The sequence below is a fragment of the Helianthus annuus genome, chromosome 17 (genome assembly GCF_002127325.2).
Source record: "Helianthus annuus cultivar XRQ/B chromosome 17, HanXRQr2.0-SUNRISE, whole genome shotgun sequence".
NCBI lineage: Eukaryota > Viridiplantae > Streptophyta > Magnoliopsida > Asterales > Asteraceae > Helianthus > Helianthus annuus.
Genome location: NC_035449.2, coordinates 120821695 through 120893783, shown reverse-complemented (window position 1 = coordinate 120893783; position 72089 = coordinate 120821695). Strand labels below are relative to the sequence as shown.

The 72089-nt window shown below is 39.2% G+C and overlaps 1 pseudogene; it reads left to right on the top strand.

Annotated features, from left to right (window-relative positions):
- The first annotated feature begins 43317 nt into the window (after positions 1-43317).
- Positions 43318-51137, top strand: LOC110921761 (annotated as a pseudogene).
- Positions 51138-72089: the final 20952 nt, after the last annotated feature.

The window sequence follows — 72089 nt, the reverse complement described above, 5'->3', positions numbered from 1 at the left end:
AGCTACGCAGATAAAAGGCGTAAACCTCTGAAATTCGAGGTAGGTGACAAAATGTTGCTTAAGGTATCACCCTGGAAAGCGGTAATGTGTTTTGGCAAGAAAGGCAAGTTAAGCCCAAGATATATAGGACCATTCGAGATCATCGAATGTGTCGGGACAGTGGCTTACAAGTTAAACCAGCCTGAAGAGCTCAGTGGAATTCATAATGTGTTTGATGTATTGCAAAATACATCGGTATTCGCGTCAATTTTAGTCGCTAGTTAGTTAGTTTTAGTGTCGGTTTTAGGTAGGATGTATATACTTTTGATTGTTTCGTGTTTTCCAGGTTTTTGCAGCAAAAGGAACAGATAAGAGGTAAAATCTGGACAGGAGAAAGTTTGGCACGGAAACCGAGGAGTCGGGAGCTGAAACGAAGCGAAAAATGCATTTCTGGAGCTTCCAGGCGGCCCGCTTGGGCTTTGAAACATATCCAGGCGCCCCGCGTGAACTTAACCTGGAAAACTGAAGTTATTTAAGTTCAGGCGGCCCGCCTGAACTTAAGGACATCTCTAAAGTGGGCCGCGAGCCTCTTGAGAATTGTTGTCAGCATTAAACCCTAGGGCGGCCCGCATCAACTCTTCAATATATTTCAAGCGGGCCGCGTGAAGATGTTATGTCGGCAGAAGGTCGCGAATTGCATGGATTTTTAGGGTTTTTGGTTATAAATTGAACCATATGCGTGCACAGCCGGATATCTACGAAATTGGACATCTTTAGGCGAGTTTTGGCTGCTGTTTGGAGAAGATTGAAGCGTTCGGTTGCTGGGAATCATTGGAATAGCACTTTGGAGCATTCGGGAGTGAAGATTTGGGTTTTATACGCCTTATTCTTTCGTTCTCGTTTGTTTAAACGTTGTTACACCATGAATTCAGATTATACAATGATGTTAACTGCGTTTTTTATTATGATTTTCGGCTAAAAACCGTTAACTACCTAGGCTAATGACTATGGCATAATAAAGTTTGGATTTTTATTTGATTGTTGTCGTGGTTGTGGATCTTTCTTGTATTGTAAACGCTATGGTAGTTTATCTTGGTGCGTATGCGTGCTTGTGATTATTTGATTATTGTTTATTGCTTCATTCGATTCTTGGTGACGGTCTTTATCACATAACAGAGTCGGATTAGGGTTCTTGATTTAGGTGAGTGTCTATATCACGTAATAGGTCATTAATCCTTTAGGGTGAAAACGCGTAAGTAACCTTAGAAACAATATTCGGTAATTAATTAAAATCAAGTGTGCTGCTAGACTCGTCGCGGAAAGGATCGAGGATATTAATAGGTCTCGGTGTAGTTATAAGGAATTAACAACCCATTGTCTATTAAGCCAAGATTAAACCCATAGTTGCTTTAGACGTTCGCGCGGCAAAGTAGAGCGTCTTACATAGGCACTTTCAAGAAACTAGAGGACGGAAAAGAAATCTAGAAAACCGGTGAGCATAACATCCTAGGTAGTGCCACAAGAATCGCCTCGAGAGTGTTTGAGGGGCTTAGTGGTGTCTTAATAGGTTTAGCATTTAAAGATCCCGGTTCCACACCACAAAATTATCAAATAGGAATCCATCCTGAGTTTAGCCTACGTCTAACCTAGGTAGTCTTCATCACCTCTGGTCAAACCCTTCGTTCGAGTTCGTGTTTAGTTTTCTAGCATTCTTTTATTATTTTCTTTAGGATTTTTAGAAACCCCCCCCCCAAATTAATAAACAATTTAGTATGTCGTGTCAGTCTTAGTCTAGATAGAGTCGTAGCGTAATCAGTAGGGTCTTGTGGGTTCGATACTCGGACTTACTTTAGCTTTACTACATCGATCGGTTCACTTGCCGGTTGTGTGTTTTAGGGTTTAGGTCGAGTCTTAGTTTTATAAATTTAAAGCTTAGAGAGTCTAGAATTAGGGTAATTTAGTTAGTTTTATTTGACCCATTTTCAGCACATCAGTGTTCCACATCTGCAATCTGAAGAAGTGTCTAGCCGACGAGTCGTTAGACATGTCACATAAAGATGTTCATATTGATGAGAGCTTAAATGTTTGTTGAAAAACCTTTGTCGATTGAGGACCGACAGGTTAAGAAGCTTAGAAGGAAGCACGTACCGATATTGAAAGTTAAATGGGATGCCCGTAGAGGTCCCGAGTACGTGGGAGGTTGAGTCCCCAATGAAACAGAAGTATCCTCATTTATTTCAGTAAATCTCGAGGTCTAGATTTCTTTTAAGGGGGTGAGGATGTAACACATCGTAAATTCACGACCAATTTAATAAAGACACGTGTCATGGACTTTAAACATGTAAGGAATTATTTCAGAGGGACTAAAGTTGACAAACAAAGAAAGTATGTGTGTAGAAGGATTCAAAGTGTCAACATTTGATAATTTTGCCTTTCAACAACCCTACACGATGTTTATACCCTTAAACGAATGAATCATGAATCATATAAAACCGTTTGTGGAAGAAAGTGAAAGTTTGCAAGCCACAAGGGTTAAATGTGTTAACATGTTTAAATTATACCCTTGAGTGACCTTTTAGCGAACCCGAAGCTTTGTAACGATTAATTATGCTCCCGAGAATAAGTGATAAAAATTTCACAAGGTTTCGATATCGTATGAGGAAAATAAGTTAACATTCGTAAATAAGGGGTTAAAAGCGTCAACGTTGAAATTCAGGACTTTTCGGGTGATCGTAAAACTAATCGGGAGCTTAACGAAGTTTGTTTATGACTTAGAGTCCTTAAAAGTCAAGTTTGGGGGTTAAAAGTGCATTAAATGAAAGTTAAAACATGTTTAGAGGGACCAGGGACCAAAAATGCAAAGTCTGAAAACTTATTGATCGGATCTGACCTCCATACCGGTCGCGTCGGCCTTGGCCAGACCTTACGCATGCCGCGTAGAACCTGCAGGTGCAGAAAAACTGCACAGATGCCTGTACAGCAGGTTACACCGCCTTTGCATGCCTTGTTTTCGATTCCAGGGACTGAGCCAACAGTTTTTCATGCATAGGGACACCTGGAATCATCAGAAATCATTTGTAGGCTTGTGTGGAATGATCATGTGAAGTTTATTTTGCTATATAAGAACTTGTTGGTTTGCTAGTTCATTGTTGACTCACAAAAATCATTCTAACTCTTTCTCTGGAGCTCTCTGGACTTCAAGCAAGTTTTCTCAAGCTCCTAATTCGTGCTAAGAGCCTTTGTAAGCTTTCTTAGCCTTCCTAGTTCATGTTTTATTAGTCTAATGACCAAAAGTCAAAGTCTTCGTAATTAAGCTTTGACTTAGTGATTAATCACTAATGGTCCAGTCATTTTTTGAATTGAAAGTGGCTATGAGTTGGTAATTATGTGGGTAATAAACCCTTAAAAGGGCACCCTCTGATTTCCACTCTAACTTGGTCAATTGTCGGGTCAAACTCAATATTAAAAAGTCAACAGAAAGCTATTTTGCAAATAAATTCATAATTGTAGGATCGTTTGCTGACCCAAACGAGTCGTTCAGAGGTTATCTCTTGCGTTTCAGATGCGGAATAATAAGAAATACAAGTAGAAGTAGCTTGTTCTCCTTTCTAACTGCTTGTTTTATTGATATCAAACGTTTTACAGCTCGATCTTCACACCGGCAGAGCTTCGGCGTGGAATTTCACATACATATTATGAGGATCGCCCTAAAGACCCCTATATATAGTGGTTTGGGTCCGCTCATGTGACACATGTCCATAAGAGCGGACCAGACATGTTCACATAAGCGATCCTAACATGTCAAATAAGCGATCCAAGACTCTAAAGACCCTATGAGCGGTCCTGACGTATACAACCCATACAAACACTTGTTTTCTCGTAAAACGTGCCCTATGCTATACAATACGATGTAAGACCTGATCCTAGACACCTAGACGCAATCAACAGATGTAGTGCACTAACATACTCCCCCTCAGATGTTGATGGAGTCGACTATCAAGCACGGTCTCCGTGTCTTCACATCTTCAGTCTTAATCAGTCTCTGGGCTTTCTCTTTCTCTCTATCTTCAGGCTCCCCCTCTCGATTTACTGGTATTCTTTTGTTCTTCAGTAATATCTTCAGGATCTTTGTCTGATCTTCACAGGCTTTTAGAATCAACCTACCTGGCTCTAACGAATGTCTTCAGGAATTGATTTTCAGGATCAAAACTAGGCTCTCCTTCAACAGAAATCTTTAGAAATCGAAACCTGGTTACCTGCACAATCTTAACCCAGAAATAAATTTTCTAGATTCATCACATATCAAAAACCTGTGCACCAACGCATGACTCTCTCTCAACAATCTATGATGAACCACTTGAAGAAGATAGATTAACGAAAACAGTTAGATTTACACAAACACTCCCCCTCAAAGTTTGCTCATCATGATTAGCATTCTGAATTTTGAAAATCAGTTTTCCAATGTCAGTTGTCGAAAATCTTTTTGACTTTTACAAAAATTATGCTAAAACACACACAAAATCTTTTTGGATGTTCTGAGAGATATTACCTGACACTCCTAGTAAACAAAAACATACAGAAATGTAATATTCACAAACAATATTTTTGTGAGTTCGTGCAAGAGGATCATATCAGTTTATGAGACAAATCACCAACACCGTTAAGCTTGATTTCATTTTAAGCTTTAAACAATTTACCTAGATTGTCAGTATGTTTGTCCTCTTCATTTCTCAACACAAATTTCAATCGATTCGAGATACGATATTAATGTTTGAGAGACTTAAACTTAATTGTGTATCACTCCACTTGAATATACTCCTGTATCCAGATCCCAAATATTCAGTCTTACAGGTGAGTATACCACAGCTGATATCTGTAAAGGGGTTAGGTGCGAAACCGTGAGAGCTCAGGTCAGAACTTCCGTTCAGCAGAGAGATGACAGCTCGACTTTTGGTGGGTCCCCTTTAGAGGATCTTTTGCATTTCAACAGCAGCGACTATCAATTTTATTGTTTCATCAGCATGCTGAGGGCGAAGCTTATGTTTCAAAGCTTTAGCAAAAAGTATTATCCGGGGACTAGGTCAGAACTTCCATTCAGCAGAAGTCCCGGGATAATACCCCAGATATCACTGAGTATAAAGACCTAGTATCTCAGAATATGGGACCTTTCAAACAAGATTTCGGGGGTTACCCATATATCCAAGAATAGTTACCCACAAATTAAGCAAGTTTGAATTAGGTTTATATCTCGTTTCAATTTACTAAATGTGCGAAAATCTACTGACACATCCGCAGTAAGATTGTTTAACACTTTTTAGACTTTTCAATTCTTTAGCGTGCCGTGATAGTCCACTGATGTACTATCATTTCCTCTTTTTCGCACCAAACCTCATTTTTGAATTTTATCATGTTTTTGGCTTTTTTCAAATTTTCAAATGTTTTGGATTTTCTAAAAATTCTTACTCCCCCTAAAATGCAAACACATTTCAAAGGAAATTTGAAAATAAAAGACGTTTGACCCAGTTGAAAAACATAGAAAACAATACAAACTGTACAAAAACTTGACAACTGATATCGAATCAACTCAAATCGCCATTCACTTTGCATAAACAATCTGAACTCCCCCTATCACAAATCATTTTCTCATTTAGATTTCAAAAACACTTAAGTTTGTTTTAATCAAAATGATTTTTCCGGAAAATGAGTTTGTGTTGATAAAAACACTTGTAGATTTATCAATTTTAAGAACGGGGATGTGGTTCATCATCTTGTCTATCTTTTGCCATGAATAGTAAATCAAATACAATTTAATGTCCCTGATTTACCATTTGCATTTTAAGAACCTTCTGTACCACTTGTAAATGTAACCTCTTCAAAGTATACAAACATCTCAAAATTTAACCACAAATACCACTTGTGGGATCAAGATTACCACTTGTAGGAATGTTACGTCTACATCACCATTTTACCAGTCAGGATGCCGATTCCTGCTTCGCAATTACCAACCTGGAAGCTCCGGCGTAGTCCTTTCACCTGCAAAAACATACAAACACTATTCAAAATCTTTCAAACAAACTATTCAAAACATTAGAAAGATGTCGATTCCTGATCCACGATATAGACTTGGGATCTCCGGCATAGTCCTAAGACTATCATGGAAAACAAACATCCATCCAAGTCTTCTCAGACTTGATGAATTTCAACTCCTGAGCAGTAGGATTGTAAGTAGCCTTTTTCGTGGCGTAAAAATCTTTAACCCCTTTAGCTCTCCCACTCAACATTTTCCCAAATATCTTTTTAACATTCCCGTTGAATGTTTTCTCTACATCAAAATCATTCTTTTCTTTGTAGAACTGATTTGAAATATCAGTTTTTCCAACTTTCTTTTTTACTTCTTCAAACTTCAATGATGGAAATTCCTCATCATTCACTGAAATCTTCTTTTCAATCTGTGGCTCTTCTGGCTTTGTGGAACCAGATTCATCGCCGACATTCACCTCATCTTCTTTGCAACCCACATCTGGTTGTCTTTTCCTTTCTTCTCATACTTATTCTTTTGTGAACATTCACCAACCTCGAATTTTGAATTCTCAAAAATTCTAAGTTTTTCAGTCGGTGATTCAACATCAACAACTTTCTCTTTCATTTTCTGAGAAACTCCCTGTTTTATTTTGGCATTCTGTGTACAGTTCCATGCAATGTGACCGACTTCATTGCATCTGTAACAGGTTCGAGTCTCTCTTTGATAACAAACATCAACTCCATTCTTCTTTTTCTCAGCAAGAAACTCCTGGTTTGACTGTCTCCAGAACGGTTTCTGCTGTTCCTCCTCAGCACTTCCACCTGACACAAATTCAGATTTTTTTTAGAATTTTTCATATTTTTATCATTTTCTGGTGGAACAAAACCAAGACCTTTCTTTTTGTAGCTACGATTCTGGTTGGGTTTCTTTTGAAAACCAGAACCAGAATTGTAACCTTTTTTCTTGTTTAAACGTTGTTGAACTCTTGAAGTGTATTTTTTAGGTTTTTCAATAAGATTCAAATCTTTTATTTCAGAAATAGTAATTTCTGTCATTTTGAAAACCTTTTTGATCATGTCAAAGCGAACACTTCTTATTGGAAACTCTTTATTGTAATATAATTTGTCCGAACCATTCAAAGTATACACAACTTCGAATGTTTCATCATTCAAATCTGCCTTTGACAATAAAAATTCTTTACTATAAGATCGTTTCTCCGACGAATTTCGGCTGTTGACTGACGACTTTGACTTTCCAGACCCAGATTTCGACTCAGACTCCTCATCAGTATCCAACACCTGATCGACCATCTTTATAATTAGTACAGACTCATGATCAGTATCGGACGAAGTATACGTGACATCTATGTTATCTGGTAAAACGTCAGTTGTGTCGGTTTTAAGCTTTATATTGACTGCTTTTTCCAATTGCTCCTCATTTGGTCTCCTAGGTGAATAACCATCCAAATCGGAGGCAGACATTTATTGTAACTAACAGTCGATTTCTTACCACAGTCTTTCTTCTTCCTTGGCTTCTCGTCTTGAAAAGCTTCCAAACCTGCAACAGTTGGGTAAACACGATCAATGAGATAATCAGAAGTAGTATAGCTTAACAATAACCGCCTAATTCTCTCATTTTCAAACTTTTCAGTTTCCAACTCTTGCTTCCATTTGGCACTCTCTTCAATGTAGAAATTTATAGCTTTTTGCTTTGACATTAAAGTTGCATTCATCATTGTCAGTGCCTGTTCTCTTTCTGAGTTTGTTGTTTGGAGACCAGTTACTGTTTTGTTCAACACGTCGTACGATTCCTTCACATAATTGAGATTGAACAATAACTGCTCTTTCTTTTTCTCATACTCAGCTATGATGTCATCTTTTTCTGCACACTTTTTGCAAGCTTCCAAACACTTCTCACATGGCTTGACGACTTCAACAATCTTCTCAACTTCGATTGTTTTAACAACTTCTACCACTTTTTCTACTTCAATCACTTTTTCTTCCTCTTTCACAACCTCAGTAATCTTCTCAGCAACATTCTCAGCATTTTGAATATCTCCTTCAGATTCGGATTGTTGTTCTTTAGCAGCTTGTTTCTCTTTCAGTTTCTCCATTCGTTCTGCAAAATAGAAATGAAAACTTTCAGGAGAAAGATGAGATTTAGCAACATTTATATGTTTTTCTTCCTCAACATCACTGCTACTATCAACTGGTGACTGATCAAACTGTACAGATTTTTCAGAATCATCATCAGAAACACCAGAATCAGACGGTGTTTTATCAAATACAACTGCTTTTTCTGAAACAATTTCATTCTGTACACTCTCATCAGAACTGACAACATTTTCAACACTTTCATCTGAATCTTCTGAAATTTCTCCAGATCTTTCAGAAATTTCATCATCAACACTATCTGAATTTTCATCAGATGTAACAGACTTTTCATCCTCACTAGACACATTCACTCCAATCGATTTCATCCAAGTAGCAAACAGATCTGGCTCTCGGACAATCTTGGCAATGAAAGCTTTAAATTCTCCCTTTTCATCCACAAACATATCCCAACTGAAACCTTCTGGTAGTTTCTCATCATCTTGATCAATAATGCGTGCTGCTGTGGCTTCAGATGATATATAATCATTCCAGATAAAATCCACAACACATGCTCTTTTGGAATCTTCAATCTTTCTCCCGTGAGCTGTCTGTGGTTCTTGGGATTGACCAACTTGCTGATATATGGCTTTGCGATAGTAATCATCTTTCCCGAATGGATTCTGTGCTCCGCTAGCTTCTCTTCCTTTGCACTCCCGCTTGAAATGGCCTTTCTCCCTGCATCGAAAACAAGTAACTTTAGATTTATCAAAACCTAAAGTAGAAACATGTGCATCAAGAAAGTCATTTCTCCCGGTAATGGTTTTGAATTTCTCAGCTCGTCGAAGAACACTAGCAAGACACCATTTAATATCCATGAGTTCCATTTCTTCGGCGTCTATCTGATCGTAATCCTCTTTGGTAAGCATAGGATTTCCGATCCGACCAGCAACAAGACCTTCATAGGATAACAGAACTGAACCCAGAAGTGCCATGTGGTCTTTAGCAGTGTCTTCAGAGAAACTTTTTCCTTCTGGAAGGTTAAGAGCTATGTTGCACTGAATCACATATCCGTTTCTAGTTTTTGTACTCTGAGACTGAGAACTCGTGTTAGTCTCTTTAGGATTGACACTCGGAAATGATGAAAACCCGCTGCTTATCTTGTTTGAACTCTGATCAACCTTTTCTGATGAATCTCCAGCACTGAAGGCGGTTTGAATCTTTGGACTTCTTTCAGCTTCAGAAATTGGAATGCTACCTTTATAGTATATTTTTACATCCTGTTGACCACTAGGATTATTCATCCTGGCTATCTTCTGTTGTTCCAGATCCTGTCCCTCTAACTTCTCGATAAACTGACCAATTGTTAGTTTGTCATAAACACCCGTGTTTTTCAGTATCATCAAATACGTTCCCCACTCTTTCTGAGGTAACGCATCAGCCAACTTATCAACCCATTCCTCACGACCTTTTTCAACTCCCAACATCGATAACGATCGCACCAAGTGACAGTATCTCTCGATTAGCTTTTTAGTATCCTCTCCCGGCAAACTGCTAAACAAATCAAATTCTTTCTTAAGCAATGCCTTCTTGCTTTTGATCATACTTTCACTACCCTCGAATTTTACTTTAAGAGCATCCCAAATTGATTTAGCAGTTTTGTCGTGCTGTAACAAGATGAATATATCTTCCTTAATCGCCTGCTGCAACAAACTGATCATCATTTTCTCGGCTCTATACATTGCTCGTTCTTGCTCTGAGAATTCGGATATTTGTTTAATAACTTGCAATTCTGTTCGAGGCAATGTGTACTTTTCCAATATGCATTCCCACGATCTGAGATGATTTGCCTGAACCCAGTTTTCAAACCGATCCTTCCACCCATAATACTCCTCAATGCTCATCAATCTAGGGGGCTTTTGAGTCGTTCCCGTCTCATTTTCTAAATTCATTGCTTGAGCAATTGCGGCTGGAGTAGTCGATATAGCAAAAGTGTTGTAAAACTCGGAATCCATGTTGAATTAGCACGTTTTTCAATGCAGATGACAGAAAAGCGATCCAACACTGAACAAATAAGCGAACCGGATGTTCACAAGTGCGACACAAACAAAATCCTTTGGAGCGAACCAGAATGATTCTTTGGAGCAGACCCACAACTTTCTTTGGAGCGAACCGGGTTGATCCAAATAAGCGATCCAGAAATTATTTTGGAGCGATCCAGAAATAATGTTCGTTCGAGCGGACCAGGACAATGTTCAAATGAGCGGTCCAGAGATTGTTCTAAGAGCGGTCCAGAAATAATGTTCGTTCGAGCGGACCAGGACAATGTTCAAATGAGCGGTCCAGAGATTGTTCTAAGAGCGGTCCAGACACAAAATATACACTTCGAGCGAACCAAACTATCAATTTTCGAGCGGTCCAAACTTAAATGTGTACGGATGAGCGATCCAAAACGTGATCTAAGAGCGGTTCACGATGACGTCACTTCGAGCGATCCACATAACGAACATGTTTTGACTTGCTAAAACTTCGAATTTTGACACGAAACTTTCCAGGGTTTGTCTAAGTACTATTGCGCACAATCTGTGAAAATTTAAACGAATTCCGACCGTGAAATCTTCCCGAATCAGTAAAAGAAGGTGTAGAAGTGAGAAAAAATGATGAAAAACAGCTACAATCTGCAGAAAACCTCCTCCTAAGCTCTGATACCACTTGTAGGATCGTTTGCTGACCCGAACGAGTCGTTCAGTGGTTATCTCTTGCGTTTCAGATGCGGAATAATAAGAAATACAAGTAGAAGTAGCTTGTTCTCCTTTCTAACTGCTTGTTTTATTGATATCAAACGTTTTACAGCTCGATCTTCACACCGGCAGAGCTTCGGCATGGAATTTCACATACATATTATGAGGATCGCCCTAAAGACCCCTATATATAGTGGTTTGGGTCCGCTCATGTGACACATGTCCATAAGAGCGGACCAGACATGTTCACATAAGCGGTCCTAACATGTCAAATAAGCGATCCAAGACTCTAAAGACCCTATGAGCGGTCCTGACCTATACAACCCATACAAACACTTGTTTTCTCGTAAAACGTGCCCTATGCTATACAATACGATGTAAGACCTGATCCTAGACACCTAGACGCAATCAACAGATGTAGTGCACTAACAATAATTAGTAATGTAAAAGCTATGGAACCTGTTTTAACACTAAAATAACTTGGTAATTAATGTAAGAACATGTCTAAGCATGTTCAACCTGACAATTATGAGTTTAGGCTCGGTTCGGAACCGAAAGTCGCAAAAGTAGACTTTTGCTTTGACTTTTAGTTCTGACCCGATTTAGCTTGTTTTAGATATGCCTTAGGGTTCCTTTAGGACCATATTATAAGTTAGTAAAACCCTTTGAGGTTATACTACATGGTTCCTTAATTATCCGATGCATTGCATGTTTCCGTTAATTGCTTAAATGTTGACCATTATGCCCTTTTGACATTAAAACGAGATTTTTGAAAATGTGAGAAGAAAAAAGCTTTATTACTGATTTATAAACTTGTCCTAAAAATTTGACATCAGTTTGAGGTCTAAATTAGGAGTTATGCTCAATATCGTAATTTGAAAGCTTTTTATTAATTAAACGGCATATTTGGCATAAAGCCTATTAAACCCGAATTTTGATACCAAACCTTTTATCCACTGAAGTAATATAATATTTTGGGATTTTTGAATATTTTTATTTATTTTTAAAATGATCATAACATAGGGTTCTTGCTTTGATTCGGTAATTGTCGGTTATACCCTTTTTGCTAATAAAATGAGTTGTACATAACATTTTGATACAAACCTTTTGCTACTGATTTTATATGTTAAACAAAATATTTTAGGCCTTCTGGACTGATAAAAATCTCAGCTTTCCTTATATATACAAAAAATCGCTTAAAACCGGCTTTTTACGCATTTTAAACGCATATTATGGATTAAAAATATTTTTAACATATAAGACTTAATACCTACTGATGTTTTAAGTAAATTTTTATACTTTAACAATAAGCAAAAGTTTTGAACTCGGATTTCCAAATTTGACCTTTAAAGCTTATGTGAAATTACCAAAATGCCCCTACGGTGCATAGTTTGGTTATAAATGATAAATTTCACATATATACAATACCCTACTGATATGACTTGCAAAAATAAATATTTTTACTGATCATTTCAGACCAGAACCTCAGATTAGTATTTAATCTCTTTTATAACCTTTAAAATGACCAAAATACCCCTACGGGGCTTAAGTTGAGTGTAAATCCGTTTTGGGCATAATGGAAGGTATCCTATTGATATCACAACATATTTAAGGCATATTAACTTAGGAAACCTATTCATGACTTATTTGTTTACCCGTTATACATTTTTCGCGTTCAGTGCGGTTTATGTAACTAGTCTGCATAAATTAACCGAAACGGGTCGAACCTCATCATTTTTATCTCAAAATCCAGAATGTTTAGTTTACCCATATTATACAACTCTTCAAACTTGTCGGGTCTAAATCAAATTCTAATCCGGTCTTCGCTTAATCTTGCGTTTTGAACCGTATATCTTCCTTTAAAACTAACCGGTCTAAGTTTAAACTTAAGTAAGACCCATTAGGAATCTAATAGGTTATTAAAAACCTTCGTTCCAGATTTAGGAGCCCGGTAAAAGATATCTGCACTTGCTGATTGTATTCGGTTTAGATAAATTGAATATTTTGCTTAGGTAAATACTTTTAACTTATTTTCCCTTATACGGGCTTGGGGTTCGGTATATAAAATACCGCTTGGTCGGGTATTGAATTTTTAATTGTATGAAGGTTAAATCACTGAGATAACCCGTTTAATTTGTTTTGTTTATTTTATGCCTTTGGGGGGGTTATTGACCATGTCCTGGATATCCTCGGCTCATTCATTGAAATGGCCACGACTTAAGCACGGGGTGTAGGCATACACCTGCCAGTGCGTATGTAAAAATAATGTACCCGCCTGTTCGAGAATAACTCATCGCAGGATATATTATGTGGTGTGTCTATTAATCAATAACCCGGTATTTAGCCCGGGCTACTGAACGTATAATAAACATATAATTCTTTTACAAGATTATTTTTAAATAATTATCCCAAGTTATAAAAGATTATTTGTGCCTTGTGCATTTAACCAATTTTCTTAAACACTTTTCAAAAGAGTCAGTTAATTGTATTTACCAGTGTAAACTAACGTATTTTCCAAAAGGCTAAAGTGCAGGTACTAGGCGGAATAGGCTGGCTACTCCTGAGTGAATAAATAAAGGGTCTTGCAAGCCTTATCACTTTAAAATCTGTTGAACAATATTTCCTTTGTTTTGATCCGCCTGTGGATCCTTTTTCATTCCGTTTGTAATACTTATGTTACTTTCATTCGGTTTGTAATATATTTTACTTTAGACTTCCGATGTGCATTGAACTGTGATAAATTGACTATGATGATATCAACTACGTCACGATACTCCCCGCCGGGCCCACCAGTAATACGTGGAAATATCGGGGTGTGACATATTTGAGCGGGGTTTTTCCCGAATTGGAAGCAAACAGGGTCAACAGACGAAAAAGTGACTCTGAAACTTACCGAGCACGACCGTGCCAAAAGGTGGCATGGTAGTGCCGAACTCTCAGCAGTTTAAATACGAGTTTCTAGCTCATTTGCAAGGGAGTTGGAGCATTTTGGTGAAGTTTTCTCTCAAGAATCTGGTCTTGGAAGGTTGTTGGAGCCAAGAGGGAGCCTTGAAGAAGACTTAATCACTTGAAGATCTACTCAAACACCATTTAATCTTGTCTTTAACTTGGTTAGCTTACTAGTTACATTATGAACAATTTATGCTTTCTTGCACTTGATTTGGTAATCATGAGCCTTATGGGCTAAACATTTGTGTTGCTTAAACTATGTTGAAGCTTATGAACATGTGATAATATGGAAGAAGATGTTATGATTGTTTTTGTTAATCTTCATAGTGACACTTAATCTTGTTCTTAGAGTTCATGTGCATGTTTAAAGTCCTTGTTCTTGAATGTTTGATCATAAGTATTTACATGTTGTGTTGGAAAGCCCACGTAAAGATTATGATTATTGAATCTTGTTAACTTGTTAGTATGATTCATAGCATGAAACTAGGAATGGTAATTGCTAATATGATGTGAATGATGATTTGAACATGTGTGTGGATTCTTGCATTTATATTTGGAAAGATCAAAAATATGTTTATATGAATTCTATAGTTTGTGTTTATGTTAGTTTGATGATTTAGGCCAAGGTTGTTATCTAGCACGACCATGCTTGTGGTTCATATCAAGAACATGATGATAGTGCCACTTACTTGAAACCAAGTTAGGGTGATTAGTTTGTTGTTCATAGTAGTTTTCCCCAATTTGTAGAGTTAGGAGTTTTGACAAACAAATAACTAATGATTAAAGATTAACATCAACTTAGCAAGTGAACTTAAAAGAATAATTTTTAGGTGAATAGAATGTTAATTCATTTTAAGTTTTCCTAAGAATTATAAGACTAGGAAGCCTTGATTTGGGGACTTAGTTGAAATCAGAGCTTGCATCATCACTAGTCTTTTCCCTTTGTTGTCACATGTTTATTAGTGGATACTTAGTTTAGGCAACCTCTTTTAGAATTTGTTCTTCCTTATATTAGTTAGTAGTTTCTTATTGTTGCATGATAAATTAGAAACAAAATCAACCCATTAATTGAAAAGGCGTTAAAGTAGCAAAAGTTTAGTATCGAGATACCACATCCACTCATTGATATCCGGTTCTTGCCGATCAACTATATTACCACCCGACGGGTACACTTGCCCTTTTGTGTGTGTAGTTAGTTTCTAGGTGAAAACCCATTTTTAAAGCTAAATTTGTGTGAAGAAAAACTCAATAAAAATATATAATTCACGCACATCAGTCACCATGGGATCGGCTTTTTGAGCTGTCACATATGCTGAGCTACAGGGAGATTCTCTTCGAGGTTCTGTCGTTGTTCGAGTTTTGTCCTCATCGGGCAGACCAACTTGTGGACCCGGCGCACCCCCTCCCCCAAGGTTTCTTTTCTCTTGGCCGGCCAGGCACGTGCAATGTTACTTTCAGAGTTTGCGACCCGATGCGGTTTAAACCAGGAGGATGAGATCGCTACGGATCTCTATACGCATGTACATTTAATAATAATTTTTGTATTGTTATTATTATTATGTTAGTGTAAAACATTTAACATTTAATATTAATAACGTTTAATAAACATACTTGTAAACAAGAGTTGGTGATGATTGATAAACCACACTTTTAGGGTTTTGGGTAGTGATTGCGGAAAAAGATTCTTGGGACCACATGAACTCCAAGAGGAGGGTTTCGTATATTATCGACCAACTTTACAGGTACTTTATTTATTTATTTATTGTTTGAATGGCAAGGAACGGCGTGCTAACCACCGTGACACCGGGCGTTGTGGCCAAGGTCGACTACTCGACCGTCATCAGCCCCTTGGCTCCCCCAGATGCGCGGAAACCCAATCTCCACCCACCCGAAGGCACGAAAGTGGAATAATCGGTAAAACCATGCCTCCCATCCAAGACGAACCGGCGCCACCCGTATTCGCCCTTCACCTGGATGTCGCAGAAAATAACGGGGAGAGTGGGAGTCGAACCTAGGTCACAAGGAACACCAAGTCTTTCCCCAACCACTCCACCACTACCTCATTGGATCGTACGTTAGTTATTATTGTATGTTTATTTAATGAGCGTACGTTCGTAACGTGCGTCGAATTCGCAACGAGTCCAAAATATATAATATTTTTATTTTATTGTCGAAGTCGTCCGCAATGACCGTACGTCTGTCACACGCGTCGAATCCGTAACGAGTCCAAAATATATAATATTTTTGTTTTATCATCGAAGTCGTCCGTAAAAAGTGCACGTCCGTAACGCGCATCGAATCTGTAACGAATCCAAAATACATAATATTTTTATTTAAAATTTTCGAAGTCGTCCCTAACGCGCATTGAATCCATAACGTGTCTAAAATATAAAATATTTTTATTTTATTGTCGAAGTCGTCCATAACGACCCTACGTCCTTAACGCGCGTTGAATCCGTAACGAGTCCAAAATTTATAATATACATCCATAACGCGCGTCGAATTCGTAACGAGTCCAAAATACAAAATATATTTATGTTATCGTTGAAGTCGTCCGTAACGCGCGTCAAATCCGTAACGATTCCAAAATATATAATATTTTAATGATATCATCAAAGTCGTCCGTAATTGGCGTACGTCGTAAGGCTCGTCGAATCTATTACGAGTCCAAAATATATAATAATTTTATCGTCGAAGTCGCCCATAACGACCGTACGTCCGTAACGCATGTTGAATCCTAACGAGTCCAAAATATATTGTATTTTTATTTTATCGTCGAAGTCCTCCGTAACGTGCGTACATCCATAACGCGCGTCGAATCCGTAACGAGTTCAAAATATTTTTTTATCGTCGAAGTCGTCCGAAACGGGCATACGTCTGTAACACGCTTCAAAACCATAACGTGTCCAAAATATAAATTATTTTTATCTTATCGTCGAAGTGTCACACCCCGACCACGTAAAACATCAAATCGTGGCGGAAACGTCGGGGAGTGTTGTAACAGAATTATTGTTCCACAACCAAGGTAATTAAAATAATATTTTATTCATCACCCAAGGGTGGAATACATCGTTCAAAACAAGAACCAACATGTTACATTGTCTTAAAACTACTGAAATAAAGAGTACATAACGTAATTAAACTAAGTCTAGCTCTGTTTTATGTCACTAAGGCCCGAGTCCACCCTAGCGTGCCACGATCGTCCTATGCATTAGCTCCTGAAACACATGTGAAAATAGGTACGTCAGCATAAAAATGCCTGTGAGTAACATAGGTTTTGTGAAAGTAGGATTCATGACTTAAGTTTAAGAAAAGTGTTTAATAAAAGTTAGTCATGAACCTTGTAAAATGTTTTGTTTTGTTAATCATTTGAAAAGCGATAAAATTAGATGATATGTATAAATAAAAGAATTATTTATTGGTTAAAGAATAACCAAGTAAAATAAGTTGTATAAAACAAGTTGTTTTTGTAAAACGAAGCCTTGTGAAAATATGTTATTTGTGTAAAAATGTACAAATTCAAAACTAAATGATTTAAATAACGCTACGACATGTAATACAATACAAGCACTTATATATAGGAAGTACCAGCGGCGTATCCACCATGCTTGTATCATACTACACACATATCGTTACTTAAGTCATTAAACAAACCACCAATGTATAAAGTCCATGTTTAAACCAACCATCAAATGTTCTTGTCTAAACCATTGTCATATGTTTAAAAGTCCAAAATGTAGTCATGTATGTGTAACAAATGTCATGTATGTTAAGTAAGATGTGTTTACTTTAACCAAATGTAAGAATGTACAAAACAAAGTATTTTGAGTATATCAAAAAGTTATGTTTTGCAAAGTAAAAGCATGTTTTAAATGATACAAACATTTATGTGGTAAGTTAACGCATACATTCAAGCCTTAAGACAGACGGATAACCTTAAGTAAAGGTTATCAAAAGAAATGTTTTCGGATTCAGTCATTCCTTTCATCCAAACCAACCCAGGATGTCAGGAACGGGATTTGTCAAGTCCTATGGTACCATTACTTACTACCGAGCAACGTAGCTAATGTTAATGAATGTATATAAGTCCCGTTTATGCAAACCAAATGTCATACCAAATGTAAACATGTTATATGAAAACAATGTACTAAGTATGCTAAGTTAACATACAAAGCAGAAAAGTCATGTAAATCAATGTGCTAATATGCTAAGTAAACATATGTAGCAAAACAATGTAATGTAAATCAATGTGCTAGCATGCTCAGTCAACATACATAGCAAAACAATGTAATGAAATCATGTACTATAACTGTACTAAGAACATAGCAAGCATATGATGTGAAAACAAGAAAGCACGAAAGTAACAAGTAGGCACATGTGTTTCACCCCAAAATGTTTGGAAAACAGTAAAAGAGGGGACTATGTACTCACTTGTGATTGCTTAGAAGTCGTAGGATAACCACTAAGCAATGCTAGTAGATTACGGAATCAAACGGCACCTATATAGGTATCTACATTAATAAACGGACCTATCGGAGGATCGGGTAGTACGAGGGTTCGTAAACCAAATAAGTAGGGGAACTTATGTAACATGGTTTAACAAAGCCTACGCACTAAAACGAAACCTATCCTAAGTGCTTTTGACCCGTTACGACTCGTTTAGGTAGCTTATGCTACTTTAACGCGTCGTTTGCGTAAAACGTGTTTGGAACGCCTAACTAGCCCTATGACAAGCAAGATATGCCTTAACATGCTTAATATTGTTGCTAAATCAGTTTAGATGTCAAAAATTATGTTACATAGGTTTAAAATGAATTTTGGCGTAAAAAGGGTATTTTGGTAATTTACCTAAGGCATAAGAACTACTTATCATACAACTACTTAAACGTCGTGACCATAAGGTATAACCTCGGAAGGTTATTCCCTATACAACTATGGTCACCTAAAATGCTTGGTCGGGTCCTAAAGATCGACCAAATGGGTCGGGTTCGTAAGCATAAGCGATTGATTAGATCGCTTACCTTTACGACCCTAAACAAGCACAAATCTAAAAGCGACGAGCAAAACATGCTAGAACATGTTTAGTAAAGTTAGAAAACAGGTTTGGTATTAAAACAAACAGTTTTAATACCCTAGAGTAGTTTGGTTACAAAATACGCGAGAAAACGCATTTTGGCCGAAACTACGACTCGTCACTGAGCCTAGATAACGTGGTAATCAGTAGGTATAGTTACTAGGGACTATAACCATCGTGATTACGCTCACGTTATGAAGTTCAAACGAACTTCGCTTTGACCATAAATTGGTCAATGCAGAAAGTCAAACAAAGTTTGACTTTCGGACTCGAAAAGCAATAAAAGAACGAAGGAACACTTATAAAGGGTCCCCGCAAGATTGAACTTCTGAGTATTCTCAGGTATGAAGTGTTAAAGCACCCCAACTTAGAGAACAAACTCAGAATTCAAGTGGGTTTTGCAATGGAGATGGATGGGTATTTATAGGAAACATGGAACCGTTAAGATCATTTCTTGTTCCCCAAGCGTTTAATCTCGACCGTACAACACTTACCCACTGATTTACAAACCCATGGGAGCCCATAGGATTGTTAAAAACCATTTGCAAGTGGTTTTTGGGTGCTAAACAGCTGCAAACAGCTGTTTGCAACAAAATTGCATATCTGGAGAGGCCATGCGGCCCGCATCAGGATACACACAAACTCAGGCGGGCCGCCTGAGCTTGTCTGATCAGCACAACTTTCAGAAATGACAGTTTTAGCCCCTGCATGCTTTTAAGTCCATTTTCGACACGTTTAAGGCCCGTTAACCTCATTTCAAGCCTCTAAAATGAAGTTAAAGTTTAGGGAACTCAAAACATGTTCAAAAATATCTCGGATGTCGGTTCATTTGGTCGTACGATCGCGATGTTCGCTTAATTACGACGGAATGCGCATAAGCGCGAAAAACGATCCAAATTGCGCGACAAATGGATTTTTCTCATGACAAACATTAAAACATAATATTTTAATGCTTACATAAATTTTTGGATGTCCGGATGTATTCAGAACGTAAGTTATGCGTGAAAATGCAAACTTATGCACTTTTTGACGCTTTTAGTCCCTGAATGAGCATAAAGTTTATTTTAGCACACCGAACCCCTCAAAGCCTATTTCTAAGCTATGCAAAGGATATTTAAGGTGTGTTTAACTTATGATCATGTTCCGGAATGTTCGTTACAGTTCAAATCGGCATACTCTCGCAGTTTGTTAATTTTAGTCCCTGTAAGCGAATTAACTTGATTTTGCCATACCAAAGCCTTCAAAACTTATTTTCTAAGTTATGTATAGGTTATTTAAGGTATGTTAAGCATAAATTGATGTTCCGGAGTATTTGTCGCGTTAAACTGCTTGCATTTACGCACCAGTTTGCGTATAATTCTCCAGAAAGCGATATAGAGTTTGAAATCGAATAAAAGTCAAAACATGAAAAACATCAAACACAAATAAACAAACATTGGGATCAAATAACTTTATTTCATTGATAACTGAATTGTTTACAATGATTACAAGCACAGATGTCACAGTCTCCCCTTCTTGTGGAAATTTCGTCCCGAAATTTGTTTAGAGGAAACTCGTGGGAAAAGATGTGGATATTTCGCCTTCATTTGATCTTCACGTTCCCAAGTAAACTCAGGTCTACGTTTAGATTCCCAGCGAACTTTAACCAACAGAATGTGCTTGCGTTTAAGCCATTTGACTTCACGATCCATAATTTCCACAGGTTTCTCAACAAAATGAAGTGTTTTATCAACACGGATTTCGTCAAGCGGTATGTGGAGGTTCTCATCAGCTAGACACTTTTTGAGATTGGATACGTGGAAAGTTGGATGAACATTTCCAAGTTCGGGAGGTAATGCAAGTCTGTAGGCTACCTTACCGATTCTTTCGACAGTCTTGAATGGTCCAACGTATCTAGGTGCAAGTTTTCCTGTCTTTCCAAATCTGATCACACCTTTCCAAGGTGAGACCTTAAGTAATACACGATCACCGACCTGGAATTCCAAGGGCTTGCGTCGTCGGTCCGCGTAACTCTTTTGACGGCTTCGAGCTGTCTGTAAGTTATCACGAACTTTCTTAATCTTGTCAGTCGTTTTTAGAATGAGGTCAGGTCCAGTAAGCTGAGCCTCACCTATTTCATTCCAGTAGACTGGTGAACGACATTTTCGACCATAGAGAGCCTCGAAAGAAGCCATGTTGATGCTGGAGTGATAACTGTTGTTGTAGGAGAATTCAATCAGTGGAAGATGTGAATCCCAACTACCACCAAAATCGATCACACAAGCTCTAAGCATATCCTCCAAAGTCTGGATTGTTCTTTCAGTTTGGCCATCTGTTTGTGGATGATAAGCTGTGCTCAGATTGAGTTGGGTCCCCATAGCAGATTGCATGGTTCTCCAAAATCGAGAAGAGAAGCGAGCATCCCTATCAGAAATAATGTTCAAAGGAACACCATGTCGAGATACAATTTTATCCACGTAGATATTGGTCAGTCTTTTAGCAGAAAAATCATCACGGATTGGCAAGAAATGCGTTGACTTAGTAAGACGATCAACAACTACCCAAATGGCATCATGACCTTTCTTAGTGCGCGGAAGTTTGGTAATGAGATCCATAGCAATGCTTTCCCATTTCCAAACTGGAATCTCTGGTTGCTCCAAAAGACCATAAGGATGATGGTGTTCAGCCTTAACCTTGAGACAAGTAAGGCATTTTGAAACGTACAAGGCAATGTCTTTCTTCATACCAGGCCACCAATACTGAGTACGAAGATCCTTATACATCTTATCTGAGCCAGGATGAATAGAATAACGAGACTTATGGGCCTCATCCATAAGCAGAGTGCGAAGATCATCTTGGCTTGGGACCCACAAACAGTCCATGAAATAATACGATCCATCTTCCTTCAGCACAAGATCAGGCTTAATGTGATAGGGTAATTCCTTACCCATCAAGTCTTGTGAAACACAAGCTTGTTGAGCCTGAGTACTGCGTGCTTGGACATCAGATCCTGCTTGAATAGCAGATTGAACACGAACACAATGAAGCACAGTACGTTCCTTACGACTTAATGCGTCAGCCACAACATTCGCTTTACCAGGATGGTAGCGAATTTCGCAATCATAGTCGTTTAGGAGTTCGACCCAACGTCTTTGCCTCATGTTGAGTTCTTTCTGATTGAAGATATGCTGAAGACTTTTGTGGTCAGTGAAAACCATGCATTTTGTGCCATACAAATAGTGTCTCCAGATTTTGAGAGCAAAGACAACTGCACCCAACTCAAGATCATGAGTGGTGTAGTTTCTCTCATGTACCTTCAATTGTCTAGATGCGTAGGCTATGACTTTGTTCCTTTGCATCAGAACACAGCCAAGACCCAATTTCGATGCATCACAGTAAACAACAAAATCATCATTGCCCTCGGGCAAAGTCAGAATAGGTGCATTACAAAGCTTCTGCTTCAAGGTCTGAAATGCTTCTTCTTGCTTAGAACCCCATTCAAAGGGTTTATTCTTCTGAGTTAGAGCAGTTAGAGGAACTGCAATCTTTGAGAAGTTCTCGATGAAGCAGCGGTAATAACCCGCAAGACCAAGAAAAGAACGAACCTCAGTAGGAGTAGTAGGCGTATCCCAATCCTTAATCGCACTGATCTTGGAGGGATCTACATGAATACCTTGTTCATTGACAATATGTCCCAAAAATTGAACTTCCTTAAGCCAAAATTCACACTTGGAGAACTTGGCAAAAAGTTGCTCTTTCTTTAGGAGTTCCAGAGTAAGACGAAGACGTTGCTCGTGATCAGCTCGCGTCTTAGAATAAATCAAGATGTCATCAATAAAAACGATGATGAACTTATCCAAATAAGGCTTGCAGACCCTATTCATCAAGTCCATGAAAACAGCAGGAGCATTGGTCAAACCGAATGGCATGACTGTGAACTCATAATGCCCATAACGAGTGCGGAATGCTGTTTTGGGAATATCCTCTTCATGCACACGAAGTTGATGATACCCAGAACGAAGATCAATCTTCGAAAAGCAAGTAGCACCCTGTAACTGGTCAAAGAGATCATCAATGCGAGGTAGGGGATATCGATTCTTGATGGTAAGCTTATTCAGCTCACGATAATCGATACACATTCTGAAGGATCCATCCTTCTTCTTGACAAAAAGAACGGGAGCACCCCAAGGTGAAAAGCTAGGACGGATAAAACCTTTGTCAGAAAGCTCCTGAAGCTGCTTAGATAACTCTTGCATCTCAAACGGTGCAAGACGATACGGAGCTCTGGCAATAGGATTTGCACCAGGTACAAGATCAATACGGAACTCGACTTGGCGTGCTGGAGGTAGACCAGGTAACTCTTCAGGAAACAGCTCCGGATAATCCCGAACAACAGGAATATCTTGCATAGACTTACCTTGGTCTTTATCTGCTGTAACATGTGCCAAGAAGGCCACATAGTTCTTTCGCAGATACTTCCGAGCTTGAAAACAAGACATAAGCTTGAGGCTACTAACAGGTTTCTCACCACGAACCTGTAGTATCTCACTTGACGAAAGCGGCACACGAACGATCTTCTCAAAGCAAACTACTTCTGCGCGATGCTTAGCTAACCAATCCATACCCACAATAATGTCGAAGCTTCCAAGTTGTGTTGGACCGTTCTATGACCCGAAAAGTCAGTCGAAGTAGTTCATCTTTACATACGAAGGCGGAATCAACGTAAGTAAAGTAACAACAGCTAATCCTTTCAATTCCTTGTGTTTATATTGCTTTCTGGTAAAATTTCAGCAGAGTTTCGGCACCGTAGCACACACATACATCGTTACAAATGATGAACCGCTCAAGCCTGTTTATAGAAAACTTGGGTCGCTTATGTGACAGTCCAAATAAGCGATCCAGCACCTTGTCACATAAGCGATCCACCCTAATGTCCTAAAAGCGGTTCAGGCTTCATGACAAATAAGCGATCCACAATATTACATTGACACATAAGCGGTCCTAAGTCTATATTACACAATATTTACACTTTAACCCCCTATAGACCAATCTTGACTTCAGACTTTTTGTAGACGCAGTCAACAGACATTCCGTGCATCAACAGACTCCCCCTTGGATGTTGACGTAGTCTTTTTAGCATCTTCAGATCCATAGTCTTTAGTCTTTGTCTTTTCATCAACTCTGTCTGTCACCTCAAGCATTCTTCACAGGTTCCCGGACTGACTTCCAGCTTTATCTACAAGCTTCCCATTAGCTGTTGATCCAGACTCCCCCTCTCACTGACTCCCCCTCTCATTATGCTGGAATCTTGAGATATCTGGTTCAAACTTTTGCAGTTTGCCTCCGTTGGGAAATATCGTCCAAACCTGTTACTCACCCAATAACATTACAAACTATCTTGTCAAACAATAAACACAACTTCAATCAGTCTTAGAAATCCACTCAAGTTTTCAAGTTCAAATTAATGACCCTGAATACTTGATTAATCTACCAAGTTCAATTTAATGACCCTGGTTGACCTATTGACGAAACAAACTGATTTAATAAAACTATTTTCCAATTTTCTTTCTGAAAATAACAAGTATCAACTTAATGAACTTGTTTGTGACTATGAAAACAATCATATTTCCAACAATGTAAGCTCTCCTCGATCCTCAGCTCAGAATCTCCTGCATCTGCTTCATCTTTCCAGAATCCGACAATCAACTTTCCACTCTGGTTTGTCTAAAATAAAGCAGAAATAAAATCTTTTTGGATTTTAAAAATGATCTAACCTAAGAAATGAAATAGCAGAAATCTTAAATTGCAGAAAATAAACTATTTACAGGTTTGGTTTTGGCGAGCGTGTCAGGGAATCATATCAGCTTTTCAGACAGATTACAAGTACCGTTAAGCTATATTACATACTCAGATTTAAACAATTCACCTCGATTGTCGATATACTGATCCATCTTAAATTCTCATACAAACTTCAATCTATTCAGGATACTGTTTAAGTGTTTTAAGAACATAGATCAATTCATGTGTCCCACCTCTTGAATATACTCCCGTATCCAGAATCCCAATATTCAGTCTTACAGGAAAAAATACTACAATGATGTCTGTACATAAATTAGGGTATGCGAGAACTGAGGGATCTCAGGTCAGAACTTCCGTTCAGCAGAGAGATATCAGCTTCGACTTTGCAATGTGCTCCCTTTAGAGAATCTTTTAGCTACAACAACTGATCATCAATTTTATCGTCTAATCAGCTGAGGGCTTTATGCTATGTTTCAAGCATTTTGGTGAAAGTATTAGCCAGGGACTAGGTCAGAACCACCGTTCAGCAGAAGTCCCGGAATAATACCCCAGACATCATAGAGTATAACCACCTAGTATATCAGAATACGAGATCTTTCAAACGAGATTTCAGGGGTTACCTATATATCCAAGTAGTGTTCCCCACGAATTTCACCAGTTTGAAATTTTAGGTTTATATCCCGAATAAATCTACTAAATGTACGAAAACCTATCGACATATCATTAGTGAGACTGTTTAACTCATATTGTCTATCCAAATCTTTAGCATACTGTAATTGTCTAGCTGATGTACTATCATTTTCCCTATATACACAAGCTCTTTTTCAATTTTATCATGTTTTTGTATTTTAGCATTTTTTACTGTTTTTGTATTTTTCTGAAAATAAAATATGTACAACTATCTATCTCCCCCTAAATACCAAAACACGTAAAAAATCGACAAACCATCGCAGATTGTTTCTCATCTCCATCCGCAACTGTACTCTCATCAACGCTCACAACCCCATCCGACACCGAAAGCAATTTCATACCATTAAGTTTTAACAAATATTGAAACCTATTTTTATCAAAAGCTTTGGTATGCAAATCAGCTTTTTGTTCGTCAGTGTGGATTTTCTCAATTCGTATCAACTTTTTCTCGAAGCAATCGCGAATAAAGTGATGACGAATCTCAATATGTTTAGTTTTAGCGTGATGTACTGGATTTTTAGTTATATTAATTGCGGCCTCATTATCAACAAACAGAGGTGTGTTAAGAAACTGCAAACCGTAGTCGCGCATCTATTGCTGTATCCACAGGATCTGAGAGCAGCAACTGCTAGCAGAAACATACTCTGCTTCACATGTAGATAACGCCACAGATGTTTGTTTCTTACACTGCCAAGTAACCAATCTTGAACCAAAGAACTGGCATCCTGCAGTTGTTGATTTCGCATTAACTTTGCAGCATCCGAAATCCGAATCGGAAAACCCTTCGAGTGTAAAATCGCCTTTACGAGGATACCACAGCCCCAATGTGGGTGTGCCTTTCAAGTAACGTAAAATCCTCGTCACAATAATCATGTGCGATTCTCTCGGGTTAGTCTGAAATCTTGCTGCGAGGCACGTTGGGTACATGATGTCAGGACGTGAAGCAGTTAGGTACATTAAAGAACCTATCATGGATCGATAAAGTGTCTCATCAACCCTGTCTCCGGTGAGATCTGGGTGAATACCATGATTAGTCGCAAGTGGGGTAGCAGCTGGAGTAGAACTTGACATTCCAAATTTCTCCAGAATATCATGCACGTACTTTGTTTGATGAATGAAAATTCCTTCAGGAAGTTGTTCAACTTGTAATCCTAGAAAGAATTTCATCTCCCCCATTGAAGACATTTCAAATTTCTGCTTCATCACCTGTTCAAAATCTTTGCATAATTTCTCATTCGTCGACCCAAAAATTATATCGTCTACATAAATCTGTACTATCAGAAGATGACCATCAACTACTTTAGTGAAGAGAGTGGCATCCACTTTTCCACGTATGAACTGGTTAGCGAGTAGATGTTGAGACAAAGTCTCGTACCAGGCTCTCGGCGCCTGATGTAGACCGTACAACGCTTTGTCCAGCAGATAAACTTTGTTCTTGTGGATTGGGTCAGTAAAGCCCGGCGGCTGACCAACATAAACCTCCTCTTTGACCTTCCCATAAAGAAACGCTGATTTAACATCTAACTGAAATATTTTGAAATTCTTCCAAGACGCAAATGCTAGGAAAATTCTGATAGCCTCTAGTCGTGCGACAGGAGCATAGACTTCGGTAAAATCAATCCCCTCCTGTTGACTAAAGCCCTGAACAACGAGTCGAGCTTTGTTCCTTACAACCACTCCTCTGTCGTCCCTCTTACATTTGAAAACCCATTTTGTATTGATTTTTCTTTGACCGTCCGGTAAATCAACCAACTTCCACACACCTAACTTCTCAAACTGACTTAATTCTTCTTGCATCGCTATGACCCAAGAGTCTTCAGTAAGCGCCTCTTTGTAAGTTCGCGGTTCGACCTGCGAGATAAAACAACTTAATGAAAATTCAGTTTGTAAAGGTGCTACTGTAGAATAAAAACATGTTAAGCCCTGGTCAATTTGACGTCTCGTTCGAACGCCTGATTGCAATTCTCCTATTATCAACTCCTCTGGATGATAAGAAATAGTTTGCGGCATCACTTCGCTTGGAACTTCTACATTACCCTCCAGATTAGTAACATTCTGCTCTGCATCTTGTTCACCAACTTGGTTTGTTTGACTTGACAACTGGATCTGCTCCCCCTCAAGATCTGAATCACCATGGTCAAAAACTGGCATATGATCAGCTTCTTGATCATCATTCACCTCCGACTGATTTCCAGGAGCAACTTCATCATCATGTTCACCAGCGTTACTAGGACCTGCTTCATCATCATTTGAAGTCTCCCGAGGTCTGCTAGAATACTCTGCTGGAAACCTGAGCGACGATTCATATTCTCGTAAAATATCCAGCTCATCAAAGAAATCTTCCTCTTCCTCTGATTCTTCTCTCATGTCAAACGATTCCCAAAGTTTGTCATAATGAAAACGCCATGAATCACCAGGATTCTGAGGCGGCATTGTATAACCCTGACATTCAACATTTGTTGCTTCAATAATACGCTTTTCACTTGGAACAAAGACACGCCGTGTAGGACCTGAATATCCAACAAATATTCCTTCAAAGTTCTTTGAACCAAACTTGCCATTCGGCTCTATTACCGTACAGGGTGACCCAAACGGTTCTAGATACTTCAAATTTGGCTTGCGTTTATTGATTAGCTCAAAACACGTCTTGTTGAACTTCTTCACAGTAAGAACTCTGTTGAGAGTATAGCATGCAGCAGAAACAGCTTCAGCCCAGAAATTAATAGGTAACTTGGAATCTGCAAGCATCGTTCTGGCTGTCTCGATTAGCGTCCGGTTCTTGCGTTCTGCAACTCCATTTTGCTGAGGAGTGTACGGAGCACTAAACTCATGCAGTATACCTCTTTCATCACAGTATTCCTCCATCATACTGTTTTTGAATTCAGTACCATTGTCACTCCGAATTCTACAAATCGGTCTCTGGTACAGATTCTCAATTTTCTTAAACAATATCACCAAACTATCAAAGGTTTCGTCTTTCGATTTCAAAAACATGACCCACGAAAATCTGGAGTAGTCATCAGTCACGACCAAACAGTAGGAATCTCCTGTTATACTCTTAACATTCACTGGACCGAACAAATCCATGTGAAGTCTTTCCAAAGGTCTCGAAACTGAATTGACTTGTTTTGTAGGGTGTGACTTTTTCTTCTGTTTACCTCTGACACAGCTTATGCACTCCCCTTCCAGATGAAAACCTTTAATATTCACTCCAGTGACCAAATCGTTATGCACTAAATGATTCATTTTCCTTAGGTGAATATGCCCCATCTTTCTGTGCCATAACCTTGATTCTTTTTCCGTTGCTCTGGACACAAAACAATGAGCCTGACCCGTGGTTGTAGTAGCAACGCTCATGTCCAACACGTACAGTTCATTGACTCTTGGTGCCCTCATGATGATCCACTCTTCAGGTATCACAAATCCCGGTTTCAAGATCAAACATTCTTTGTCGGTGAAATGAGTAGTATACAGCCTGTCACAGATCTGGGAGATACTTAGCAGGTTGTTCTCCAGCTCAGCGATGTAGTTAACTCTCTCAAACGTAATAATGCCATTTGATAATGTTCCTTCACCTATGATCCTGCCTCCTTGATTACCCGCAAAACCCACATAACCACCATTAATGTCATTCACATCATACACCAATGCGGTCTTCCCTGTCATATGCCTTGAAGCTCCACTATCCATTATCCACCTGGATACAAGTTTTGGAAGATCCTGCACATAACAAATCATCATTTAAACAACTTCAAGAAAGATGCCGATTCATGCTTCACAATCCAGGAAGCTCCGGCAATTCAAACTGTTTAGTCAAACATGGTGTCCACCCAGGCCTTATCAGCCTTAGGTGTAACCGTGACTTTAGCAATTTGAATTTTGAAATTCTTAGACTTAAGAGGTGGATATTGTGCATCATAATCAACCGTAATTGATTCTTCAGCCTTTTTCACTTCAGAAGTTGAATCTTTCTTCTCAACTTTAGGTTCAATTTTAGGTTTCCACACCTGTTGAGCTACTGCAGCCCTCTTATAAAATTTATCATTTTGATTTACCAGCTTCTTTACGGGTTCAGTTTTTACTTTCAAATTGTCAATTTGAACATTTTTCTTCCCAACAACTTTCTTCTTAACATACATCGGTGTTTTACCCTTTACATCAACTTTCTTTTGTTGAACCTTCACAGCTTCAGTCTTAGGCTTCACATATGTACACTTTCGTGCAATATGACCAACCTGTTCACATCTAAAACACATACGAGTATCAGCTACCCTACTCGTGCCTTCAGACTGAGCCTGTGAAGCTCTCTTCTCAAAAAATTCTTTGTTTGATTTTGAAAAAATTTCTTTTTCTTCATCAACAAGTGAACTTGAACTATTTACAAACTTTTTCTTTTCGACATACCTCTTGTTTGCAACATTTCTTTTATGAAATGGTTTACCCCCCTGATAACCACCCGACCAATTGTTTCTGTTGTTATTGTAAAAACGTGGTGGATAAACAGTTTTCTTGTTATAAACCCTCTGTTTCTTTCGACTCAGATTGTTCACTGCTGACAACTCGACTTCAACCAGTTTGAAAACATTTGTCAATTTGTTCAGATTAACATTCTCTAATGGAAACTCAGAATCCGAAAATAACTTATCCGATCCCGACATCTTGTACATGACAAGATCAGATTCGTCATATAAGTTGTTTTTGGACTTTTGCTTCGGAATGTATTTATCTAGAAAACACCCATCCTCCTCAGAAGTGTCACAATCCGGCTTAAGCACTTTGTCTATCACACTTTTCACCACATCATTTTGGACACCCTCTTCATTGGAAGACGTGAACGTGACATCAATGTTCTCAGGAAGTGTAACATCACTTTCTTCCTCAATTTCCACCAAACTAGACTGCTTTTTCGTGTAGTTGTCTAAAATTGGCGGTGGAACTTTGTGAAACCCTACACCCGTTCCATCAGAAAACACATCCTCACCAGCTTTGTTTTTACCTATAGGTTTGGGAACGATGTGCTGCAAAACAAAGCTAGCTGAGCTATAGCTGTTTAATTTCAACTCAATTCTTTCATTTTCAATCTCAATTTCTTTAACCTTAAGTTTTAATTTTGCAATCTCATCCAGTTGTTCATTAATTGATTTTTCTTTTAATTGCAACACAGCTCTTAGATGTTCGTTTTCTTTGAATGTTTTTCCATTTCGATCATCACTGTCTTTCACAACGCGTTTAAGTTTCTCAAATTTTTCGGAGATCTGACGGTTTTCCAGAATTAACTTTTCATTTTCAATTGTAATTTTGTCACATTTAGTTGTTAATTCATTAAACCGTTCAGTTGAAACTTTTAACTCTGTGTCACGATCGAGAATCTGATCTTCAAAAGTTTTAACTTTTGATTTCAGATTTTTCAATTTCTCATCATTCAAATACGTGACAGTACTACAAAAATTGCATTGTTTGTTGCAATTTTTGCAGTCAACATTTCCATCGACTTTATTACCTGACCTGGATGTTGACACACTTTGACTGACCTTCTCTTTTGACTCAGAAACATAAATAGAATCTACCTCAAGTGCTTTCGCAGCTAGCACTTGGTCAGCCATTTTCTCTGAATTCTCAGTTGTCGACTTCCTAGTCACATCGATCAACTCCGTATCAACCATCTTCGATCTCTCAGTCTCTGCATTTTCTTTCTTTTCTCTCTCTTCTTTTTCCTTTCTCTCTTTTTCTTTCTCCTCCTCAATCATCTTCGAAGTTGGTGTTCCCCACCACTTATGCTGCCAGTATTCATCCTCTTCTTTGTACTCTTGAATGATGGCTTCAATATCTAGCGTTTTGTCATCAATCGCCACATTGCCATACCGATCAAGATAGCACTCTTTGTCCGGATCCCAACGATTTGCTCTTCTTGCTTCCAAGTATACACCAGAAAGTCTGATAATCTTTGTTTCAGCAGTCATTTTCCTGTATTGGTACTTCTGTTCCTCTGTACGATCATCTTTCCAAGGAATAGGTTCATCATGACTTGCCATGAAAGCATAACCAATGGCATCATCTTCCGGCAAAACCTCTTTGCTCCAATCGTAACCCTCATCATCATAGATCACAGCTAAAGCCCTTGACTTTTCTCTTTGCTCTTCAGCCTGCTTTAGTCTGGGCGGCTCCGATTTATTCTGATGGTAGATTGCCTTCTTGTAATAATCGTCACGAAATGGATTTTCAGATTCATCAACATATGCATTCCGACATTCTCGCTTGAAATGGCCCTTTTGTCTGCATTTAAAACATGTCACTTTTGACTTATCGAACCCAAGCTTTGTTGACGGACCACCAATTGATTTCCTCCCGGTAATTTCCATAAAACGTTGCGCACGTCGAACAGCACTTGCCATTGCCCAACGAATGTCAATAAGCTCCATTTCCTCGGGATCTATCTGATCGTAGTCTTCTTTGGTCAGATTTGTATTTCCGATCTTTCCGGCTACCAGACCTTCATAGGACTCCAAAACAGACGCTAGAAAAACCATCTGTTGCTTGGCCGATTCTTCGTCAAAGTTCTGTGCATTCTTCAAATCGATTGCAATGTTGCAAGAAAACTTCGCATCAGAACGATTTGCAGAAGACGTAGATCCACTGTGATAACCACTGTGGCTTCCACTGCTTGAACTGCTTTGACTTTCTTTGTTTGTTGAAGAAACATTCTCAGCAGAAAATGCTGTTTTCGGAGAAGTAGCTTTCGGCATCAAGCTTTTTGGATAATACAGATCCAGATTCTGCTGATAGGATGAGTGATTAACTTTGTATGCTTTCTTCAACTCTAGCTCATGGCTTTCAAGTCTCTCAATCACAACATCTGGTTTCAATTGGTCAGGAGCAATAGTGTTCTTTAACATCAACGCATAATATCTCCAATCCATCTCGTCTGGTAATGAATCAAACAGTTTATCTACAAGTTCTTCCGGAGAATACTCAATATCATATCGTGCCAGTTCCAGCTTCAGATGACCAAACCGTTCAATCATTTTACACACTGATTCATTTTTCATACATCCAAACATATCAAATTCTTTCCGGAGAAGTTTCTTCTTATTCTTTATAATCTCAGTACTTCCTATACATTTTTTATTGAGTTTATCCCATAAATCTTTTGCATTTGAGTAATCGATCAAAGAAATGATGTCTTCTCGGACAGATTGGAAAAGCAATGCTACACACTTTTGTTCTGCCACAAAATTATCAATTTCTTCAACTGATCTCAAAGCTTCACCATTCTTCTTTCCATTTGCATAGCCATTTTTCATGCTTTTCCAGCTTGGAAATGCAAATGCCATCATCCAATCTTCAAACTTTGTTGCCCACCTACTATAATCCTCTATAGCCATAAGCTTTGGGGGTTTGTTGAATGTTCCGAATGTGCTCTCGGACTCCCAAGCTTCTTTCTTTCTTTCTTTCGGCGGACTTTTATCTTTATTGCTTGATGACGTATCGTTGTTGTCCGTACTACCCGAGAATGCGTACATATCGCTGAACGGATTTAAGAAAATATCATCCATTTTGATTGTACCTGCAAAATCAAACAACACTTAGAAAAATTTTGGTTTTGAAAAATATCAGTTCACAAAAGCGATCCTGTCTAAACAGTTTGACAGAAAAGCGGTCCAGAATATGTTCGTAAACACGGACCAGACAGTAATGACTAAGTCCTCTCGAGCGATCCACAGTATGTCAAATTAGCGACCGAGAGTATGTACGTTCGAGCGATCCAGAGAATGATCGTTCGAGCGGTTCAAATACTGTCACAAAAGCGATCCAACTTTTGTTCGTTGGAGCGATCTAGAAGTGTTCGTATGAGCGGTCCGAATGTGATCGTTCGAGCAGTTCAACAATGTTGTCCGTTCGAGCGGTTCAGAAAGTTAGATTGTCCGAAAAAGCGATTCCAATTGTGAATTTTGAGCGATCCAATCAGGTTAAGTCCAGAAAAGCGATCCAATGTTCGAAAACGCGATCGACAGATTTTAACCAGTTTTTACCATTTTTAGTCCGTATTTTCACCTAATTCTTTCTAGGGTTTGTTAAAAGTGTGTTTTACACGTTATATTTAAATTTTAGACAATTTTGACCGTTGGAACCACTGAAAATCGAAAAAGTATGAGAGAAAGTGAGTAGAAAAGAGAGATTTCTGCAGATCTATGCTGTCGTAGTATGAACTCCTCGTCCTGAGCTCTGATACCACTTGTTGGACCGTTCTATGACCCGAAAAGTCAGTCGAAGTAGTTCATCTTTACATACGAAGGCGGAATCAACGTAAGTAAAGTAACAACAGCTAATCCTTTCAATTCCTTGTGTTTATATTGCTTTCTAGTAAAATTTCAGCAGAGTTTCGGCACCGTAGCACACACATACATCGTTACAAATGATGAACCGCTCAAGCCTATTTATAGAAAACTTGGGTCGCTTATGTGACAGTCCAAATAAGCGATCCAGCACCTTGTCACATAAGCGATCCACCCTAATGTCCTAAAAGCGGTTCAGGCTTCATGACAAATAAGCGATCCACAATATTACATTGACACATAAGCGGTCCTAAGTCTATATTACACAATATTTACACTTTAACCCCCTATAGACCAATCTTGACTTCAGACTTTTTGTAGACGCAGTCAACAGACATTCCGTGCATCAACAAGTTGCATAGGCGTGAGGTCAATAGGAAAAAGATGGTCGTTAAGGTTCAACTGGCAGTTGCGAAGAACAGAATCAAGAACAACGGGTTCACCATTCGCAACTTCGACTGTCAAAGGCTTACCTAGTTTCGTTCTAGACACGTGAAGCAATGGCTCAAAAGATAACGACACAAAACTCTTATCGGCCCCTGAATCAAAAAGAACAGATGCAGGTTGATTATTAACAAAGAACGTACCGTTCACCACCTCGTTGTCTGCTTGCGCTTCAACAGCATTCATGTTAAAAGCTCGTCCACGAACCTGAGCTTGAACCGGGTTCACATTCACCAATCTTGGACACTGATTACGGTAGTGGGTCAGATCCCCACAGTTGTAACAAGAACCTGGTGGGAACTGAGGTCGTGCTGCTTGACCTTGTTGCTGAGCAAGAGGCTGAGCAACTTATTGAGTCGGGTTCTGAGCTGCCCGATTCAAATTAGCAGGAATGCGGCAGGTGGCAGCAAGATGACCAGGTCTTCCGCAGTTAGTGCATTGACGACATTGGAGGTGCGGTTGATGATGGTCGTTACACCTGTTGCACAAAGGTGCGTTGCCAAGATAAGGCCTCTTGGCAGGTTGCTGTGCAGGCTGATTTTGCGCAGTCTGAACCTGTGCAGTAACGGCAAAATTTTGGGAAGCCTTCCGCTTCCTAGACCCCTTCGAAGAACCCGCATCACTCCCCTTCTTGTTTTTACCTTTCTTGCTATCCTTCTTGTCAGACTCCTGCTTCTTACCCTTCTTGTCACCCTTCCTGTGCAACTTACCCTTTCGAATCTGCGACTCAGTCAACGTTGCATATAGTTCGATTGCCTGACGAATGGTGGTAGGTTTACTACCAGTAACTATGTCTTGCACAGAGTCAGGTAGACCATCGATGTATCTTTCGATAGCCTTATCAAGTGGGGTAACCATTGTTGGGCATAACAAACTCAACTCTTCGTACCTATCAGTATATGCCCTGTGCTCGCCAATAAACTGCTTTAGATCGTCAAACTCCCTTTCCAATGCTCGTAGTTCATGACGAGGACAAAACTCACTCATCATGAGAGTCCTTAACTCAGCCCATGTTTGTGCTAAAGCAACTTCTGCACCACGATCTCTCATAACCCCATTCCACCATGTAAGCGCCCTCTTCTGAAAAACACTAGAAGCAAACTCGACTTTGCAATTATCAGGACACTGAACGTGACGGAAAGTATTCTCAATGCTCTCGAACCATTGAAGGAGCCTAGTTGCCCCCTCAGTACCACTGAACTTGAGTGGTTTAGCCGAATTGAAGCTCTTGAAGTTACAAGGAGCATTGTTGTTATTTGCTTGGTTCAACTGAGCAATAAGATTTGGGAACGCAGCAGCCATACGCTGTGCGATGATTTCTGCCAGTTCGGCATTGGGTAGCTGATTTTCGCGTCGAGGAGGCATGCTAAAAAGAGGAAAACATGAGAGGAAACGAGTGAGATGATTAGATGAAAAGAACAAGACGAAACAAAATCAACAAAGCAAGGATGGTGGTCAGTCGTCCATATCACAAAGCAAACAAATGACACACAGTGACTAATCAAAGTAAATGGGTCCATAAATAATGCTTAGCGAAGACATGCTCGCCTATAAGTGAACACTCACCCCAGGAGTTCCCAGGTAAGAGTGACTGGTCCGATTATGTGGATTTGTACGAACACTCTAGCCTTAGACAGAAAACCCAGGGTACAGGCATTCACTCTTCCAGTTTGCACGTGTTCACACCATTTAGAACCCAAAACTTTGACGAGATTTTGAAAACTTGGAAGGCACAAGGACAAAAGAATCATTAAAACAAATGATAAATTTTCAAAATCAATTTGAAAAATCAAAAGGGTTCAAAACCATATAATAAATCATTTGAAAACAGGGGATTGTTTTTCAAAAATCGTTTCAGAAAACCGGGTTCTTGTTTTGGTGATCACCTAAGGATAGGTGAAGTGCATGTTTTAAAATCTAAACACAAGACAACTTGTGTTGGGGTCCTAGAAAGGTTATAGTCTAGGTCAAAGCATTACTAATAACCTAATTCCCTATAACCATTGGCTCTGATACCAACTCTTCTGTCACACCCCGACCACGTAAAACATCAAATCGTGGCGGAAACGTCAGGGAGTGTTATAACATAATTATTGTTCACAACCAAGGTAATTAAAATAATATTTTATTCATCACCCAAGGGTGGAGTACATCGTTCAAAACAAGAACCAACATGTTACATTGTCTTAAAACTACTGAAATAAAGAGTACATAACGTAATTAAACTAAGTCTAGCTCTGTTTTATGTCACTAAGGCCCGAGTCCACCCTAGCGTGCCACGATCGTCCTATGCATTAGCTCCTGAAACACATGTGAAAATAGGTACGTCAGCATAAAAATGCCTGTGAGTAACATTGGTTTTGTGAAAGTAGGATTCATGACTTAAGTTTAAGAAAAGTGTTTAATAAAAGTTAGTCATGAACCTTGTAAAATGTTTTGTTTTGTTAATCATTTGAAAAGCGATAAAATTAGATGATATGTATAAATAAAAGAATTATTTATTGGTTAAAGAATAACCAAGTAAAATAAGTTGTATAAAACAAGTTGTTTTTGTAAAACGAAGCCTTGTGAAAATATGTTATTTGTGTAAAAATGTACAAGTTCAAAACTAAATGATTTAAATAATGCTACGACATGTAATACAATACAAGCACTTATATATAGGAAGTACCAGCAGCGTATCCACCATGCTTGTATCATACTACAAACATATCGTTACTTAAGTCATTAAACAAACCACCAATGTATAAAGTCCATGTTTAAACCAACCATCAAATGTTCTTGTCTAAACCATTGTCATATGTTTAAAAGTCCAAAATGTAGTCATGTATGTGTAACAAATGTCATGTATGTTAAGTAAGATGTGTTTACTTAAACCAAATATAAGAATGTACAAAACAAAGTATTTTGAGTATATCAAAAAGTTATGTTTTGCAAAGTAAAATCATGTTTTAAATGATACAAACATTTAGGTGGTAAGTTAACGCATACATTCAAGCCTTGAGACAGACGGATAACCTTAAGTAAAGGTTATCAAAAGAAATGTTTTCGGATTCAGTCATTCCTTTCATCCAAACCAACCCAGGATGTCAGGAACGGGATTTGTCAAGTCCTGTGGTACCATTACTTACTACCGAGCGGCGTAGCTAATGTTAATGAATGTATATAAGTCCCGTTTATGCAAACCAAATGTCATACTAAATGTAAACATGTTATATGAAAACGATGTACTAAGTATGCTAAGTTAACATACAAAGCAGAAAAGTCATGTAAATCAATGTGCTAATATGCTAAGTAAACATATGTAGCAAAACAATGTAATGTAAATCAATGTGCTAGCATGCTCAGTCAACATACATAGCAAAATAATGTAATGAAATCATGTACTATAAGTGTACTAAGAACATAGCAAGCATATGATGTGAAAACAAGAAAGCACGAAAGTAACAAGTAGGCACATGTGTTTCACCCCAAAATGTTTGGAAAACAGTAAAAGAGGGGACTATGTACTCACTTGTGATTGCTTAGAAGTCTTAGGATAACCACCAAGCAATGCTAGTAGATCACGGAATCAAACGACACCTATATAGGTATCTACATTAATAAACGGACCTATCGGAGGATCGGGTAGTACGAGGGTTCGTAAACCAAATAAGTAGGGGAACTTATGTAACATGGTTTAACAAAGCCTACGTACTAAAACGAAACCTATCCTAAGTGCTTTTGACCCGTTACGACTCGTTTAGGTAGCTTATGCTACTTTAACGCGTCGTTTGCGTAAAACGCATTTGGAACGCCTAACTAGCCCTATGACAAGCAAGATATGCCTTAACATGCTTAATATTGTTGCTAAATCAGTTTAGATGTCAAAAATTATGTTACATAGGTTTAAAATGAATTTTGGCGTAAAAAGGGTATTTTGGTAATTTACCTAAGGCATAAGAACTACTTATCATACAACTACTTAAACATCGTGACCATAAGGTATAACCTTGGAAGGTTATTCCCTATACAAGTATGGTCACCTAAAATGCTTGGTCGGATCCTAAAGATCGACCAAATGGGTCGGGTTCGTAAGCATAAGCGATTGATTAGATCGCTTACCTTTACGACCCTAAACAAGCACAAATCTAAAAGCGACGAGCTAAACATGCTAAAACATGATTAGTAAAGTTAGAAAACAGGTTTGGTATTAAAACAAACGGTTTTAATACCCTAGAGTAGTTTGGTTACAAAATACGCGAGAAAACGCATTTTGGCCGAAACTACGACTCGTCACTGAGCCTAGATAACGTGGTAATCAGTAGGTATAGTTACTAGGGACTATAACCATTGTGATTACGCTCACGTTATGAAGTTCAAACGAACTTCGCATTGACCATAAACTGGTCAATGCAGAAAGTCAAACAAAGTTTGACTTTCGGACTCGAAAAGCAATAAAAGAACGAAGGAACACTTACAAAGGGTCCCCGCAAGATTGAACTTCCGAGTATTCTCAGGTATGAAGTGTTAAAGCACCCCAACTTAGAGAAAAAACTCAGAATTCAAGTGGGTTTTGCAATGGAGATGGATGGGTATTTATAGGAAACATGGAACCGTTAAGATCGTTTCTTGTTCCCCAAGCGTTTAATCTCGACCGTACAACACTTACCCACTGATTTACAAACCCATGGGAGCCCATAGGATTGTTAAAAACCATTTGCAAGTGGTTTTTGGGTGCTAAACAGCTGCAAACAGCTGTTTGCAAAAAAATTGCATATCTGGGGAGGCCATGCGGCCCGCATCAGGATACACACAAACTCAGGCGGGCCGCCTGAGCTTGTCTGATCAGCACAACTTTTAGAAATGACAATTTTAGCCCCTGCATGCTTTTAAGTCCATTTTCGACACGTTTAAGGCCCGTTAACCTCATTTCAAGCCTCTAAAATGAAGTTAAAGTATAGGGAACTCAAAACATGCTCTAAAATATCTCGGATGTCGGTTCGTTTGGTCGTACGATCGCGATGTTCGCTTAATTACGACGGAATGCGCATAAGCGCGAAAAACGATCCAAATTGCGCGACGAATGGATTTTTCTCATGCCAAACATTAATACATAATATTTTAATGCTTAAATAAATTTGTGGATGTCCGGATGTATTCAGAACGTAAGTTATGCGTGAAAATGCAAACTTATGCACTTTTTGACGCTTTTAGTCCCTAAATGAGCATAAAGTTTATTTTAGCACACCGAACCCCTCAAAGCCTATTTCTAAGCTATGCAAAGGATATTTAAGGTGTGTTTAACTTATGATCATGTTCCGGAATGTTCGTTACAATTCAAATTGGCATACTCTCGCAGTTTGTCAATTTTAGTCCCTGTAAGCGAATTAACTTGATTTTGCCATACCAAAGCCTTCAAAACTTATTTTCTAAGTTATGTAAAGGTTATTTAAGGTATGTTAAGCATAAATTGATGTTCTGGAGTATTTGTCGCGTTAAACTGCTTGCATTTACGCACCAGTTTGCGTATAATTCTCCAGAAAGCGATATAGAGTTTGAAATCGAATAAAAGTCAAAACATGAAAAACATCAAACACAAATAAACAAACATTGGGATCAAATAACTTTATTTCATTGATAACTGAATTGTTTACAATGATTACAAGCACAGATGTCACACGAAGTCGTCCGTAAGGAGCGTACGTCCGTAATGCGCATCGAATCCGTAACGAGTCCGAAATATAAAATATTTTTATTTTATTGTCGAAGTTGTCCGTAACGACCGTACGTCCGTAACGCGGGTCGAATCCGTAAGGTGTCCAAAATATAAAATATTTTTATTTTATCGTCGAAGTCGTCCACTGTACGTCCGTAACGTGCATCGAATCCGTAATGAGTCCAAAATATATAATATACGTCCGTAACAGGCGTCGAATCCGTAACGAGTCTAAAATATAAAATAATTTTATGTTATCGTCGAAAATCTGTAACGAGTCCAAAACGTATAATTTTTTTAATTTTATCGTCGAAGTCTTCTAGTAACGCGTGTACGTTTGTAACGCGCGTCGAATCCGAAACGAGTTCAAAATATATAATATTTTTATTTTATCGTCGAATTCGTCTGTAATGGGCGGACATCCGTAACGCGTGTCGAATCTGTAACGAGTCCAAAATATAAAACAATTTTATTTTATCGTCGAAGTCGTCTGTAACGGGCGTACGTCCGTAACGTGCGTCGAATCCATAACGAGTCCAACATATATAATTTTTTTATTTTATCGCTGAAGTCGTCTGTAACGAGCGTACTTCCGTAATGCGCGTCAAATCCATAACGAGTCCAAAATATATAATATTTTTATTTTATCGTCGAAGTCGTCCGTAACGAGTGTACGTCTGAAACTAGCGTCGAATCCGTAACGAGTCCAAAATATATAATATTTTTATTTTATCGTCCTAGTCGTCCGTAACGAGCGTACGTCCGTTACGCGTGTCGAATTCTTAACGAGTCCAAAATATAATATATTTTTATTTTACCATCGAAGTTGTCCATAACGACCGTATATCCGTAACGCGCGTCGAATTCGTAATGAGTCCAAAATATATAATATTTTTATTTTATGGTCGAAGTCGTCCGTAATGAGCGTACTGCCGTAACGCGCGTCGAATCTGTAACGTGTGATCTTTTTTCCTTTATTATTATTGACTGGTCTCCTCTGTGCAAGTATCTTCACAGGCTGATCTTCTCTTCCATCACCGCTAATAGGAAGAGTCGGGAGTGATGTACGAACGGGGATCTTTTTTTTTACTGCCTCTTGTATAAGAGGTTGTGCGCTCTCGCACACGGGTTGGCGTAATACTTCGCCTCCTTATATCATCAACAGGAGTGCGACTTATTATACAGCAGCGCCTACGTCACTATAATAACCCTTTCACTTGGCTATCACCCGGAGAGTGGTCCACATTTACTACCGGCGATACAGCCAAAGAGGTTGGGGATGAGCACGCTATCCGAGATGAAGATTGTCTGGCGTTTTTGGGGTAAGCACGACCAGCCCTTGGTGCTAAGGTAGCTGCCGGCACAGTTCAACCTGGTATATCTGCCAGCCGTGTCAGGTGAGGTGGCCGGATATGGACATTCTAGACCTGCCACAGCTGCGCGGACCACCCAGGGTGCCTCAGTTCCCACGGCATGTTGGGCCCTGTCCTGCCCCACGAGCAACGACGTATCAGCAGCTACGTCACGATGTTGACAGGCTGACATATGTGATGGAGTAGTTAGTTGAGGAGGCGCAGGAGCATCAACAACGTGAGGGGTTACCTCCATGACCCTTCCATCCGCCTCCAGTATGGCAACAGTATCAGCAGCAACAACATGAGCAGCAGCAGGATCCACTGCCATAGTATTTTATCTTTTGTTATGTATTTAGTATTTAGTTACATCTTATCTTTTGTTATGTATGTACAAACTTATGATGTATATAATAAACTTATGCTATATATATCATATCCAGTCGTATTGAAACACTATGGTATTTTAATTTAAACAGTATAGCATGAAAACAGTATAATATATTCGAACCGTACCCGGAATAATTAACGCTATAAAAATTTAACACTGGTATAATATTTTAAGAGTGAATTGCAAGTTTTGTCTTTACCTTTATACCTAATTTCAAGCGGTGTCCTTTATATTGATAGGGGTTAGGATATAATAGGAAGTTTATTTGGCTAGGAAGGCTAGGAAGTAATCTTGACCATCAATAGATTTAATCAAGGGCTAAGATTAAATGAGTGAAATTGAAAATCAAAAAAAGAGGCGCGTGGGTTGTGTAAGGGCATTCTAGTCACTCCACCACAATAGTTTCTCTCTCCTCTAATTCCAAGCATTTTTAAACGTTATTAACTTTTTCATACGACATTATTTTTTTATAAAAATTGCACCAAAAAATGAGCGTTTTTTTATCTTTAAAACGAGTATAGTATTGCTATATTTTCGAAAAAAAAATCGAAAACTCAGTTGCGTAAAATGCAATGAAACAAAAAACCAAAAAAATGACATTTTTGTAAAAGGCAATGCACTAAAAACACAAATAAATGTCTTATTTGTAAAACACAATGGTCAGAAAACGCAAAGAAATGTCTTATTTCTAAAACGCAATTGCCTTAAAACACAAAAGAAAATGTACTTTCTAAAACGCAATGGACTGAAAACACATAAAAATGTGTTTTACCTAAAACGCAATGCACCAAAAACACAAACAAATGTCTTATTTCTAAAATGCAATGGCCAGAAAACACTTAAAATGTCTGTTTTCTAAGACGCAATGGACTGAAAACACATAAAAATGTGTTTTACCTAAAACGCAATGCACCAAAAATACAAAGAAATGTCTTATTTATAAAACGCAATGGCCAGAAAACACTTAAAAATGTCTCATTTCTAAAACGCAATGGCCTAAAAAAACAAAAAAAAAAAGTGGTCTCTCTAAAACGCAATGGACTGAAAACACCTAAAAATGTGTTTTACCTAAAACGCAATGACTAAAAACACTTCAAAAATGTGTTTTACCTAAAACGCAATGACTAAAAACACTTAAAAATGTGTTTTTTTTTTTTTTTCTAAAACGCAATTGCAGAAAACACATAAAACTCTCTTATTTCTAAAACGCAATGAACACATAAAACTGTCTGTGAACTCTATGTGAATTGTCTGAACCAGAGAGTAGCAAATCAAAAATTGTCTGAATTGTCTACGAATTACTGTCTTCGAAATGAGCCAATTTCTGGAAAATTAAATTTTTTGATGCATTTTTATTAGAGGAATTTGATCGGGAAAAAAAAATTCCAGCCAGGGGCTCTGCCCCTTGGACCCTGCTACCATGGGCGCTGCCCTCGGACCCCGCCAAGATCGTAAAACACAATGACTAAATCAAAAACCTAGATCGTAAAAATGAAATTAAAGAATTTCTTACATGAAATCAAAAACCGAGAACGTATATAAACTCGAAGTGTGCAAATAGGCGGTAATAGTGTGCAAATAGTGAATAGTCTGGGCCATATATACTTAGGACCCCTTGAAAGCTTAGGACGATGAAACCGCCCAACTCAAAAGACACATAATATTTAAAATTGATTTATTAGATAAATTAAAGTTGTTGAAAATTATGAGAATGATACAACTAGTGACGTAAACTAATTTAATTCTTACATAGAACCAACTCGAGAATTCCAGTGAAAGCTAGGGGACGTACCAGAAGAGCACAAACACGTAGCCTTATCACGAGATCCATTGCCCTTCACGATTTTCATCTGCAACCACTTACTCCTTTTTTCTTTTTCCAGTTGTACCCGTGAGATCACAGTTTGATAACCGTCGGCTGAGATGAAGAAGGGAGGTCGAAACTTGGAGAAGATGGGTTCGATAGACGCACAGTTGAGGCTGTTGGCACCGGCTAAAGTATCCGATGACGATAAACTGGTGGAGTATGATGCTTTGTTGTTGGATCGGTTTCTTGATATTCTTCACGACTTGCATGGAGAGGACATACGTCAAACGGTATTCATTTTCATCCTCAACTTTATGATTTAGTTATTATACGGGTCGGTTGGCACCGTTTAGTTAAATAAGTTGTGTTCCGGTTGTAACCATTTGACATTTGTTAGTGTTACTGCTTTAAAATGACATTTTCTACGGATTACACAAAGTGTGTGTGTGGTGGGGGGGGGGTGGGGGGGGGGGGGGGTTGCTACGCTAAAGTTTTGGTTGGCCCGTTTGATTAAACAGGTCATATTGAGGGGGACATTCATTTAGTGTCTAGCTTTTATTCGAGTTGAAACTCATTTAGTTAAACAAGTCGTGTTCAAGTTATAATCGATTGTAGTTATAATAAGTTGGCTCATCTAAACAACCATTTGAATTAAAATAAAAATATATATTCTTATGAACTTATAACATTTTATAGGTTGAGATTTTTTTGTTTGCCCAGTTATCCAACACAACTAATTAACCCACCCATTTTGCGGGTTCTAGTCTTGGTTAACAAAGGTATAAATTTCTAAACGTCACAAAATTCGCATGTCTAAGTTTACTCTAAACGGGTTCATGTCAGTTTTAGTTGTATTCATGAACACGTTTAGCTAAACAAGTCATGTGCTAGTTGACCTAACGGATTCATGGGTCGACGAGTTTAACTCATTTATTTTTATGAATTCAAAAAAGTAATTTATGTCAAAATTTTAGAATAAAGGATAAATGAGTATTAAAGTTTTATAACTTAAATGTCATTACATATATACATTTTGTGTTGTTGGTTGTAAATACGTATATGTCATTTATCATATAAAAATGCAAAAAAAATCAGGTTAAATGGGTCGTGTTCGTGTCAACTTGTGAATATTCGCGTCATGTTTAAGTTCATGTGTCTGACATGATTTTCTGGTTCGTGATCTGTTTGAGTCATATTCGACCTGCCAACCTTAACACCCCTATCGGCTAACACATCAAAAGTTGTTTCTATTAAGACTTGGGATAACTCTACAATGATTTGTATATAATAGTGTTAAATAGTGGCTTAATATATAAAGCTTGATACCACACATAAATACCTTATAAACTAGGAAAACTATCTGATCTTTGCTTTTTTGTGCACATGTGGGGGGCGGGTAGGTACAAGACTGTTATGAACTTGCAGCTGAATACGAAAGCAGCATGGACCCCACAAAACTAGATGAACTTGGGAGAGTGCTTACAAGTTTGGATGCAGGGGATTCAATCGTTATGGCCAAGTCTTTTTCCCAGATGCTTAACTTAGCCAACTTAGCTGAAGAAGTTCAGATTGCTCATAGGCAAAGAACTAAGTTAAGACGAGGCGATTTGGCTGATGAGGCGTCTGCACCAACTGAATCAAACATCGAAGAGACGTTCAAGAGGCTCGTGGGTCAACTGAAGAAATCCCCTCAAGAAATCTTCGACTCTTTGAAGAATCAAACTGTTGATATTGTCCTCACAGCGCATCCTACTCAATCCATTCGCCGGTCTTTGCTTCAGAAACATGGGAGGTTTGTACTTAATTCTTATGCAAGTAGCCGAAATGTAAAGAAAACATTGATGTCAAGTACATTATATACAGGGGCGGTTCTTAATAGAGCCGTGGCAGGGCCACGGCCCGGGCAAGTTTTTCAGCCGTAGTGCTAATTTTCCGCATTTCGATCGAAATTTTATATATACACTATGTTTGGCCCGGGCTTGCCCGGGCTTTTTTTAATGCTCGTGTCTTTCGCCCTGGCGCGTTCAACGGGCAAGATCCGCCACTGATTATATATATACATTACATAACATGAACTGTTTTATATATACTGAGACCATGATTTACTGCTTGACTCATTTATAGAATTCGGAATTGTTTAACGCAACTCTATGCGAAAGACATTACCCCAAGTGATAAGCAGGAGCTCGACGAGGCTCTACAGAGAGAGGTACATGTAACAACATATTTGGGTCTTGTATTCGACAAGTTTTGTTCTATAACCGGGTCATGTTTGATGGTTAAACCCGAAAGATTTATACGAACCTAAACAGGCATGAACCCAAAATCATGTCAACCACACGAACCCGAACTTGACACACTGATTCACAGGTTGACACAAACATAACCGCTTAGTCTTGATTTTTCTTTTTTTTTTTTTTTTGCATATTAATACAACCAAAAGTACAAATATGTATGAAACATTTACCTTCAAATTATGTGTGATTTCTTTTCGGGTGTTGTAGATACAAGCTGCATTTCACACTGATGAAATCAGGAGAACTGCTCCCACTCCACAAGACGAGATGAGAGCAGGAATGAGTTATTTCCATGAAACGATTTGGAAAGGCGTTCCAAAGTTCCTACGTCGAGTTGATACTGCTTTGAAGAATATTGGGATTCATGAACGTGTTCCATATAACGCTCCCCTTATTCAGTTCTCTTCTTGGATGGGTGGCGATCGCGATGGTAACTAACTAACTATCATTAACTTAAATATATTTTAGTAAACGAAAAGCAAATAACAAAACTCTTATCATGTTTCAGGAAACCCGAGGGTGACTCCTGAAGTTACAAGAGATGTATGCTTACTAGCCCGGATGATGGCTGCAAATCTTTACGTCTCTCAAATAGATGATCTCATGTTTGAGGTAATGTACACGTTTATTTTGACAACGGGTCGGGTAATAAGTCAAAACGGATTCATATCCAAATAAATAAAATTTTAGGGCTGGTCGGGTTTGTTGAAAAACCCAAGACGGGTTGAGGTCAAAACATGACTTTAAACCCGTTTCCTTTAGCTATTGTTTGATTGGCCTGTTACAGATAAAACATATCCCGTATCACTATTTATTAGCAAACGGGTCGAAACTGTTTTGATTTTCTGTTCTATTAATCACTTGTGGCAGCTCTCTATGTGGCGGTGTAACGAAGAACTCCGTATGCGTGCTGATGAATTGCATAGAACCTCAAAGAGAGATGTGAAGCATTATATTGGTATATCACATGTTAACTGTTTTGAACTTGTATCTTTTAGGAAACTTGTACTATAACGAGCATACTTTGAGTCATTTCTATCTTAGATAATGTTCGTTAAAAGTCAACGTCTAAGCGCGTATTTTATAAGTTTTTAATAACTTAGGGGCCATACGGGCAACCGGCTCCCGCTGTTGATTATTAACTTATACTATATTGTTGTAATATACTAACATTCACATTTGGTCCAAATGGCACAGAATTTTGGAAGCAGATTCCTCCAAACGAGCCATACCGTATCATTCTTGGTGACGTGAGGGATAAACTGTATCATACACGCGAGCGTGCTCGCCAGTTGTTGGCCAACGGAGTCTCTGATGTTCCCGAGAACATGACTTTCACCACCGTTGAACAGGTATTCAACTCTTGATATAATATACATTTATCTCCAGATTTTTCAGGATGCTAAATAGTAAATACTTCTATATCTTTTATCTTGTAGTTTCTTGAGCCTCTTGAGCTCTGCTACAGATCACTATGTGCATGTGGTGATCGACCGATCGCTGATGGAAGCCTTCTTGACTTTCTTCGTCAAGTTTCCACGTTCGGGCTTTCGCTCGTTAGACTCGATATCCGCCAAGAATCCGACCGTCACACTGATGTTATCGACAGTATTACAAAATACCTAGAAATTGGTTCTTATAGAAGTTGGTCAGAACAACAAAGGCAAGAATGGCTTTTGGCCCAACTTAAGGGCAAGCGTCCGTTATTCGGGGCCGATCTTCCCAAAACGGAGGAAATGTCCGATGTTTTAGACACGTTTCGGGTCATATCCGAACTCCCATCAGACAACTTTGGAGCTTATATAATCTCAATGGCAACCAGCCCGTCTGATGTGCTCGCGGTTGAACTTTTGCAACGCGAGTGTCAAGTCAAAAGCCCGTTAAGAGTCGTACCCTTGTTTGAAAAGCTAGCTGATCTTAAGGCTGCACCTGCTGTCATGGCTCGCCTTTTTTCCATAAACTGGTATAAAAACCGAATCAACGGTAAACACGAGGTCATGATCGGGTATTCGGATTCTGGTAAAGACGCGGGTCGGTTTTCCGCAGCTTGGTAGTTGTATAAAGCACAGGAGGAACTTATGCTCACGGCTAAACAGTTTGGAGTAAAGCTCACAATGTTTCATGGGCGTGGTGGGACCGTTGGCCGAGGTGGCGGTCCAGCTCATTTGGCTATATTGTCTCAGCCACCGGACACGATCCATGGTTCGCTTCGGGTCACTGTTCAAGGTGAGGTTATCGAACAATCGTTTGGGGAGGGGAATTTGTGTTTTCGAACACTACAACGGTTCACAGCGGCTACACTTGAACATGGGATGCATCCACCAATCTCCCCCAAACCCGAATGGCGCGCGCTTATGGATGAGTTGGCGGACATTGCCACTAATGAATATCGGTCCATAGTTTTTCAGGAGCCCCGATTTGTCGAATACTTCCGCCTGGTAATTATTTCCGAATAATCGCTATACATATTTTTTGTCTGTTTTCTTAGTTGGATAACAATTATTCAACTTTATTTCATAAAGCGTTTTTCGAGGTTTTATGCATTTTAGCGTGGCCCATTTGACCCGTTTTCTTAATGCAGGCAACACCTGAGTTGGAATACGGTCGCATGAACATCGGGAGTCGTCCATCAAAACGAAAGCCAAGTGGTGGGATTGAATCACTTAGAGCGATCCCGTGGATATTTTCATGGACTCAAACAAGGTTTCATCTTCCCGTTTGGCTCGGTTTTGGAGCTGCATTCAAGCATGCTATTGAAAAGGACTCGAAGAACCTCGAGATGATGAGAGTGATGTACAATGAGTGGCCTTTCTTTCGAGTAACCATTGACTTAGTCGAAATGGTGTTCGCCAAAGGGAACCCGGGGATCGCTGAATTGTATGACAAACTCCTTGTGTCTCCAGAACTCTTACCGTTTGGCGAGCAGTTGAGGGCTAATTATGAAGAAACCAAAAACCTTCTCCTCCTGGTAATATACTTAAACCACACTTAATCTTTGGTTATATAAATTGAATTATTAGAGGTAGCAAGTTCGATCCGTCTAGTTATAGCGAGTCTATTTGGGTTATTTTTAACTAAACGGGTCAAATAAAGTTTTGAGCTAAAAAGGGATCGGGTCAAATGGGCCTAACAGGTTACAGGTCAACTCTTAGATTGCTTTGTTTAGTAAAAATATTGTTTTTAGTTTGTTTGATAAGGGTGGGCATGAACGGTTCGGTTACGGGGAGAAAACTGGACCTATGACCGATGTTTCAATCTTTAGATTTTCATAACCGATCACTTTCGGTTATAAGATATTATTTGTAAAAAATAAGGTTAGTTTTAATGTCAATTCAATCCTATTAATTTGGTTATTTATACATATACTAGTATTAAGCTCCTGCGTTGCAGCGTTTGTTGTAAAACTGTGTCAAGTAGTACCAATGTTATATCACTGTCAGCAACTACCAACACCGGAAAAGCTCGTAAAAACAAATTAAATAAAAACGAAAAAATAACGACGAGCGAAAAGCTGACGTAAAATCTTTGAATCACGAACGCTCGTTGCAGAGAAATTAAACCGAAACGTAAAACATAGAAAAAAAAACTAAGTCAATCTAGCACCTGCGCGTTGGTTGAACTTGTTAAACGGAGAAAAATAGACGTGCTGCGACGAGCCAGTCAAACGGGAAAAAATATACGAAAAAATGTTGAACCCCACACGCACGTTGCGGTGCATTAACTCACAAAATTTTGAACGAAACGAAAAAACTTGAGAAAAATGATAAGTATGGTGGACCAAAATTGAAAATAAAAAAGAGTAGGGATTAAATTATAAAAGATGAAAAGCTTTGGGTTAAAAGTAAAAAACAAAGGGTCTAAATTTCAATATTGAATTTATTTATTAATATTAGATAAAGATAAAAATAAAAATAAAAATAAATGATATCTATATATTAGTTATTAATATTAATATTAAAAGAAAATTTATTAAATAATTATAAATAAAATTTATGAGGTTGGAGAAGAGAATGCCATGTGTCATTATTTGGACTGCGTTGCAGCGGTTTTCATAAAACCGTGTTAAGTAGTAGCAATACTATACCATTGTCAGCGACCACCAACACCGGAAAAGCTCGTAAAAACAAAATAAATAAAAAACGTGAAAAAAATAACGTCGAGCGAAAAGCATGCATAAAATCTTTTAATCACGCACTCTCGTTGATGAGAAATTAAACCGAAACGTAAAACATAGAAAAAAATAACTAAGTCCATCCAGGACCCGCGTGTTGGATGAACTTGTCAAACGCAGAAAAATAGATGTGACGCGATGGGCCAATCAAACGGGAAAAAATATACGAAAAAATGTTGAACACCACACGCACGTTGCGGTGCGTTAACTCACAAAATTTCGAATGAAAAGAAAAACTTGGGAAAGATGAAAATTATGGTGGACCAAAATTAAAAATAAAAAAAGTTATGATTAAATTGCAAAAGCTGAAAAACTTTATATTAAAAGTAAAAAGACAAAGGGTTTAAATTGCAAACTTGAATTTATTTATTAATTTTATATGAAGATAAGGATAAAAATAAGTGATATCTATATATTGTTTATTAATTAATATTAATATTGAAAGAAATTTATTAAACAAATATAAATAAATTTATGATGTTGAAGTAGAAAATGCCATGTGGCATTATTTGTAGTCTTTTATTATAAGTTAGATAAGCGTAACCAAACCATAGTTTATAAAAAAACACCATAACCAAACCATCGGTTACTTGGTTCAGTATTTTCGGTTTGGTTGTTTTAGTTATTTCGGTTATTTAGTGTTTTTTTTCTCACCCCTATTTAACGTGTTAACTGTATATTACTAATTTAAAATATGGAGAGAGAAAAAATGTTTCTGGGTCAACCCGATCTGACTGGTGCTGATCGATGAAACGTTTTGACCCGTTACCCAGCCCGGCCATCTCAAAATCTTTACAAAGTAACAAACATTGTAATTATTTGTTTTTCTACTACTTTATGTAAGATTGCTGGGCACAAGCATTTGCTGGAAGGCTATCCTTACTTGAAGCAGAGACTCAGACTACGTGACGCCTACATCACAACAATTAACGTTCTCCAAGCGTACACATTAAAGCGGATACGCGACCCTAGCTATGATGTAAAGGTGAGACCACATTTATCCAAAGATGTAATGGAATCGAGTAAACCGGCTGCTGAGCTTGTGAAGCTTAACCCCACAAGTGACTACGCACCCGGGTTGGAGGACACGCTTATATTGACCATGAAGGGTATCGCGGCTGGAATGCAAAACACGGGTTAAACAATGACTCTGCTTGCTAGCTAGCCGGTCCACTCGTGTCCTGTTACCATGTATGCTTTTGTTTATTTGGATGTATACACGTATATTGTAATGTATAAAGCAGGAACCTACGTACGATACGTATCTGTCGACTGATCATTCGATCATTTCATATTAAATATAAGGATTAGTATGGCTCGATATCTGTCCATTTGCTGTGGAGGCCAATATGGCAATTGAATGAATGATCTTGATTTGAAATATTATGGTACAAAGTATATTAAATAGCATACATAGTTAACAAGTTTTTTGGTTATGTTAAAGATTAATTTTACTCAAATTAACCCTTACCCCTAACACGTATGTCGAATCCCCTAAGATCAATGCCTGAGCTGACTATGGAGACTCGTCTACGTCTAAGTTTTACCTTCGAGATCACTAAAAAAAGAACACCGTTAGACTCGCCACGGAGGACCCCAGAGGGGGGATCCGTGACCAAGCTCTGGCATGAGAGTAATTCATATGAGCTTATTCAGAGCCTCTGACACGATAAATCGGTTGGAATAAATGGTGTGGATTTCTTACGAGCTAATTCAATGATTTCTCAGAGAATGTTGTTGTGATAGTAAATGCAGATGGTTTTTTAGGGTGTTGTTGCTTACCTTTTGTTGATCTCTTCTCTGGCTTATATGGGGATATCCACTTATCAGGTGGGACCCACTATTTTGGAGATCCGATGGGCAAACCTCTGGGCAAAAGGAATGTCCAGGTATAAGCCAATCCATTGTCTCCTGTCTGGGATCTAAAGAGATCTTCTCATTAAATGGTAGTCATCTTCTCTAAGCAACCTCGCTTCCTTGGACTTCCTTTCTCTCTCGCACAATAAATGCCCCTAAGAAGTCTTGTCACCAGTCATTCTTACCAGAACAGTAATCTATCATGAGAGCCATGCTCTCTTTCGGGTCTCCTGTATGGCCCCTAAAGTTGGTTCTTTTGTCAGTCACGACCCAACTTGTATACAATGATAGTGGGCCGACTGGTTTTGGAAATGGAAGCCCATACCAGGAGCCCAGTTAGGGGCCCTCGTCGCCAAGCCGCCTCTAGTCTTGGTCCACTAAAGCCATGTGTGGGCCTGGACTAAGTTTCTCTTTCAATGAGTCATGTGGGTCCCTAAGATATGTGATTCTCCTTTGTAATGATGATCCCTTTTGGCTCTATGTGCAATCCGACGGTTGGGTTGCATTTAAATCTTTGACAAGATGGTTGCCGCCTATTCGATCTCCTACATATATGTGCTCAACCGCATCATAATTTCCTATCTTCGAATCTTTTTTCTCTTATCACTCTCCCTTCCTTGCCCTAATTTTCTTCTACAATGAGTCGCAAAGGGAGAGTATTGATCTACTCCGTGGTCATTCCGGAGCAGTTAAAGTTGTTTGTCTCAACCTATCGTATACCCTCTGGCATTTCCCCTCGTCTGTCGGGACCTACTGAGCCGCCAAAGTGCTTGTCAGAGCGTATTGTGATCTACACTTTGTCCTTCCCGTTTTGTGGGGTCTGGTACCCATTGTCGTCTTTCAAGATGGAATTACTCAAACACTATGGGATTAACTTTTCCTAGGTTCATCCTAGTACTGTTTTTAAGGATCGTTCATTTTGAGTTGATTTGTGATTCGTTTGCCGGTGTTTTAAGTGTGTCGTTGTTTCGGCGTTTTTATCGTTTAAGGTCCGATGGATATTGGTTTACTTTCGAGAAGAGAAAGGACAGTGTTTCCTTGCCTTGTTATTCCTTTATGCCTACTACCACGTATCCCAAGTAGTGGAAGAACCGATTCATCTTTGTCTCTCCTGCGTTGTTATTTGAGCCCCTCACGGCCAGGGATCCCGCCACTATTATTGAAGATGAGGTTCCCTCCTTGTCAGATGTTGAGGCTTCCTTATGGAAACTGATGTGTGAGAATCCTACCCGTGCTTTCAATTTTTCTGAAGGGATATTAACGATGGAGGTCTGAGTCATCTTTATTCTAGTCGTCCAAAAGCCTTTTTAGATAACAATGGTGAGTAACTTCTGTTTGTCATTGCATGTTTGGTTTTTAGTTGGGGTTCCTGTATTAACATTGACTGGTGTTATCTTTTTTTTTTTTTTTTTTTTTTTGCAGAGATATCTTTGTGAAACTTGTTACAAGCTGATGTTATAGGAGTGTCTTTCGTGTTTGATGTGTTGGAAACCAAGTGGTGGAGGTGGTTCCGAGCAGTGGGACTCCCTCCCTTAAAGGTCCCTCCCCTAGGGGTTTTGAAGATTCTCACAATTCCCCAAATGTCGAGATGATCAGTAGTGGAGATGATGATCTGGAGACCCGGTTGTCTCGTAAGCAAAAGTCTGGATCAACTGTTGGTGCTGGTAAACCCGCTCCGGAGGTTAGGAGCATTGGTCCCGTCTTCGGAGCGCTAGTAATCAGAAATCTCAGCCTCCTTTGAAGACCACATCAAAGACACTTCCCACTGTTGGTAAAGGCTCTTTGTCCAAGCATTTGAAGGTCCTCAATTTCTGTGTCGTTATGCTTACTATTTTACTTTCCTTCTTCCCCTCCCCTTTTTTATGTTTGTTTAGCAGAAGTTATTTAAGACTCTTGTTGTTGTTCCAGCCTCTTCTACTCCTCTGCTTCTTCAAGGGAAGGGTTGTCACACCCTGGCTTTTGCGGAAGCATGGGTTTATTTGGTGTGACTTCTTAATACCATAGCACAATCATAACCATGCTATATGAAATAAAACACATGATAGTCATCCATACATTAAGTTTTAAAAGTTACAACAACATCATTGTTTTAAAAGTCGACACATAAGACAAGTTACAAACATGACATGAAATTAAAACGTGTTCACATGACACAACAAAAGATTTAATAAAGACACGGTATAAGACTTGTAACCCGTCCAAGCAAGGGTCACACCTCCTAAACCTGGATGACATCATTATTCCCTACGCAGCTTGACACGATTGCATACTTCGCTAGATCCTCTAATTTCCTGAAATACATGTAGTTTGAAAAATCAACAAAAGTTGAGCGAGTTCATGTAAAAGTGAGTATGTATAAACCTTTCATGGATGAATAAAAGTCCCTGGTATGTAGCAATAAGGAAAAAGAGATCACCAATGGGTTGCAAAGCCACTGGTATGTGTGAAAAGGTGCAGGAAAACTCAAATCTAGCAAATTTGTTACCGGGCTTCGGCTGGAAGACACAGTCACCTCTATGGGCCGCCCCGGCCTCACGGGTGTGGGCTCGCTACACCCAAATAGATCTATCACTCTTGTGTCCCTCGGTCCTAACAACGAGGATTAATGGCCTTAAGTGTTGTACCCACCCCTCACATGATCTAGTAGTATAAACCCTCCCTACGCTAACCATACCATGTAAGTACATGTTTGTAATAATTGTCGCATGTATTTCACCCCCGTAGTATAAAACTTAAAACAGTAAAGAGAAAAGGGGGACATGAACTCACAGAAGTGCGTATCCTGTAACGTCAATCTCAAACTCGATCCGCTGCGCGATGACCTACACGTACTAATGCCTATTAGACGAACGGGCCGTGCCTTGGCTTAGGGTTTAATGTTTTGAGTTGTGTTACTTTGATATTATACTTGTTAAAATAATATTAATTATTTTAACTTAACTTTTGTATTTAGGAAAATAGTTAGGCAACTATTTCGTATTCACACTTCTTAATTATTTTATATGTGTATTTCCTTCCCAAGGATGGGGGTATTTATACATGTACACTTTGTAATTCCGGAAAATATATTTGAAGTCCCACTTAGAAAAATATACTTAAATTATTCGTCTAAAACATCTTAATTCCAAAATATACATATTTTTCCCAAAAATATTATATTTACATCATAGATTTTCCAAAATAATATTTTACCAAAAGTATACGTATAAGAGTATTTTTCTGAAATATTACATAAGTAACGTTTTGGCGTTTCGTATTGCAATAATACTTGTGTAATTTAAATATTTATTTCGTGAGAGTTTTGGTATTATATTGGAGTCGAAATTTTATGGTATATAGTAGTTATATTATTTTATCCTAAAAATAATATAATTAGTTCACAAAATAAACAAATAATCACACAAGGGTTTTAGTATATAAAATATATATTCTAAATATATATTTAACAAATTTTATTTACGAAAATCATCCTCTGGCACTTAGTATTTTGTAATAAAAATCATGGCGAAGTTGATTTTGAAACCCAAGTTAAAAATATATTTGTAAACACTTACTAGAAAAATATTTTCTAAGTGTTGAATTTTTAGAAAAAATTCGCCAGAGGAGTTTCCTTTGTAAACGGAGGCGTCCATGCTTACTAGCATATTATTTTCTTTTGTAAAATCATTCAATCAATTTTCAATCATCAATCATACAACCTCTATTTATCAAACTTTGTCAAAAACAAGCATAAACCATAAACTTATGAACTTGAAAAATTTATAAAAACATGTAGTAACTTATTAACACACTTAGTGAGTCTTGTTACCTTCCAAAATGTGATTAGTTCCTTTAAAACTTCATTTTTAAAGAGTTTGGTTTTTCACAACTTCTAGTCATATTTTCTAAAAATATTCCTTTGTGAAATTTTCTTATTACACAAGTGTTTCTTGATATTTCACCATTGTTTTCACTATTATCCATAAAAAATATGAAGAAGATGAAGATCTAACACACTTACTACTAGCACAAGGCTAGGGGAGTTCAAGAGTATAAAAGTGGTGGATAAAAGAAAACGAGAGCGGTCCTTGAACTTCCGAACACACCAAGCTTGCTTGTATGATCTCTTGCACCTTTAGATGTATGTGGATTTCTTGGAAGATGAAGTGAGGGTGGTGGTATGGTGGTGGTTGTTGGCGGCCGAACACAAGGAAGAGGAGAGGAGAGAGAGCTTGTTTGTGTTGTTTTGAAGATAAGAATGATAATGGTCCTCAAGGTTTACTTATAAACATCTTAATCCTTATTAACCCATGTATAATGTGTTCCATTATCCACCAACACAACCAAATAAAATAATGAAAGAAAACAATGGGTGGGTCACCCATTCTGACCGTCGCCCAAGGGGGGGGGGGGGTTATGGGGTTGGTTTTCAATGGTATAGTTACTAACTAGTTAGATTTCAATGTGTTAAGTTAGTGTCTTATGTGTGCTATTGTTTATAAAGTGTGTTAGGGTGTTCGGGGACCCTAACTAGCTCAGAAAAATAAAAACAATGTGTTTGGCAATATTTTTGTGTTCCGGGTAAAGTCGGGTTGTTCGGTTGTGTGTTGTCCGTTAAAGTGCTAAATTAATCCATAAAGTGCCTTTTATAATACTTTATGTGACACATTTAATTCCCAACACTTTGGAAAGTATCTAGGACTATTTTGCCAAGTTTTTGCACTTTACTAGCATAGTTAATGCTGAATTTTGTTTAAAAGTGCAGAATTCTGCATTTAAAGTGTGTTTTAGGCACTTCCCGGCACTATAACTATCACCTAGTGACGCAGTTTTATGGTCCTCACTTCCCTACACTCCCTACTAGTGTAGTATTCTATCTCTGGCTCATACTGGCCTTAAAAACATTGTCTGTCTAGGTGCTGGCATTGTCAGCATGTTTTCCGGGTTATCTATTTACTGTGCTAACTGTGCTTTGTGCATCAAGGTTGTCACTAATGTTTGTATGAAATAAATGAAGTGACAGTATGAATGTGATGCATATGTATGTATGTAACAGAAAACAGAAAGCAGTTTAATCACAGTTGTAATCAAGCACAGTCATTAAGCACGAATTAAATATTAAGTAAGTGTACGGATACCTGTAAATGTGAGGGTTGTCACATTCTCCCCCCGTTAAGAAAATTTCGTCCCGAAATTTTAGGTTCTGCTTCTAGTTGCAGGGGTCTTGTGAAATAAATGGGGGTACTTCTCCTTCATACGATCCTCACGTTCCCACGTGAATTCTGGGCCGTGTCGTGCATTCCATTGAACTTTGACGAGCTTGACACTACTCCTGCGTGTCTTGTTAATCTTCCAATCAGTAACCTCAACTAGTTCTTCAACAAAGTGGAGCCTGTCGTCGACATGAACTTCGTCAACAAGAATGACAACTGTCTCTTGAGTTGGACTCTTTTTCAGGTTTGATACATGGAATGTATCATGAACACCATTAAGTTCCGCAGGTAGGTCCAACTTGTATGCTACAAGCCCAATCCTTTGCAGGATTCTGAATGGGCCAATGTAATGTGGATTCAACTTTCCACGCTTCCCAAAGCGTGCCACACCCTTCCAGGGTGAAACCTTCAGTAAAACCATATCTCCCACCTCGAATTCTAGAGGTTTCCTTCTTCGGTACGCATAACACTTTTGTCGATCGCGATCCGCTTTGATGCGTTCTCGGATCTGTGCAATTTTGTCTGTCGTCTCCTGGACCAATTCCGGACCAACTAGCTGTCTATCACCTGCGTCAGCCCAACAAATCGGTGATCGACATTTGCGTCCATAAAGCGCTTCGAACGGTGCGGCTTGAATACTTGCATGGTAACTGTTATTGTATGAAAATTCGACCAATGGTAGGTGAGTGTCCCAACTTCCACCTAAATCCATTACGCAAGCTCGCAGCATGTCTTCTAATGTCTGAATCATTCGTTCACTCTGTCCATCAGTTTGCAGGTGAAATGCTGTACTTAGATTCAACTGAGAACCGAGTGCTTCTTGAAAGGATTGCCAAATCCTTGACACGAATCTTCCATCTCTATCAGAGATGATTGAGAGAGGCACTCCATGTCGTGCAACGATCTCTCTCATGTATATTTCAGCTAGTTTGCTCGTGTTGTCCTTTTCCCTGATGGGCAAGAAGTGCGCAGATTTCGTTAACCGGTCTACTATTACCCAAATAGTATCGTGACCTTTGGGCGTCCTTGGCAATTTCGTTATGAAATCCATCGAAATCTGTTGGGGTTGTATGTTGCCTTTTTAGTTGCATAGAAATCTTTAACCCCTTTTGCTTTCCCGTTCAACATTTTCCCAAAAATTTTCTTTACACTTCCATTAAATGTTTTCTCGACATCAAATTCTTTTTCCTCAGTGTAAAACTGTTTTGAAATATCAACTTTTCTAATTTTCTTTTTAACTTCTTCAAATTTCAGTGATGGAAAATGTCACACCCCGATTTCCACGTGTATCACCGGTGGGCCCGGTGGGGGATTACCGTGACGTAGTTGGCAACAATATAGTCAAACCACACAATTATATAAATGCACAGCGAAAGCTTAAAGATAATTAAATACTTCAACCTCTGGTTGTAATATCAAATGTATTACAGAAGTCGAATGTATCCACAGCGGATCAAAATAATAATAAAATATTGTTCAGTCAGATACAGCATCGAGTTTGCGAGACTATTCGTGATGCATAGGAAGCTATTACCAGCCAATTTCGTATAGTACCTGCACTTAATCTTTTGGGGAAAAATACGTCAGTTTACACTGGTAAATACGTTCAACTGACACATTTGAAAATGTTTATTAAAATTGATTTGAATGCACAAGGCACAAATTCTTTTATAACTTGGGAAAATTATTAAAAATCTTGTGAACGTATTACATGTCCTTTTATGCGTTCAGTAGCCCGGATCCTGTCCGGGTTAAAGATTAATAGACACACCACATTGCGTAAAACCGTAGTATGAAAACCAACGGCTACGTCTTTTAAATAATAATGTCGACATAATATACCGGGTGTACGCCTACACCGGGATGTCGAGGTCGTGGCCATTTCGTAAAATGATGCCAAGAATATCCGGGACAACGGTCATTAACCCCCTAAAGGCTTTTAAGAAACAAGACTGTTTAAATGAGCCGATCACATTATTCAATTAACCACCTAAGCGATGGAAGATATGATGCTCAATCAAGCGGTATTAATATACCGTATCCCAAGCCCGTATAGGGAAAATAAGTTAAAGTATTTACCTTTGCAAGTATATTTCTTAATGGATTACGTCACAGATAGCTTTTACTGGGGCTCCTATTCTGGAACGAAGGTTTTAATTAACCTATTAGAATCCTAACGGGTCTTTATATTAGCCGTAGCTTAGACCGGTCGGTTTCAAAAGATAGATATGGTTTAACCGCGCAAAAAGGCGGAAACCGAGAATGGAGTGTGATTCTGACCCAACAAGTTCAGAGACTTGTTTTATATGGGTTTAAGGTTCACACTCTGGATTTCGGGGTCAAAATAATATGGTTTGACCCACATCGGCTAATTTATGAAAACTAGTTTCATAAGCCGAATCGTGCGCGCAATAGGCGCAATGGTTAACCATGAGAGTCCTACGCTTATTTCCAAAGTCAATATGCCTTAAAGAGGTTGTGGTATCAGTAGGATACCTTCCGTGATGCCCGTAACGAGTTTAAGTTAATATTACGCCCCGAAGGGGTTTTTCGGTCATTTTAAAGGCTTTTAAAGAGCTTTTCGAGTTCTACAGGAAATCCAAGTTTCCCGAACAGTTTATAAAGTCTAAAATACTTCATTTATTATTTAAAATCAGTAGCAACTGGAATCGGGTCAAAAGACCTTGTAGAACTCAAGTTTTGGCCGAAAAGGGCATATTCGGTATTTACCGAACCGTAGCCATAACCACAGGTTATGAGCAAGGTAAGAATTATTAAAAATCTTTGAAATTCCCAAAATATTATTTTATAACAGTGGGTAAAAGTTTTGGTGACGAGATCTTGGTCTAGATAGGCGTTATGCTAATTGCGCCGTTTATTACAAAAGTTTTCTTATAAATGCGCTATTTAGCATAACTCTCATTCTAAACCTCGGATTGACGTGAAACTTTAGGGACATGCTTATAATTTAATAAGCAAGGTTCTGGTCCGTTCACGTGTCCGAAATACTCGTTTTATTTTCAAAAGGCCGTTACGGTCAACCTTTAGGCGATTAACGGAAATGCGTAAAAGTCTCGGACAATTCATGAACCGATCACAGAGGTTTATACCATCATGTATCCTGGTCTTAGGAGAGTCCTAAGGCATATCTATACCTCACTAAAACGGGTCAGAACAGAAGTCAAAGCAAAAGTCAAACTTTTGCGACATTCGGCTCCGAACCGGTTCAATATATCAAATGGTCGATTCAAACGAGCGCAAACAGGTTTATATACTTCATATCATGTTTTATGAGTGTCTAAACAGGTTCCATAGCATATGCATTACAGATTATGTAAGAATCGCAAAAATAGCTTTCTGTTGACTTTTTAAGCATTCGTTTGACTCGACATTTGAGCTAGTTAGAGTGATGATCAGAGGGAACCCCTTTAGAGGTTTATTACCCACATAAATACCAACTCATAACTACTTTTGATCCGTCATAAGCCTGAGCCATTACGGATTTATTTTGAAGTCAAACCGTATTTACGACGGTTTGGTTTTTAGCTATTTACTAAGTATAAATCAAACCACAAAGGATCTAATGGACTTACAGAAGTTGAGCCTTGCTTAGAGAACAAAGAGGAATGCTTGAGAGCTTTTGGAATGACCAGATGAGTGTGTTTGAGTTGTGATGAAAGTTATGAACACAATGGGTCTATTTATAGTCAAAGACAAGGTCCAAGATCATCACACATCACTCTACAACTGATCATGGATGAATGGCATGTGTCCTAGAGGGTTATGGATCGAGTAGGGGGCGCCCATGACCCTGAGAAACCCATAAATTCATGTTTTGCCGCTTAAAACAGCCAACAGCCAACAATCTGTCGCTGGGCGTCGCTTACGGACCGTATGGCTTCGGCCTTGCGGTCCGTAAGCCATAGGCGGATCCGGTGCAATCATTCCCCCTCCTTACGATCCGTAAGGCATACCCTTTACGGTCCGTAAAGGGTTAAAAATAAATCTTTTTAAAAATCTTTTTGTAATGATTATAAAATCTTGGTAATTAATTACCTGGCCTTTCGGGTTTGAAGGGGTAACTTTGCGTATTGGCCCTCGGTTAATTGCAGTTAAGGACCTCGCGTTATTTACCCGCATTGTTAAGCCCCCGGTTAATTTATTTATTATCCGGAAAGCCTTAAATTATATTATTGACGCTTTTAACCCTTCCCACACGAATTCGATCGTAACTTTCTTGTTTTATAACGGAACTTCGCGAAATTTATATATTACATTCTAGTGAGCGTATAATACTGTTACAAAGCCTTGGGAACGTTAAAGGGTCACTCAGAGGTATAATTTTAAACATGTTGACACAGTTAACCCCTGTGGTTTGTAATCTCTCACTTTCTTCCGCGTTTCGCTTCCGTACGATCTATGATTTATTCGTTTGAAGGTATGAGCATCATTTAGGGTTACTATACAGTATATTTACCCTTTGTTGACATTTATAACCCTCGAATTTACATATTTTCAAGGTTTGTCAAAATTAGTCCTTTATTTAATATAGATGCCACGTGTTATCAAATGACACGTGTTAACACATCATTGGACACAAAAATTCGAGGTGTTACATCCTCACCCCCTTAAAATAAATCTCGACCCGAGATTTACTCAAACAAATAGGGGTACTTTTCTTTCATTGTGGCTTCGACTTCCCACGTGTATTCAGGACCTCTACGAGCATCCCATTTGACTTTTACAATCGGTACGTGTTTTCTTCGAAGCTTTTTCACCTGTCGATCTTCAATTGACAAAGGCTTTTCTACGAACTTTAAGCTCTCATCTATATGCACATCTGTGTGTGGGATCACCAATGATTCATCGGCGAAGCACTTCTTGAGATTGCAGATGTGGAACACCCATTGTGAATTCCATTGAGCTCTTCAGGCAAGTTCAGCTTATAGGCAACTGACCCGACACGTTCAATGACCTCAAAAGGTCCTATGTATCTCGGACTCAGTTTGCCCTTCTTGCCAAAGCGCACCACCCCTTTCCAGGGCGACACTTTAAGCAATACCTTTTCACCTACTTCGAAGTGAAGGTCCTTACGTTTCGGATCAGCGTAGCTTTTCTGCCTATCGCGGGCAGCCTTGAGACGTTCCCGAATCTGGACAATCTTGTCCGTTGTCTGGAAAACTATCTCTGGTCCTGATAATTGGACCTCTCCTACTTCCGCCCAACAAACAGGCGATCTACATTTCCTACCGTATAATGCCTCGAAAGGCGCAGCCTTTATGCTGGTATGGTAGCTATTATTGTAGGAGAATTCGATTAGGGGTAGGTTCTTATCCCAGTTACCACCTAAATCTATAGCACACGCGCGTAGCATGTCCTCTAACGTTTGAATGGTACGCCCACTCTGACCGTCCGTCTGTGGATGGTAAGCCGTACTGAAGTTCAAACGCGTGCCCAAAGATTGCTGGAAACTCTTCCAGAAATGAGATGTGTATCTAGTATCCCTGTCGGAGATAATAGACACAGGTATGCCGTGTAAGGCTACAATCTTATCAACATAAAGTTGGGCTAGCATATCGGAGCTATACGTCTCCTTGATGGGTAGAAAATGAGCTGATTTAGTCAGCCTATCGACTATAACCCATATTGTATCGTTTCCTTTCCTGGTTTTGGGTAACTTGGTTATGAAGTCCATAGTTACGCATTCCCACTTCCACTCGGGAAGTTCAGGCTGTTGTAGCAAGCCAGACGGCTTTTGGTGCTCGGCTTTGACTTGAGCCCAAGTCAAGCACTTTGCTACATGGGCGGCTACAGACTTTTTCAAGCCTATCCACCAATAGTTTGCCTTTAAGTCTTGATACATTTTATCTGCTCCCGGATGGACCGAATATTTGGAACTATGGGCTTCCTGGAGGATAACATCTCGTAGTCCTCCATAAATTGGAACCCATATTCGTCCGTTTAATCTAAGGATTCCATCCTTGCTAAGAGTCAACTGTTCTTCAGTTACTCCTAACTTTTCCTTAGGATAATTAGCTTCTAACACGGCCTCTCGCTGTGCAGCTAATATCCTTTCAATCAGATTATTCTTGACCTCAATGCTCTTGGCATTGATTCGAACAGGTTTCACCCTTTCTTTCCTGCTCAAGGCATCAGCGACTACATTCGCTTTGCCGGGATGGTACCTGATCTCACAATCATAATCATTCAATGTTTCCATCCAACGGCGTTGCCTCATGTTCAACTCTTTCTGGTTGAACAGATGTTGAAGGCTTTTGTGATTAGAATAAATCACAAATTTAATACCATAGAGGTAATGCCTCCACAATTTCAGTGCAAATACAACGGCACCCAACTCCAAATCATGGGTGGTGTAATTCTTTTCGTGCACCTTTAATTGTCATGAAGCGTAGGCAATAACCTTGCCCTTCTGCATAAGCACACACCCCATGCCTGTGTGTGATGCATCGCAGTAAACTACAAATTCTTCTGTACCCTCAGGTAAGGTCAACACAGGTGCGTTGCTCAGCTTTTGCTTTAGGATTTCGAAGGATTCTTGCTGCTTTGGGCCCTAAATGAACTTTTCTTTCTTCTTGGTTAGGGAAGTCAAGGGCGCAGCAATCCTTGAAAAATTCTCAATGAATCTCCGGTAGTATCCTGCCAATCCCAGGAAACTACGGATCTCTGTGGGCGTCTTTGGCTCTTGCCAATTCATGACCGCCTCTACCTTAGCGGGATCCACTTGGATACCACGCTCGCTTACGACGTGACCCAAAAATTGAACCTCTCGTAGCCAGAATTCGCATTTAGAGAATTTGGCGTAGAGTTTCTCACGCTGTAGCAATTCGAGAATACAACGGAGGTGTTTCTCGTGGTCAGCTTGGTTCTTTGAATATATGAGGATATCGTCGATGAAGACTATGACAAATTTGTCCATGTACGGCTTGCAGACGCGATTCATGAGATCCATGAACGCAGCCGGTGCATTCGTGAGCCCAAAAGGCATCACTAGGAACTCATAATGACCGTAGCGAGTCCTAAATGTTGTCTTATGCACATCTTCATCTCTGACCTTTAGCTGATGATAGCCCGACCTTAAGTCGATCTTCGAGAAGTAGCTCGCTCCTTGCAGCTGATCGAACAGATCGTCGACCCTTGGTAAAGGATATCTATTCTTGATGGTAACTTTGTTCAGCTCACGGTAATCGATGCACAACCGCATCGATCCGTCCTTTTTCTTTACAAATAGGACAGGTGCTCCCCAGGGAGACGAACTAGGTCTGATAAAACGTTTTGCCAACAGTTCATCCAACTGGGTCCTTAATTCCTTCATTTCCGTCGGAGCAAGCCTGTAAGGCGCTCTAGCTATAGGAGCTGCTCCAGGTATGATATCTATTCTGAATTCCACTTGTCTATCTGGTGGTAAACCAGGTAGTTCTTCAGGGAAAACCTCGGAATATTCAGAAATAACGGGAAGATCCTCTATCTTTGGCTTGGGCTCTTCAATTATCACCTGAGCCATGTAAATGACACAGCCTCTGTTCAAACATCTAGAAGCTTTGAGCATAGATACGTCCTCGGGTAATCCGTACTGCGTGTCTCCTCGAATGGTAAGCGATTCACCACTCGGAGTCTTTAGCACTATAAGCCTTTTGTTGCAAACAATTTGGGCCTGATTACGGGATAACCAGTCCATGCCTAGAACTATGTCGAAACCCGCCAGGTTGAAGGGAAGTAGCGATAGAGGAAAGGAGTGGTTCTTAATGGACATTTCACATCCCTCTAGAACAGTGGAGACGGTTTCTATCGTGCCGTCTGCTAACTCTACCTCGTATTTCACATCTAGGGTGTTGATAGGCATATTCAATAGTTTGCAAAATTTTTGGTCTACAAAGGATTTATCGGCGCCTGAATCGAAAAGTACTCTTGCAAATATATTATTTAGGAGAAAATTACCTGTAAGCACATTGTCGTTCAGCACAGCCTCCTTTGCATCCATGCGGAAGACTCTCGCATTTGTCTTCTTGGTTTCCTCTGCCTTCCTGGCATTCTTAGGGCAGTTGCTCTTGATATGCCCCTTTTCATTGCAACCGTAGCAGGTTGCGTCCTTGATTTTCTTACAATCCACTGTCTTATGGTCCTTGGACTTGCATAGTCCACAGGAGAAAGTCTTAGGCTGGGACTGTGAATCCGATCCAAACCTACATTTCCCAGAGTGGGGTTTCTTGCAGATTTTGCAATTGGGTCTTTCACCAGCTTGCCCATCTTTCTTCGTCTCCGACCCTCTTTTGCCATCACCGTTTCCACGGTGTTTCTTTCCTGACCTTCGTGTGGTATCATCCTCACGTTTCCTCTTCTCTGCCTCCTTGCTCCTTAGGGTCCTCAGACGGACCGCATCTAAAGTGAGAGACAAGGAGAGGTCAGTCACTGACCTGAAGGTCGTCGGCCGAGAGGCCTTCACGCTAGCCTTTATTGCAGGCTCTAAGCCCCCAATGAAACGGGCGATTCTTCTGGACTCTGGTGTCACAAGGTATGGAACCAGGCGAGACATCGTATTGAAGCTCGTCAAATAGGCCTGGCAGTCCAGGTTCGTCATCACCAGTGACACAAAGTCAGACTCGATCTTCTCAACCTCATGCTGAGGGCAATAGTTTTCCTTAATGAGAGCAATAAATTCCTCCCATGTCATCTTGTATAAAGCAGACTTACCTGATGCCTGCACCAACGCTCTCCACCATGCCAGGGCCTCGCCCTTAAATGACTGTGACACATACTTCACCACATCCTTCTCCGCACACCCACTGATGTCCACAATAGTGTCCATCTCATCCAGCCAGGTGATACAATCAACAGCACCCTTTTCCCCTGTGAATTCACGGGGTTTACAAGACACGAAGTACTTGTAAGTGCAACCCTTAGCACTGGATGCATCAGTATATTCCCTATCGCGACGAACACTGTTCTCAGCGGACGAGTGGTTGTCGTCATCTTTCTTGGGCTGTGAGGGTGGTTTGGAGTGTGTCTTTGGTTTGGAGTGTGGTTTTGATACGGTTCTGCTGTGAGACTCAGTGTATTGACGATCAAGAGCTGCCTGAACAGCGTTGTCAATCAGAGCCTTTAGCTGTGCGCCTGTCAAATGCACCTGCGCATTATCATAGTCATCTTCGTTTGTATGGCTATTTTCTCCGTTGGGGTCCGCCATTGTAACTTGTATCTGTTACAGAAGATAACAAAATTTTCATTTAGGAGTTTATTATAGGATTGTCTTTTATGACAATTCGTTAACCATGGTAACAGAGACCATATTTGGTTAACTTATTACTCACTTAATCTTAGGATTTGAATATATCCTATTTTAGCTATAATAATAATATTGGCGGCGTAAAGCCTAATCACGAGGATGTTTATAATACTAGTCGAGATTTCAGAGAATCAAAGGCATAGAGATTTGAACCGTAGTTCTTTTATCTCTTTCTGACAGGGAGTCATAAACTACCACTGTCTTTTGTCCTTTATAAGACAATTATTACGGCCCATAGGCACTACACCACTAATGGATGTTTTAATAAGGTTGGCCCGTAGGCACTACATCAAAAATGGATGTTTTAATAAGGTTGGCCCGTAGGCACTACATCACAAATGGATGTTTTAATAAGGTTGGCCCGTAGGCACTACATCACAAATGGATGTTTTAATAAGGTTGGCCCTTAGGCACTACATCACAAATGGATGTTTTAATAATTTGATCACCTTTATTGGTGATTTAACCCATGATTTATAATTCATTCAGTTGGGTCTTTGAAACCCCTTAAAGGATTATTGTATAAGAATGACGTGTGTGATTTTAACGAATCACATCTGCCATGATTGTCAACATGCTTGCAGAGGTTAACAGGGAATCTGAATCTTTTAATCAGGTCATACCATCTTGGCCGGATCTTAAAAGACACCAGGCTAGGTTTCACTCTTAAGATTCTTTATTTAGGCAGATCAATTTAAAAGGAATGGTTTTGATTTATTCCATATATAGTGATAACAAAATGAAATTCATAATATAACATTCCAAATATTTATACGATTACACACCGCCCTAAACGGGACTTTTAAATAGTACATACCTACATAGAGGTTTAAAAACAAGTGACAAGTCCACGCAGGGACTAATATAGGATAAGTGTCCATGCAAGGACTAAAAGATGAGTCCACGTAGGGACTGAAATACGATAAGTGTCCACGCAGGGACTTATTTCAAAGTAGAAATTACATTAGTACAACTATTAAGGGCTAGTGGTCACGTTTCTTCTTTTTGCCCTTTAGTAGGTTCGCTAAGCCTTTGAGAAATCCTCGGTGGCTCTTTTTCTCTTCCTCGAACTCTCTCTCCACACGATCTAGTCGTTGGAGTATCTCTTCCTGTTCAGGAGGAGAGAAACGTGGTTGTGGCGCTTGTTGCAGAACTGGAGGTCTGGGAGGTATTGGATACCCATGAGCTGAGTAGTCCGGTGCTCCCATGTTCCCATGAGCTCCGTCAGGATAGCGTGCATTATATCTAGCCGACACCACATATGGGTCGTGCTCGAAATTGTAGTTATAATGTGCTTGTGATGGTTCGAACGGGTTGTAAGCCGTTGGACCCGTGTAAGCAGGTATGGGTTGGTCGTACCCAAATGGTGGCGAATTTGGTGCAGCTGGTGCGGAGTTTGCCTCCTGTATAGGACTTGAAGGTCCTTCTTCTTGTAGTGGCGGGTAATGGCTACTACTAGAGTGTCGAGGGGTGCTGAAGTGGAAATCCCCTCCTCCTCGTGTGGACATACGAGCATTTGTTTTCCTACGCCTTGGCGGATCAGGCATTACTGGCTGTACCGGTGGCGGAGGTGGTGGCGTAACTGCCACGAAGCGTGAATCCTCGGAAGGATCTTGCGGATGTCGCGGTTGTTGTGATGTCTGTAGAGGTGGTGTGTAGTACCACTCATGTCGGTCGAACAACGCTTGGAAACTATCTGGCCCCTGATAGGGTGTGCCATGGAAGGATGACCCATCAGAGACTTCTATCGGATGCGTGGGCGTACCACGAGCAGGTTCTGTCGGATCCGTATCTTCGTCCATATGATCTTCGGAGAAATGATCTTGTGGCCCTAACGGAACAAAGCCTGAAGGTTCCTGGATGTAGTCAGCTGGATTAAACTGACCTCTGAAGTATGGAGTAGGGTCGTCGTAATTTCGGTGCGATACCGAACGTTGTAGAGGTATGAAGGAGGGTTGCGGGTTGTTGGGATCATTCTCTGAATTTGGCCCGAATGAGTGCCGGTATGATGGCGTCGAGCTGTGCGAGGTGGAATGCCTCGCAGGTTCGTAAAGGTGTCTTCGCCTCTGCGGTTCTTCACTCCTTGTAGTCGAAGGAGCTCGCGTACCTGAAGGTCCGGCTTCGTGATCGTGATGAGTAACGATCTCTCCTCTGCCTCTTCTTCCCCTTCCTCTTCCTCGGAATATCACTGGCGGCATGTTTCCTGCTTTATAAAACTTTAAATACCAATAATAAAAGAAAAAGACAAAGTTGGAATAACAATTCGAATTTGTCCTAAGTTCTTGTCTAGACTCAAGTATGTGCAATTGTGTCACTGAGATTAAACACATTAGGATAGTGTTTAATTCACTCAATGTTGGCTCTGATACCAACCTGTCACACCCCGATTTCCACGTGTATCACCGGTGGGCCCGGTGGGGGATTACCGTGACGTAGTTGGCAACAATATAGTCAAACCACACAATTATATAAATGCACAGCGGAAGCTTAAAGATAATTAAATACTTCAACCTCTGGTTGTAATATCAAATGTATTACAGAAGTCGAATGTATCCACAGCGGATCAAAATAATAATAAAATATTGTTCAGTCAGATACAGCATCGAGTTTGCGAGACTATTCGTGATGCTTAGGAAGCTATTACCAGCCAATTTCGTATAGTACCTGCACTTAATCTTTTGGGGAAAAATACGCCAGTTTACACTGGTAAATACGTTCAACTGACACATTTGAAAATGTTTATTAAAATTGATTTGAATGCACAAGGCACAAATTCTTTTATAACTTGGGAAAATTATTAAAAATCTTGTGAACGTATTACATGTCCTTTTATGCGTTCAGTAGCCCGGATCCTGTCCGGGTTAAAGATTAATAGACACACCACATTGCGTAAAACCGTAGTATGAAAACCAACGGCTACGTCTTTTAAATAATAATGTCGACATAATATACCGGGTGTACGCCTACACCGGGATGTCGAGGTCGTGGCCATTTCGTAAAATGATGCCAAGGATATCCGGGACAACGGTCATTAACCCCCCAAAGGCTTTTAAGAAACAAAACTGTTTAAATGATCCGATCACATTATTCAATTAACCACCTAAGCGATGGAAGATATGATGCTCAATCAAGCGGTATTAATATACCGTATCCCAAGCCCGTATAGGGAAAATAAGTTAAAGTATTTACCTTTGCAAGTATATTTCTTAATGGATTACGTCACAGATAGCTTTTACTGGGGCTCCTATTCTGGAATGAAGGTTTTAATTAACCTATTAGAATCCTAACGGGTCTTTATATTAGCCGTAGCTTAGACCGGTCGGTTTCAAAAGATAGATATGGTTTAACCGCGCAAAAAGGCGGAAACCGAGAATGGAGTGTGATTCTGACCCAACAAGTTCAGAGACTTGTTTTATATGGGTTTAAGGTTCACACTCTGGATTTCGGGGTCAAAATAATATGGTTTGACCCACATCGGCTAATTTATGAAAACTAGTTTCATAAGCCGAATCGTGCGCGCAATAGGCGCAATGGTTAACCATGAGAGTCCTACGCTTATTTCCAAAGTCAATATGCCTTAAAGAGGTTGTGGTATCAGTAGGATACCTTCTGTGATGCCCGTAACGAGTTTAAGTTAATATTACGCCCCGAAGGGGTTTTTCGGTCATTTTAAAGGCTTTTAAAGAGCTTTTCGAGTTCTACAGGAAATCCGAGTTTCCCGAACAGTTTATAAAGTCTAAAATACTTCATTTATTATTTAAAATCAGTAGCAACTGGAATCGGGTCAAAAGACCTTGTAGAACTCAAGTTTTGGCCGAAAAGGGCATATTCGGTATTTACCGAACCGTAGCCATAACCACAGGTTATGAGCAAGGTAAGAATTATTAAAAATTTTTGAAATTCCCAAAATATTATTTTATAACAGTGGGTAAAAGTTTTGGTGACGAGATCTTGGTCTAGATAGGCGTTATGCTAATTGCGCCGTTTATTACAAAAGTTTTCTTATAAATGCGCTATTTAGCATAACTCTCATTCTAAACCTCGGATTGACGTGAAACTTTAGGGACATGCTTATAATTTAATAAGCAAGGTTCTGGTCCGTTCATGTGTCCGTAATACTCGTTTTATTTTCAAAAGGCCGTTACGGTCAACCTTTAGGCGATTAACGGAAATGCGTAAAAGTCTCGGACAATTCATGAACCGATCACAGAGGTTTATACCATCATGTATCCTGGTCTTAGGAGAGTCCTAAGGCATATCTATACCTCACCTAAAATGGGTCAGAACAGAAGTCAAAGCAAAAGTCAAACTTTTGCGACATTCGGCTCCGAACCGGTTCAATATATCAAATGGTCGATTCAAACGAGCGCAAACAGGTTTATATACTTCATATCATGTTTTATGAGTGTCTAAACAGGTTCCATAGCATATGCATTACAGATTATGTAAGAATCGCAAAAATAGCTTTCTGTTGACTTTTTAAGCATTCGTTTGACTCGACATTTGAGCTAGTTAGAGTGATGATCAGAGGGAACCCCTTTAGAGGTTTATTACCCACATAAATACCAACTCATAACTACTTTTGATCCGTCATAAGCCTGAGCCATTACGGATTTATTTTGAAGTCAAACCGTATTTACGACGGTTTGGTTTTTAGCTATTTACTAAGTATAAATCAAACCACAAAGGATCTAATGGACTTACAGAAGTTGAGACTTGCTTAGAGAACAAAGAGGAATGCTTGAGAGCTTTTGGAATAACCAGATGAGTGTGTTTGAGTTGTGATGAAAGTTATGAACACAATGGGTCTATTTATAGTCATATACAAGGTCCAAGATCATCACACATCACTCTACAACTGATCATGGATGAATGGCATGTGTCCTAGAGGGTTATGGGTCAAGTAGGGGGCGCCCGTGACCCTGAGAAACCCATAAATTCATGTTTTGCCGCTTAAAACAGCCAACAGCCAACAATCTGTCGCTGGGCGTCGCTTACGGACCGTATGGCTTCGGCCTTGCGGTCCGTAAGCCATAGGCGGATCCGGTGCAATCATTCCCCCTCCTTACGGTCCGTAAGGCATACCCTTTACGGTCCGTAAGGGGTTAAAAATAAATCTTTTTAAAAATCTTTTTGTAATGATTATAAAATCTTGGTAATTAATTACCTGGCCTTTCGGGTTTGAAGGGGTAACTTTGCGTATTGGCCCTCGGTTAATTACAGTTAAGGACCTCGCGTTATTTACCCGCATTGTTAAGCCCCCGGTTAATTTATTTATTATCCGGAAAGCCTTAAATTATATTATTGACGCTTTTAACCCTTCCCACACGAATTCGATCGTAACTTTCTTGTTTTATAACGGAACTTCGCGAAATTTATATATTACATTCTAGTGAGCGTATAATACTGTTACAAAGCCTTGGGAACGTTAAAGGGTCACTCAGAGGTATAATTTTAAACATGTTGACACAGTTAACCCCTGTGGTTTGTAATCTCTCACTTTCTTCCGCGTTTCGCTTCCGTACGATCTATGATTTATTCGTTTGAAGGTATGAGCATCATTTAGGGTTATTATACAGTATATTTACCCTTTGTTGACATTTATAACCCTCGAATTTACATATTTTCAAGGTTTGTCAAAATTAGTCCTGTATTTAATATAGATGCCACGTGTTATCAAATGACACGTGTTAACACATCATTGGACACAAAAATTCGAGGTGTTACAGAAAATCATCATCATTCACTAAAACTTTCTCCTCAACCTGTGGCTTTTCTGGCTTTGTGGAACCAGATTCATCGCCGACATTTTCATCATTCTTTTTAACAACCCACACTTGGTTGTCTTTTTCTTTCTTTTTGTAAAAATTCATCTTCGAACACTCACCAACCTCATATTTTGAATTTTCAAAAATTTTAAGTC